Source organism: Peromyscus leucopus, chromosome 20 (assembly GCF_004664715.2).
Source record: "Peromyscus leucopus breed LL Stock chromosome 20, UCI_PerLeu_2.1, whole genome shotgun sequence".
In the NCBI taxonomy this organism is placed as follows: Eukaryota; Metazoa; Chordata; class Mammalia; order Rodentia; family Cricetidae; genus Peromyscus; species Peromyscus leucopus.
Genome location: NC_051080.1, coordinates 2,162,040 through 2,232,119, shown reverse-complemented (window position 1 = coordinate 2,232,119; position 70,080 = coordinate 2,162,040). Strand labels below are relative to the sequence as shown.

Sequence of the window (70,080 nt, the reverse complement as noted above, 5' to 3'; positions counted from 1 at the left end):
CTCAGGACAAATGGGTCACACTGACCAAAGACTTACAACTAGCATCCCTGCAAATCGTGTGTTAGGAGCAAGCTGGTTTAGGTGGTGATTCTGGGGGCTTGGACTGAGAAAGAAGTCAGGAGGGGTGTGTGTCCCACTGTGGTGGCAGAGATGGAGAAGAAAGACGTGGCTTTGAGCTCTAAATCAGTCCCTGGGGTACAAGATGAAGGAGGGGAGGAAACAAGCCTCCCGAATTGCTCAGTTTTCTTGGATAGCTTTCGTTATATTTGATGATGATGGTGATGCTGATGATGATGGTGATAATGGTGGTGATGCTGACGGTGATGGTGATGATGATGATGATGATGATGATGGTAAGTAACATTTACTGTTTGCTGTGGGCCTGGCTCTTTGTGTCTCCATCACAGCTACTCTAAGAAACAGCAATGACTGTTATTACCATTACCGTTGCCATCCTCACTACGGCAGAGGAGGAAAGTGAAACAGGAAAAGCAGTGGGCTTGGTGAGGGGGTGGCCCTGAAGCATCAGGGTCCAGAGCCCCAGCCCTCCCTCACACTGACTCTGTCCTCATGAACACCGTTGCTACCGGCATCACCAGCTTTTGCTCTTCTTCTGCGTGCTTCTCCTACCCTAACCTTTTTACAGCTTCCCACGCATGATACCTTTGTCAGTGCCGTCCTGTCCCCGGTGTGTAGGGGACAATGGGGTACGTATGCGACATGGCACAGCTAAGGCAGCGCACACGCTCGGTCACTTTACGTAAGTCTCGGACACTAAGGAAATCAAGTCCAGTGCTGTGCCACACAGATAACTCTGCTCCCTTTGCACACATCCAAGAAAGTGAAGTGGCTTTCTCTCTGAAGCAGTTATTACTTGTCCCCTTTAAGAAATGATTGCGTTTTGAGTCCCATTTTAGCAATATAAAAAGCTGCCTCAGCACCGTGTTTGAGCCCCTAGTCTATGACAGGCTCAGCATCTGTCTGCATTGGCCCGGAGCCCCCTGGGACCGGCTGTGAAGGTGCTCAGGGATGGCAGCGCTACCCAGGACAGTGAAGGATGTTCAAAGGGTGCCGGCCCCGCTGCACTCAGTCACTCAACTGAGAAGAGTCCCTTGGTTACCCTTGATCAGGGTTAAGGAGTTCCTGAGGTTGGGTTTGACTTATCTAGAGTGCAAAGGGGCCGGCTTGGCCTTTGCGGCTTCAGAGGGTGTGGTGTCCCAGCTAACCTTTTAGGAACCTGCCTCAGCCAGTGCGGGCTCCTCATCCTAACACTCCCGTGTGCTTAGGTAGAGGATGGAGAAGGACCCTTCCTAACCAACCCCCACGCTGCCCCATCCAGCGTCAGGGAAATCCCACGCATGATTCATCCATCTTTTAACTGTTCAGGGGATTTTCCACAGTGACCCAGAGGCCCTCCATGTTGATTTGGCTGGCTCCCAAGCCCCTCAAAGTCTTCAAGGAAAAAAGTCATGGCCCAGTAAGGGCGGCACATCTTCCCTCTCAGGGATGGAATCACACCTAGATCGTCTTTCTCACGGATGTCTATTTCGTGTTCCATGCGTCGGCGGGTCTACAGCAGCCTCTCTCACTGCCCATTGGTCCAGCCATGGCTGTGGTTTTATTCTGGTCAAGAGTGAAGAGGACAAGAAGAGCTGAGGCAGCTCTGGCCTTGAGGAAGTCATCTCTCCTTGAGCTGGGATCGGGAGAAGGTGATGCTGAGTGAGGGACCCCAGAGGACTGATTCACAGGACCTGAGACTTTAGGCCCAGTGAAGGCCAAGAGCTGAGGACTCTTGGGGAGAGGCAGGCTTCAGCTGGTATGGTGAATAAGCATAGATACCATATTAGTTATGTAGATAGGGAGCAGAAGTCACACACAAGGCAGAACCTCCCAAAACCAAGGGTGTGAGACATAAACATTCTGGGCCCCAAGAAGAGAGGAAATGTCCTTTCCATAGGGGTAGTCACGGAGGTGGCAGCTGGACATCGGTGGGAGGGACTGGCCTCTCTGCACTGAAGTCTTGAAGCCCGTTCATACGCCGGGCAAACTTCCTGCTTCCTGGCTCCTTCTTGATGTTCTTGATGCTTCTCCACTGAGAACTCACGGCAAACTCCCATCCCAGTCTGCTTTAACACCTGTTCCTCCAAGTCAACACACACACACACACACACACACACACACACACACACACACAGGCCACACTCCACAGGCCCACCTCTCTCTTTATTTATTTATCCATTATCTTTGCTTAGGATAACATTGCCTCTGCTGCCTGGCCACCCTTGACCAAGGCTTCAAGGGAGCACAAGACTTGAGATCAGATCTTGGCCTAACAACCTTACCATTGTGGTGGTGGAGGAGGCCACTGTGTGATCTAGAGTGACCTAGAGTGGCAATGTGCCCAGCCTATGGCAGCCTGCAGTAGGAAAACCCAGGGAAAGGGGGATCCAGCTCAGTGTGTGGCACCCAGACCATCAGAATTCCACTGATGGAAAATACCAGAAGTTTCAGTAGAGAATGGGCAGGAAGCCCGCGGGGCATCAGGAAGGACTGGGCAAGCATGGCAGCTGGGTGGGCCGAGGACTGGCTCCCATCCTGGGAGGCAGGGTGGTGTCTGGAAAGAGTGTGGGCTGTGGAGAGACAGAGCTCACTGTGTCTTGACTCTGTCACCCGAGATTTAGGACGTCTATGTTTCAGGACAAAGAACACCCACCTGGAGGGACAGCACAGGTGCTGCTGCCAGCCTATGGAGAGTGGCCCATGGGAGTCACAAACATCAGCTTCTACCCCATGCTGGCACTCTGGGGCTGGCCCACAGGGAGGGGCTGTGGGAAAGAGGCTTCACAGATGGAAGATAGGAGGTCACAGCGGCCCCAAGGCAGGCAGGTGCTATGGGGACCTGTCTCCTTCTCTTGACCCTTCAGAGATGGCCTGTGCGATCCAGTGTGATCCAGAGTGACAGGGGGACTGCCGGGCCTGGCTTGGCCAGCTGTGGGGTGCCCTCCAACTGGGTACCTCCAGGCTGGCTTCTAACAGTACTCACAGTGGCTGCACGAAGCCAGAGCCCTGTGGGGCGGGAACTCAGTCCACAGCTGCCCAGCGCATGCTGGGAGTACAAATGGAAGACAGAGGAGTCTCTGGTCACCAGTGCCAGAAAGGAGGGAGGACAGGACCATCGAGGCAGTCAAGACAAGCGTTCTCTGCAGCAAGGACGTGAACCAAGCGTCTCGGGCTGTCACTGCTTACACCCGAGGACAGGACTCTGCAGAGAACCAAGCAGCACTCCTTTCTTCTCTGCTTCTCCTGTAGTCATGGCAACCAGTCCTCTACCTCTTGGTCCTCTTAGCCCTGACCCATTGGCCCCCTTCTTTCTCCTTTGGTAGATAGAAGCCACCTCACCCCGTGGAGCTGTCCAGCTGCAGCTCTATCTCCAGGCCGGGACACCTCGGCATCTGTCACCCCTGGTGGTTGGTCTAGTGGCATTTCAGGTCCTTTGTGTGGTGTCAGGGGTTGAATGAGGGGTAATTGTTTTTGCCACTAAGGGAATCTGTTGTGCAGCAGGAAAAGCCTACACAGCCTCGTGTCTCAGATGCTGCCTCCTTCTCAGCCTTTCCATCCTCCCTCGTGCTCCTAGCCCATCCCAGTAGCAGTCTAGACCAGGCTCTTCTGAACGGCAGCAGCCTCCATCAGGCTCCCAGCCTCTGCTGTCAGTTCCTCCACCTCCTTCTGCCCTGAGGCCGGGGCCAGGTTAAGCCACTGCCTATCTGCCCATTTCATGGAGTCAATTCCGACTTCCTGTGGGCAAGTGGACTTCCCATCATCTTCCCAGGTTTCTCCCACTGAATTCACTCAGTGTCGCTGCAGCTCCTGCCATTTCCTCTGCCCTGTCCAGTTTCCAGAGCACAGTCCAGGTCCAGGGAAGCGCTCAACTGTCCAAACAGCTTGTGCCTCACATGGAAATTTTGTTTACGGTGAGGGAGCTTAAGGAAAGTCAGGGCCCTGAATCTGAAAAGCCCTCCGCTAGGTCCTTCATTTCCTCTACCCTGGCTCCTTAGAGGTTCAGAAGGGGTTCTGACGTTGGGGGCATTCAGTGCTCTTAGACTAGAAAGGACGTCCTCTGCTCTTCAGAATGAGGTCCCCAGGGCAGCAGCATCTGGGAGCATGTTATAAATACAGCCTTGGGGGCTGGAGGGATGGCCCAGCTGTTAAGAGTGCTCACTGTTCTTTCAGAACCTGAGTTCAGTTCCCAGCATCCAATCTGTCTCACAACCATCCTAATATCAGCTCCAGGGATCTAATACTCTCTTCTTGTCCCCCCTCCCCAGCCACCCACAGACAATCAAAGGACTAAGGAGGTCATGGGGGGGGGGTCTGTGTGCATGTGCATTTATGGAGACCTGAAGTAAACATCAAATGTCTTCCTCAATCTCTCCCCACTAATTTTTAAAGTCTCTAACTGAACCTGAAGCTGCTGGATAGACAGTGTCACTATTCCTTTGCCCCAAATTATCCACGAGTCTTGCCTGGGCTGTTATCCAGCCAAGCTCGCCCATGCTGGGACTTGCCATGGGGCTCACATGGAGCTCCCAGCTGCATCCTGCTCCGTCTCTGCGGCTCTAAAAAACAAACTAAGAACCCAGGTTAACTCTGTTCACATAGAAAGCTCCTGTGAGCCCTGGGGTATAAAGGAACAATGCAAGGAGTCATGACTCCCTCCTCCCCAGATCCAAGTGGTAAATCAACAACACCCAGAGAAGCTCCCCACCATAAACCTGAGACATGAGTTAGATGCTCTTGACTGGAAACATCTTTTACTATCTCATTTTATTTCTTGTAAAGGCAGAAGGTAACAAAAGCAGCAGGTATGTAAAGGACCTTTGCTAGGGAAATGGCAGTCTCTCTCTCTCTCTCTCTCTCTCTCTCTCTCTCTCTCTCTCTCTCTCTCTCTCTTTCTCTCTCATACACACACACACACACACACACCTTGCCAGCCAGCCAAGGAATCTGCCTGAAGGCTGCCTCCTGTATGTTGGAGTTTCAAAACTGGCTCTGTGGCCTTGCCCCGAGCCACGTCACTCTTCTGAACACTGTACCAGCTGCCCAACCCACTCAGCCCCTCCTCTAAGCCCCCTGCTCCCTCTGCCACCCCGCCTCTGCTCTGTTCCGGCTGCGCACCCTTGGCCTTCTGTGTGGCCAAAACCCCCTGCCTCGCCCCAAACAGCACCATTGGTATGGTTAGCTTGCAAACAAATCTTTGCCCACTGACTCCGTGGACTCTGGGTTTCCATGACCCACAGATACCTTGCCCCTCCTCTGCCTCCATCCTGTCTCTAGCCACACAGCTGGCCTAGGGAATCTGTTCACTCCATGAACTCCTCCTCCACACAAGGCGCCGACCACCCAGCTCACCACGACTTGCTCCACTCTACTCCAGCCTCAGCTTCTAGAAACTTGGCCCCCTGCCCTGTCTTGGCACAACAGCGGCCTGGGATGTGAGAGTCTCTCCCAGGAGGCTTAGTACAGTGAAGAGCAGGGCAGCTACACAACCCACCCGCCTTCCAGGAAAGACCCCGGAACGGGGCCAGAGTTCCTGCCAGGACACAGTTCAGATGTCTGTCGACAGCCACAGACTCACCGCACAGACACCATTCCTGCCCACCCTTCTGCCCCCAACGCCTCCTTCCAGCCTGTTCTCTGCATTCCCCCACCTGCAGCCCCAGGGAGAAGCCCCCCTTCTGCCAAGCATGCCAAGGCTTTGTTCATTTCTGCTCCACAGAGAAAGCCGTTACCCCCTCAACCCACACCGGGGACACACACACTGGTGCACTTGTGTGTGACTGTATGTGTGCCATGTGTATGCATGCTCGCCTGAGCACTTGACTTGTGCTCACTGAATACTCGGAGAACAAGACGTCAGATTGCACAGTTTATTGAGGATGCAACAGGGAGGGCTTTAAAGAATACAGGAGAGGCCAAGCATGTCCTCTTTTCTCTGGTTCTGGGTGCAGAAAGTGAACACTGAGTCCCTTTACTTCGAGTGGTCCCACTCAAAATGAGACTGTGCCGGGGTCGGGTCCGCTGGCCACTCTCAGTTCATTGTCTGTTAGTCGCCCTCTTGGATAGAGAGCTAGCTCCTATCACAGGCAGGAGCTGGGACAAAAGCTTAGCAGACGAGAAAACCCAGATTGGGACCCAAGAAGCCAGGCAGTATGGTGAGGACAGAGGCAAAGGTTGGTGGGAGGGACAGGCTGGACCTGAGCAGAGATGAGCTGAAGCTGGCGAAGCCCTGGTGTCTACGGGACACGCACCACACGTGGGGGCCCAGGGCTAGCCAGACTCAGAACAATGGAGGGGGGAGGAGGGTGGCTGAGGACAAATCCAGGGGCCCTGGGGTTCCGAGGTCGGGAAGCCCTCTCTACCGACCGCCTTTCTTGGATGGGGTGCTCAGGCTGGAGCCCTTCGTTAGGGTGTCCTTGTAGTCGCTGGCGCTGCCCCGGCTCCTGGTCTCTCCACCACGCACGCTGCACACTCCAGAGATGCAGCTGGTGCTATTGGCCACGTAGCCACCGCTGACCGTGCTGGGCCGGAAGCCATAGCCTCCACTGCCACTGGTGCTGCTGATAATGGCTGCAGAGAGGGAGAGCTGGGCTCAGGCCTGCTCGGGCAGAGCTAGGGAGGGGACTCTCCTCCCCACCCCACCCCGAGACAGACGACAGGGCTCTGTGAGGACCTGATCGTAGTCATTCCCTCATCCTGGGGAGAATAGTCCAAGTACACCTCCCCCGTGTCTTCGACTTACTCAGTTTATACCCACTGTGGCTGAGTCTTGCCCTGCTGATTCTCAAGCCCACCTCCTCCTGCCAGGTGCCCACGCGGTGCCCACGCGGTGCCCACGCGGTGCCCACGCACTCCCTCGTCTTGGGCACCCACCACTGTCCCCTCCATCAGTGGCTTTGCTAAATCTGCCTCCAGCCTCTTTCTCTTGCTGGCTCCCCACAGGTGGCAATCTAAGACCCATGATCCCAGATCCAATCCTGACAGCTTGAAGCACCCCTCCTGGAGTCCCTTTAGTCCCCCCAACCCATCTAAATCCCCAGCCCCAATCTGACTGCGACTTGCAAAGCCAGCCTCGAAAGCCTGACACAGACCCCCACACGCATCATTTTCTTAGAAGTCAGCCTGTGGCTGTCCCTTACTGTCATCCCCTGGGAAGCAGGTTGATAAAGATGAAAGAGTCCTAGGCCTGCCCTCTGGGCTTTGTGATCTCAGCCTTTTCCCTTCTGACTGTGACTTAGCTCCAAGCCCACAGAATACTTACAGATGCTGACAGGGGATGGGTACTCTCCTGACATCCTGTTGTTGGAGAGAAGTAAAATTAGGGGCATCCCACAGCCTCTTCCAGAACGCTGCCCCCACTAGCCCGAGGTGGGCTTCTGGACCCAATGGGCACCTGTGGAAACTCCAGGATGGCTTTAGTACAAGCAGAGCCTCAGGAGCTTCGAAGGCTACCCATGAACCTTTGGGGGTGAGCAGTCAACATACTGGACTGAATCATCGTTTTTAAGAGGAGCATGTGTGAGGACTGTATGTCCACTCCCAGTATCCTGCCACGGTGAGGCTTCTCACTCCCTCGCACACCGGGAAGCTGGAGTGGCTAGTCCAAAGAGGGAACAGGGAACCCTAGAGGAGTGGGATTCCGGAGAGAAAGGAAGTGGGATGCTCCCAGACACTCGGGGAGGTTGTAAGGGCTGCATGGGCTGATTGGTGTAGCACACCACAGCCCAGCAACCAGGATGAAGTGAGCATCAGCATTCATGGGTATGAGTGCTTCTCTCTCTCTCTCTCTCTCTCTCTCTCTCTCTCTCTCTCTCTCTCCTCTCTCTCCTCTATCTCTCTCTCTCCAGGGTTTTATGTAGCCGAGGCTGGCCCCAGACTCACCATGTAGTCAGGGGTGACCTTGAACAATCCTCCTGACTACCTCACAAAAGCTGGGATGTCAGGCATGCGCTACCACGTCCAGCTATATGCAATTCTGATGATCAAAGCCAGGCTTCGCGCGCATGCTAATCAAGCACTCTACCAACTGAGCTGCACCTCCAGCCCAGCTGGTGTTCCTCACTGCTGTTAGCGTTCCTGTTCTTACCAACCCTTTGCTCCCCAACAGCTCCTGCTGGATGTGGAGTTTTCTCCTTTGTTGAAGCCTCACGGGATTCTTTCCCAAGCACACCCAGCTCACCTGCACTCCTCGCTCTCCAGCAGCTTGCGGTAAGTGGCGATCTCCATGTCCAGGGCCAGCTTTAGGCTCATGAGCTCCTGGTATTCACGCAGCATCCGGGCCAGCTCCTCCTTAGCCTGGTGCAGGGCACCCTCCAGCTCATCCAGCTTGGCCCGGGCATCCTTAAGGGCACTGTCCCCTCGCTGCTCGGCATCAGCGATGGCTGTCTCCAGATTAGAAGCCTAAGCAAGGAAGTCAAGAAGTTAGAAAACTGAAGGAGGCATGGGTATTGTCTGCAGCCAGACTCCCCACATTCAGTAAGATCCAGTGGCACGATGGATGCACACCACGCTTCTGCTCTGGCTGGAAGGGGCTGGCAAGCCCTCCTGGATCTCAGCTATGGCCCTGTTCCCAGACATATGGTGAGAGAAAAGCACGCCCCCTGTCCTCTGGAGACCACAACCACTCCAGTGCCCAGACAATGATCACCAGGTGCACAGTGAGTAAGTGGCTTTCTGTCCTTGAATTGTTTAGGGTCTGAGAGGAGAGATATTACAAGACAATGTGCTAGATGCAATGGTGGTTCCTGCCCAGACACATGGCCCACAGGCTAGGGTCCCAGGAAGGAGATTCTCCAAGAATGATGATTATTGGCCCATCACTGTGTGCCCAGTACCTTGCTCAGAACTACCCATCACTGTGTGCCCAGCACCTTGCTCAGAACTACCCATTACTGTGTGTCCAGCACCTTGCTTAGCACCACCCATCACTGTGTGCCCAGCACCTTGCTCAGCACCACCCATCACTGTGTGCCCAGCACCTTGTCCAGCACTACCCATCACTGTGTACCCAGCACCTTGCCCAACACCACCTATTCCATGCCTCATCTCATCTGATCCTATGGCCACCCGTGAAGTAAGGCGGGATGACTTGGACACGTGACTGCAGAACGGTTGTGTTAAAGCCCATAGGAAGAACACGCATTGCATCTAGCAGCGGTATACTGCACAACCTCGCCGCACCTCTCATCTGGTGCAGAGATGGGAATGCTGCCCCTCAAGGTCTTTGTGGGAATTAAATTCAGTAGAGTTTCATTTCCTCTGCATCCTCTGCCCCCACCTGCTAACATGGGGCATTCCCACTTTACTGAGTCTGCTTCCCCTTCTCAGTCGCATCAATGGTGTTTATGAAGCTACTGCTATGTGTAGGCACAGCTCAAGATGCTGAGGGGTCATGGAGCAGCCAATGTCCTGACTCTTTTCATTCCAGAGAGCATGGGGAACAGGTGACTGCCAAGAGCTGTGAACAGATGAGGGAAAGGCAGACACCGAGGAGCCCAGCCTTGGGAGGAGCTCTGAGCCCAGCCTGTAGGCCAGGGAGGGCTTCCTGAGAGAGACAAGAATATCCAGGGAAAGGGGCTGGGAGTGAGCAGGAAAGAGGGTGCCCCAGAGACGTCCAATTGCTGGAGGCAATGACCTCACTCGTATCTTCTGTTGTTAGAGACATCTGGGAAGCCAAGGCCCTCAGCTCACACGCCCTCCACTGGACTCACTGCCCCTGGCCACAGGCCAGAGTCCCTCACCTGCTTCTTGGCATTCTCAATCTCTGAGCGGAGTCTCTGGATGAACCGGGTCAGCTCGGTGATTTCATTCTTGGTGTTTTTGAGGTCATCCCCGTGGCGGCCAGCTGCCAGCTGTAGCTCCTGGAACTGGAAAGCCCAAAGCACAGAGATGGAGAAGTGTGATAGCGTGGAGTCTGTGGAGGCCCCTGCATCCCTGACTGAAGGGTCGTGGCACCAAGGCACGGGGGACTCTGACCTGGGTACTGTCTCTTATCTGAACATAACTGGGCTGATAAGAAGGCTGATAAGCCTTCACATCATGGTGTCGCCCTGACCCCCACCGCGGCCCCAGCCAAGTCTCGGCCTCTCACCTTGGTCTGGTACAGCGCCTCGGCCTCGGCTTTGCTCTTCAGGGCAATCTCCTCATACTGGGCACGGACCTCATCAATGATGCTGTCCAGGTCCAGGTTCCTGTTGTTGTCCATGGACAGGATGACGGACATGTCGCTGATGTGGGACTGGATCTGAGCCATCTCCTACAGGGACCATAGGTGGGGGAAGAGATCAGCTTGACCAATGACAAATTCTAGTGATGCCGTATAGGGTCTAGAACATGAGATTGCTACCTTCGTGTGCAAAGAAAATACCTTGCTGGACCCTAGGCTGGTTCTGCTGCCGTGGAATGAGGCCTCAGGAATGGAAAGGGGACTCTCAGGAGTAACATGACTCAGGGGCCTCCTTGAGAGCTGGAGCCTCTGTGACCGCCCCCCCCCCCCCAGTCCCTAGAGTTTTAGCCTCTGACTATCCTGAAGAATGGGGTGCAAAGAGACTTACGGCTTCAAAGAGACACTTGAAGAATTTGATGTCCTGGTCCATGGAGTCCACCTTGGCCTGCAGCTCCACCTTGTTGGCATAAGCCGCATCCACATCCTGAAAGAAGACCCAGCGATCCACGGTCACCACAGGTGACGTTCGTCCCCAGCCCAGCTGCCTGGCTGGAGGAAGAAGACATTATCTTCTCCTGTGTGGCTCAGGAGGAAGGCCGTAGGGACAGCTGAAGGTGCAGCCCTCATCTCCCATCCTGAGGATCTGATCCATGAGCAGGAATGAGAACCTTCAGAAAGGGTGTCACAGCCAGGCTGCTGCAAAAGTCCCCTCTGCAACATCTGAGCTAGGTCCCATGGCTGCAGGGAGCCCCTCACGCTGGTTCCTCCCCTGTCATCCTCCCGGCCCCTTCCTTCCTTTCTTCTCCTGGATGTCATGGTCCTCCGGCCTTCCCACTGTTACTTCTGCATCAGCTCATTTGGGTACTGATGGCAATGCACATTGGTAGGCTCAGCCTCTCTGGCCAGCCCCTGGCCTTGGAACCGCCTTCCACTCACCTTCTTTAGCAGCACAAATTCGTTCTCTGCAGCTGTCCTGCGGTTGATCTCCTCCTCGTACCTGTGAGAAAGCCAGGGATCATAGCTTACACCCTTTGCCATTACACCTTGATGGACCCAGGGAAGACCCTGATGGCCCCAGGGAAGACCCTGAGTACGGAAAAGAGTGCCAGCCAGTGAGGCGCAGAAGACTGAAGGGTCAGCCAAGCAAGGAAGACTTCCTGGAGGAAGGGATATAGTGGCCAGCTTCGGAAGAAGATCCAGCTTGGAAAATGAGGAGGAAGTGTGTGGAGTGAATGGCCCTTGGGGAACCTAAGGGGATGTGGGAAGCAAGCTGCCTCATACCAAATGTGAATGGTGCCCAAGTGTCCCCATGCTCTTTCTCAGCACAGAATCTCTGAGAATGTGGAAGGTTTACCCAACTTTGAGCCCAGGCCAGAGCTCTGATCATGGTCCAGCTACTTGGACATCTGTCCCCAGTGCCAGTCCAGAGGCTAGGGGTCAGGGAGCACGTTCTGGGTTTTTGATGTGGTGACTCTACTTGGTATAGCCTAGAACACCACTCTCCACCTCCAAAACTTTGAAACCAAGATTTAAAGCCCTTCAGAGGGACAAGGCTCGCTGTCCGGTGACAGGCCGTGTCCTCACTCACTTCTTCTTGTAGTCCTCCACCACATCACGCACGTTCCTCAGCTCGGAGTCCAGCCTCACTCTGTCCCCAGACAGCGTCTCCAGCTGCTTCCGCATGTTGCTGATGTAGCCCTCGAGGATGGGCTCCAGGTTGTTCTTGCAGTTGTTCAGGTCCAGCTGCTGCAGCAGCTCCCACTTGGTCTCCAGCACCTGGTTCTGCTGCTCCAGGAAGCGCACCTGGAACCCAAGCCCAGCCACCATTGAGCCCCAAGAATTCATCACACTCGTCACACAAGGCCCTTATGCTCAGCGCTCCGGCTGCATCTTTTCCTTTGCCCCTTACAGCTGTAAGAGGCGGGCAGCTCTGATCAGAGGTGGGTTGGCCATGACCAGTGGAGAAGACACTGGGACATGAAGAAGTCATGCTTCTTCCCAAGGTCCAGAAGTTTAGTCAAGGGCAGAGCTCAGGACTAAACCCAGACAAGCGTTCGCTCACTGTGGACCTCCAATCAACCAGAGCCCACGGTGACCAAGCAGAGTAAAGTGTGAGCACACGCAACAGCAGTAGTGTAGAGCTAGACTGGGTGCATCTGTCTGGAAAGGCCACCCACTCTGTACATGAGGTCTGCTCCTTATCTTATGACATGTCACATCTGTCTGGAAAGGCCACCCACTCTGAAGATGAGGTCCGCTCCTTATCTTATGACATGTCAGAGTGCAGTGAGGCCGGGGTCAAGAGCTCCCGAGTGTTTCAGACCACCACACTGGGCCCCACCCCGTCTCTGCTCACAGATGCTGCCACACACACACACACATGCATACACACATGTGCAGCTCTAGAACTACCTTGTCTGGAGCAAGCATGAAATATGGAACCAGAGGGACAGACAGAGCCTGGCTCTCACCAGATCGGGGAACTTAACAGAGATCATTAGCATACACCCCCCAGCTCGTTATAGAGAGGACAATTTTTTAAAATTTGACGTCTTTTTTTTTTTAACATCAGTGAACACAGGCACACTTAAGCAGGGCTGTGTTCATAAGAAGTGGGGATACCACGTGGAACTCTGCACTGAGACGAGACTATGCACCGGACTTCCGGTCTCTAACAGATCATCGAGCACTTAGTTTGGTTTAACCGATCCAGAGTTCTTCCTGAGCTGAGCATTAACCACATCTGGGACATCACAGTACCCAACATGTCACTAGGTCACAGTTAGGTCACCAATAGGTCTTGACATCTCCTCTCTGCCTGTGGTTGAGAGGCCACAGTGCTCCTGAGACCAAAGCTCCTGAGAGTTAACCAGGCTTTGGGTCTCCTTCCTACTCCCAGAGAAGACCCCCCTCATCTTGCTTTTCTGTGTCTCTGAATTTGCCCCTCTGTAGGGTCTGGACAGCCCACCCAGGCGCAGAACACTCCCACCCCCTAGACCTAAATTTTCAGAGCACCTTGATTGTCTAGACGTGACTAGCCTTGAGGACAAGAAGCTGCCGCGCCAGCCTTGGCCCCTGAGACTGAGCAGAGGGCGAGGCCTCCACACGGGAAGACTAACACTGTGGGGCAGGAGCTGCTCTTGTGACCACAAGGCCGGGGCTGTGATGCTTGACTGTCACGGAGCCAACATATCCCTCCCAACTCTGACCCTAGACCTGCAGGTAGGAGACTGAGGGTGAACCCTCACCCAGCCTGTCCTCCAAATGGCCGTGGGTGTGGCATTGGCCTCTATGGCTTAGCTGACCCATAAGCTGGGGGAAACTGTCTCTCATATACAGAAGCCAGCATCCTGGCTGAGCTGGAGGATCCCTGAGGTCCTGTCCAAGTCTGAGGTTTCTCTGCTTCCCAGCATCCTTCCCCAGCAACAACAGCCATCACGGGGGTGGGGGAGGGTGGGGGAGGAGATTTAGTCTGAGACAGGCATTGTGCCAAGATCTTCGCTAGAGCCTTCTTTTCTAAACTAACGCAAGCCCCATGGGAAGGTCATGATTTCCACACTAGAGGTAAGAGCATAATGACCCAGATGGAGCAAGTAATTCCCCCCAAAGCCACCCACACAGTCGGTCATAGGCCAATTCTGACTCCAGAGAGCCTCTACCCCTACCTTGCAAGAGTACCCTTGACCGCTGATACAAACGCCCATCGTGGAGACTTCCTGTAGCCCAAAGGACCTGGGGTGACCACACACCCATTCATACTCCTGATCCACCAGTCAGGTGACCAGGGTACAAGGTCAGCATGCCTGGGAGGAAGACTGGGTTTCTGGCTGCCCTGAGGCTGATTCTCCTCCTCCTGGCCTTCCCTGTGTACGGCTTGTGTGACCACAAGGCTTAGCAATGGTACCAGGCCAGGTCTCCACAGCAAGGCCCAGATCTCTTCCCCAGGGTTCTCCTGTGAGTGTCCCTGAAAGCCTGTACCAGCAAAAACAACCCCTGCTGGTGTTTTCTCTCCGGACAACAGAGAATCTTTTACAGGATACTGAGGTGATAGAATGCACCCCTTGTGTACAGTAAGGGTACCCAACTTCAGTGCCTCCTGAAGATACCTACTCCAGGAGGAGGAGAGGAGAGCTGTTCCCCGGTCCCCCTGTTCTGGCAAACCCACCTTGTCGATGAAGGAGGCGAACTTGTTATTCAGAGCCTTGATCTGCTCCCGCTCCTGCGCGCGCACCTTCTGGATCTCCGGGTCCAGCTCCACGTTGAGTGGGGCCAGGAGGCTCTCGTTGACTGTGACCTGGTGGATGCCGCCGGGCGGGCACACAGCCGGGCACACAGGTCCCAGGGCCACACTGCCAAAGATGCTGCCAGCAAAGCCACTGGCCCGGTTCCGGCTAAATCCAAAACCTCCGTTCTTCCCGCTGCCGCCGGCCATGTTGAGAGTGATGCTCCTGGCGCCCCCCAGGCTGTAGAGGCTCCGGCTGCCGAAGCCCCCGCCGAGCCCTTTGCCCCCTGCCCGGTAAGAGGATGAGCTGCCCCCGGACAGCACAGCTGAGCAGCCGCTGAAGCCCCTGTTGCCGGAGCCAGACTTGCAGGTGAACTGGCGGCTCATGTTGCTGGTGGAGATGGAGTACAAGGACGGGAGGAAGGTGAATCCCAGGAAGGTTGTTCTGGCTGTGGTGAGGACCAGCGGGTGCCTTTATATACGCGTGGCGCTGGGCTTGCAGATGGGCAGTGGAGAGCTTAATTCGTGGGTTTGGCTTGCCTAGGAGCAAGAAGTCATTTTCTCCGTGCTGAGCCAGAGATCGGCCCTCCCCACCTCTGAAACAACATGAAACTGTCAAGTTGCTGGGCTTGCAAACTTTGCTCGGGTAATTTGGGTCTTATCTAATTAACCCACTGTTATAAGGTAATTTGCCCCAGGCCACAGCCTCCCCCGGGGAATGTCACTGGCACAGTACCATCTTTCTCAGATTTATCTCTGTGGTTGGCGTCCTTGCAGAGGGGTTCAGGGAGCAGAGATGACATGGTCATTTTGGACAGAGTTGCCCACAGAGTATAGTATTCAAGGACTCTATCATAGCTGTATCCTCTGTCCTAGAACAGAGAAACCCCACAGAGCAGCCATTCTCCCCAGGCCTCCTGCAGGCAGAAGCCTTGGAGAGAAGTGGCTCTTTGCTGGGGCACTAGAGTGACAGGGCCCTATCTTTAGCGTTGAGCAGCCCGGGTCACAATAGCTATGGGATCACGGCAACCTCGTGTTTATCACACTTCCTGGAGAGAGCTGGATTGTCCACATTGCACCTTGCAAACATCCACAGTCAGGTTGTTAAGGGGCTGAAGGAGGGGACAAGCCTTTGGGCCACTGGAGGAAATGAAGAGTCAAGAGCATGGAGTTTGGTGGGGACTCACTGGCAGCAGGTAGAGAGGACAGACAGAACAGACATGGTTTGGGGAGTTCAAAGGCGTACCATAGGAGCTCCATTTCGCCATGCCCCACACTCCTGCTGTGTGCATCAGCTAGGAAAGGCATGAATCGCCCTCAATCATGAACACTAACTCCAGCCACTGTGCCCAGGCCTGAGAATTCAGGCGTTGAGCCTGGCTGAGGCCATTCCTAGGAGTCCGGACACACAGCTAAGGTCAGAAAGCCCTCAATGGGAGTACAGCTGTGCACCACACCAAATAGTTTTCGGTGACTCCCCCCCACTCCGAGGCTCCCTCTGTGGTCCCCTCTATCCTGAGTCATTGGCTCCCATGATGGCCCCCAGTCTCCTTCACTGATCACTTTGGTCAGCCCATGGCTGCCTCACCTCTGGAGAATGGCCTCTCTCAAAGGTCCCCACCAGGGCCCCAGAGTGAGGTGGGGCTCTCAGTTGAATAGGGTTCTGAAGGGAGAAAAATCTGGGCACAGGCCAGGCTGGGGCTCCATCTGGGTTCACTGGGCGTGGATCCCAGTCTCGCCTGCTTTCCTTTCCTGCCATCTTGTCTTCATTGCTGATGTCCAAACAGCATCATAGCTTGCTTCCTCCTCCCTCTTCCTCCCTGTCTCCCCTCCATCCTCCATCCACCCTTTGTTCCCCCATCTCTCATTCTCATGCTCTATCCAGCCCTCCTCATGGATCTTCAGGACAGCTGGCGTCCTGGGAGCCCTGCTCCCCTCTCTCAGTCCTAGGCATGCTCTTGGATGTGAGGTAAGACGGTGACTATGGAAGCGACTTCCTCAACACTCCTCTCAAGACCACCACATCATGCAGCATCTCAGTTCCCTTTTGTAAAGAGAGCAGAGCTTCCCCAGATGTCCCCAGAACTTTCCCAGAGGCCGCCTAGCATGCTTCTCTCCCTTCCTCCCACCTCTGTCCGCTTCATCAGCCCACGGTACATCTGTGTGATGCTGAAGGATTTTTCAGTGCTCTCAGAGCACAGCCCTGGCACAGCATCCCTGTCAACGGCTTGGCCAGCTGTACATTCCATGACAAATATGGCAACACCCCAGCCCGGCCAACAACGTCCTTCATCCTCTGCTCCTACCCACTCTCTGTTCCTTGCTTCTCCTGGCCTGCCCATGGGCACCTCACCCCATTTTCAGGGCCCTCCAACATTTTGCCAAGCTGGCCCCACACATCCCTGACCTCTTCTCTTCTGACCCACATCCCTCTGCTCCTCTGAAATGTTGCTGAAACCCTGGTCTCCGGCTTGGCCTGTCTTTTCTGCACTCTGGTCCTCTGTCTGTGACAGCTGCATGTGGGAAATGGTGTTTTCTGAATATGTCGAGAGTCCTGTAAGCTAAGTGATGTGATGCCTTCCTCTGTGGACTCCTTGCAGTCCAGGATCAGCCCCCACCCAGTGGGCGTCCCCTTGCTGGAGACACAGCAAACAGTTCTATGGGATATTGGGCTTTTGTCCACCTGGAGTGGTACCAGATGGACACCCAGACCCCAGGGACCCAATTTCTTCCCCACCACATTTGTCCTTTCTGGTCTCAGCTTCTCCCAGGGAGAATGGGGCAATAGACATAAACGCAGGAGCAACAAGGATCTAAACCAAGCGCTCCCTAAGGCCTGAAACATTCTCAAAGTCCAATAACTGGGGTCAGTGACTAAAGAGCCGGAGGCTCAGCCATCTTCCCTCCTTCCTCTCCAGTACGGCCTCCACATCAGCACATTCCCATACAGTGGCATCAGATGCTGAGGACAGGGAAGGGGTGGTGACCCTACACACCCCAGGCTCTCCCAGACTGCTGCTGATCCCAGAAAATTGACCATTACAAATAATAGCCACAATCAAGTGGTTGCCAAGTCTAAAACTCAGTAGGAAGCACTGTATAGGTGTTATATGTCACATCTGTTGGTGTTGATTCATTTATCACATCTTTGTTGGACATATAACCAACTTTGGATGCGAACAGTCCAAAGTGCCCTGCCTCCAAAGAGCTTATTCTTGGTGTCTTTGCCCTACAAAGGCAAGTGTCCCTGAGAGAAACAGCTCACTGGGTTATTACCAAGTCATTTACACAGTAGCATGAATGAGTTAATCAGATACTGGCCATGAGGAACGGAACACCCTGTGTTGTTGATGAGGATGATAATAGAGGAGGAAGCAGGAGTTCTGGACCACCCACAGGAAGGGTGGGCCCAGATTAGGTACCTGGGATGCTCACACTTTGCTAGAGGGTAAAGGGAGGGTGTAAAGAAAACCAGAATGGAGCCCCAGTTCACCAAGGGTACAAAGGCTCTGTCCCTGCGTTAGCTGAGATATGTAGAGAAGTGTGGCAGGGAAAGACAGACCCCTGCTTTAGGAATCCCACGGCCTCATAGTAGAGACCTTACCCACTTGTCCCCACGCAGGTGACTCTCTGACAGAACCGACTATTGAGTGATGCTCAGCCAGCCATGTGTGTCTTAGGGCCACAGCATTGCTCACCTGTAAAATGGGAAGACTACAAGGTCATGGAATAAAACCCTGAAGATAACAGGGAGATCTGGCTTGGGCATTCAGGGGCAAGGCAGGCGGCTTAACCAATCAGCTTTATCTGTGTGTGTGTGTGTGTGTGTGTGTGTGTGTGTGTGTGTGTGTGTAGTTGTGTGTGTGGTGTGGTTGTGTATGTGGTGTGTGTATGTGTGGTGTGAGTATGTAGTTGTGTATATGGTGTGGTTGTGTATGTGGTGTGGTTATGTTGTATGTTTGGTGTATGTGTAGTTGTGTATGTGGTGTAGTTGTGTATGTAGTGTGGTTGTGTATGTAGTGGTGTGTGTGTGTGTGTGTGTGTGTGTGGTTATGTTGTATGTTTGGTGTGTGTATGTAGTTGTGTGTATGGTGTGGTTGTGTATGTGGTGTGGTTATGTTGTTGTTTGGTGTGGTGTGGTGTGTGTCTGTGTGTCTGTGTGTCTGTGTGTCTTATCAAATCAGCTTTATCTTTGTATTATATTGGTTTATACTCAGCTCTTCTATTTTGTTTATTCGAGTAAATTGTATTTTTCTCTCCATCTGTGCTTCTGTGTGTGTGGTGACAATCAGGTTAACACATTTGTGTCCCATGCATGGCTTTGATTGGCACATCTGCTGACCTTTTCCAGAGGTCTTGGGCCAGGAAGCCTCTTAAGAGAAAACCTCTGGGCGAGACTTGAGTCCCTGAGGCTGCAGCTTCAGGGTTGGAGAAGGGAGTGAACAAAGCGGAGAGGCTTGGGAGACTAACGCTCATGGGCTGCCTGCAAGAGAGACTTAGATTTCAATCTTTGAAGGGAAGAGGGCTTGAGCTGACCCTTAAGAAGTAGGTGAAGCATCCTGTGATGGTGAAGGGCAGGTCATCTGTGAGGGAAAGACCCACTAGGCTGAAGTGATTAGAGGCTGACCTTGGGTAGAGAAACTCCAGATCTCAGGCTGTGTGACATGTGTGTCAGGGAGTCACTGAAGGCTGTTGAGCCTGAGAGAGCTTGAATGGCACATGTCTGAGGAAGCAGAGTCCAGCCCTGTGTGGGTAGAATCGGGGATGGGAGAGGCCAGAGGCACCAAGAGAGAGGCAGGTGGTTCTCTGAGCAAAGTGATTATCTCCAAAATTAGAGAAAATGAGCTGGGCTATTCGGATGACATCAGCTCAGGTCCCTTCCAGCCCTCCTCACAGAGGGACCAGGTCATGAGCGTGTTGTCTGTGAAGCCCCAGGAGTGGTCTCCTTGCACTCTTGTGTGGCCTCAGGTAGGCAGTGCCCTCAGCCTGCTGAGCCAGCTGGAGTGACTTCGGACCTTGGAGAGGTGGCTGCAATCAGACCACTTGAGGGGCAGGAGGGATCTCAGCAGGTTTGGTACTCAAAAGGCCAGAGATGAAGCCACCCCAAGGAACTGGGATATAAAGGACAGAGGAATGTATCTTGATGGAGAGATGCCATTTCGGACAGCCCTGTCCCCTGTCACCTCCATTAGCTGTCTGGCCGGGACACTTCCTTTGAGCATGATTGACCATCTCTTTGCCCAATTACATACCTCTGGCATAGTGTGTGGACTTGTGACTCTGAGGACCCCAGGTCACAGCCTCACCTGGGCCACTCATTACCTGTGTAACAGTGGGTAGGGCTTCTACCTTTCTATGCCCCTGTTTCTACATCCCTAAGGAGGGGGACACCAAAGTCTGGTCCACCCACTCCCCGAGGTGGATGGAAGATACCCTGTAAATAATAATAATGAAGATGACCGTGACTGCACTGCAGCAGCTAACACTTAGTCATGGTTCATTCTACCAGCCACGGCTCTAAGCGCCTTGCATATATTAATTCATTTAATCCTCTTAACAGCCCTGAAGGCTGGCACTATTATTATCCCCACTTCGTAAATGAGATATTAATGCCCAAGGAAGTTAAGCAACTTCCTTGAGGTTGCACGGCGGATGAGTAGCTGCACCGTGGCTCAGCTGCCGGTAGAGTGGCTGCAGCCTGTGACCTGGGCCTCTCATAGCCTCGCTTTCTGCAGCACAGGTGCCTGGAGCAGACGCTTGCCCTCCGGGTGCCTCCCACAGCCTCCGGTTTCTGCTCTCTTCTGTAGGTCTGACTGCTGCTGAACCATAATGGTGAACACCGAGCTGTTCGGATCCTGTCCCTCCCATCCCTGAGTGCTCCTCCTGTCTCTAACTCCAGAAGTCTCACTTCAAGTATTTTCCATGTATTCTTGCTCAATAATAACCCTGGGAGGGGAGGCAGTGACTCCAGCTGGTGGCAGGGTGAGGTCATCATCCCCCATCCAACGTCCTGGAGTCGGTGACAGCAGAGGGCCCGAGAGGATGTCCCTTCCCAAATGACTCACTCAGCATTTATCAAACAGCCTCTCCATGTCAGGCATCCACCACACACGGGGATAAGGGAAGACACAGCCCGCCTTGGAGGACTTCTCAGTCCAGTAAACACTGGTCTGCTCTGCTGACTCCGACTCTGCTGACTCTGGCCGTGGTGGGATTTGGTGCTCACATTAGCTGGTTGACATGGGGGTTGAGAGCTTCAGCAAGACTGGACCTTAAACACCTGGTCTAAAGGGTTGGAAAGGTAGCCCAGTGGACAAAGTGTTTGCCACACAATTGTGAGCCCCTGAGTTCAGATCCGGAGCACCTACACAAGAAGCCAGCCCCGGTGGGGTGGGCCTGCTCTCCTAGCACCAGAAAACAGTCATAGGAGGATCCGAGGGGCTTGCTGGTGGCCAGTCAGCCTAGTTAAATCCAACTGAAGAATTCCGAGTTCAAGGAGAGGCCTTGCCTCAATAAATAAACAGACAAATAAGGTGGAGAGCAATAGACCAAAATACCTGAAGCTGAACTCTGGCCTCCGCACACACATGTGTGCCTACCTATACACACAAACTCACAGATACACATATGAATGCACATACAGGCCCACACACAAATCCGGGTCCAAGCTCCAGGGACACAGGTCTGGCTGATGAAAGAAATGCTGTAGTTAGTCGGTGTATCTTGCTTCAGCTCACCGTTCATCAAGGGCGAACATGGACACTGTTCGGATCCTGTCCCTCCCATCCCTGAGTGCTCCTGTCTATAACTCCAGAAGTCTCACTTCAAGTATTTTTCATGTAGTTTTGCTCAGTAATAGCCCTGGGAGGGGAAGCAGTGACTCCAGTTGTCCCTCATGGCCCAAGCCTGAGACACAGGGAGCCAGTTAAATAAACAGGAAATCCGGTGAAAGAACCTAAGGTTGCCTCACCTGGTGGCAGCCAGTGTCCCAGATAGTCATCTGTTGGCCATCAAAGACTAGCTTGCCCTTCCCTAGGCCAGTTGAATAGAGGCTATGTGTCCCTGCGTCCTACTGGTCCTGGATAGTCTCCCAGGCTGTGGCAGACTGCCACTGATGGATCGTGGGACCCTAAGTCTGGGAACACAGTTTCTCTGTCCTTGTTGCTAACACTCCCACATTCAATTTGTATTTTTATTGAAAGAAAATTGATAGACTGTAAAATGAATCATTTTGCTGAACAATTGGCATTTCTGTGTTTTCGATGGTATAGACAACCACCTCTTCCTAGTTTCAAAACATTTCATCTCTCCAAAGACAGCCCTACATCCGCGTCTGCAGCCTGGATTTCCTCATCTGAACACCTCTATGAATGGATCGTGCAATAGGGGAATCTTTTTTTGTCTTTTTCTTTTATTTAGCATGATTTTATTCCCCCCAGGAATCACTCACATTGTAACAGCATTTCTTTTCATGGATTAAAAAATTACTCATTGTAAGTACGTACTATACCTCAGTTTTAGCCATTCCTTCTTTGATGAAGTGTGGGCTCCTTTGTCTAGTACTCTGCTCTGAGCTTCTATGTTACGTGTGCTGTTGAAATACCCGATTTCAGCTCCTTTGCCTGTGGCTCTAGGAGTGGACTTGCTGGCACATGACAATCTTCATATTTATTTTATTATTTTGTGTGTCTGAGTGTTTTCCCTGTGTGTGTGTGTCAGTGTGCCACATGAAAGCCTGGTGCCTACCGAGGTCAGAAGAGGGAATGGGATCCCCTAGAATGTCAGTACAGATGGTTGTGAGCCACCACATGGGGGCTGGGAATAGAACCCGGGTCCTCTGCAAGAGTCACAAGTGCTCTTAATCACTGAGCCAACTCTCCAGCCCAATTCTTAAGGACCATACAGAGATTCTAACCTCTCTGCCAGGCTTAGTGGCACATACTCTTAGACCCAGCACTTGGGAGGCAGAGGCAAGTGGATCTCTAAGAGTTTGAGGCTAGCCTGGTCAACAGAGAGAGTTCCAGGCCAGCCAGGGCTACACAGTGAGATCCTGTCTCAAAACAACACAACAGCACAAAAGGTCCCAGCTTCCCTCACCAGTATCTGTTATTGCCTGTTTTTTTTATATATTATAATTGTCTTAGAAGGTGTAAATCATGGATTTTCTCCCCACTTTTTCTAATGTCTATTTTGAGTATATTTTCATATGTTCATTGGCCACATGTATACTTTCTGTAGATGAAAATTCACTAAAATCCTTTGCACATTTCTTTTTTTTATTTTTTTATTTTTTGGTTTTTCAAGACAGGGTTTCTCTGTGAAGCTTTGCGCTTTTCCTGGATCTCTCTCTGTAGACCAGGCTGACCTCGAACTCACAAAGATCCGACTGCCTCTGCCTCCCAAGTGCTGGGATTAAAGGCATGCACCACCACCGCCCGGCTTCTTCTTCTTCTTTTTTTTTTTAAAGCTATTATTAGTGTGTGTGTGTGTGTGTGTGTGTGTGTGTGTGTGTGTGTGTTTGTGTGTGCTCATGCGTGCATGTGAATACAGATGCCCGAAGAAGCCAGAGGTGTCGGATCCCCTGGGGCTAGAATTACAGGTGTTTGTGAACCATTTGATGTGGGTGCTGGAAATCAAGTTCTGCTGAGCCATGTCTCTGGCCCCTTTGCACTTTCTTATCTAGACTGTCCTTGTCTTGTTGGGTTGAAAAAGTTCTTTCATACTCTGAATACTAGAACCTACTAGAGAAATGATTTGTAAACGTTTTTCTCTCCTCCTGCAGGCTGCCTTTTCACTTAATTTCTCACCTCCCCCATCATGGTTTTATTTCTTGAGAGAGAGTCTTACTGTGTACCCCACGGTGGCCTTGAACTCAGCTTCTCAAATGCAGAGGTAGCAGCACACACCACCATGCCTGGCCCTTTCCACGTCCTTGATAGCGTGAGTTGTGTGCTGTGCACTGAGGTGCTCCCCTCAAAGGGAGGAGGGAGACTGATAAGAGGAGCTCTTGAAATTTTTCAGACTCAGGAAGCACAGAAAAGTCCCACAGTCATGAGGGGAGAAGACGGTCCTGTGGAACTGATTTCACTGTGAGCAGAAACACAATTGTCCAGAGACGCAGCTTTCTGGTTCGTCACCTCTGCTGGGATGGGCTTTTTGGTGACACCCTTTGAGTCAGCCAAGCTCTTGTGTGTAACCCTCTTTCATACTCCAGCAAACCCACCGGCTCACTAGGCCGGACTCGGATGGAATCACTCCTTCGTCTGCCGTCAGTGTCCTATCTGGGGTGAGATGCTGTTCATGTGTCCCCAGGAAAAGCCTTTAACTTGGCTTAAAGCCTCACAACAATGCTGGCCATAGCGGTTCATACCTGAAATCCCACGGCTTGAGGAAAGAAGGGTGCCATGAGTCCAAGGCTAGCCTGGGCTACAGAGTGACTTGCCTCAAACAAAACAAAACAAGACAATGCAACTTATTTTTAAAGATTTTTTAATTTTTTTTGAACATTCATGAAATTCAATAGTTTATCCATTTTGCCTAATCCACTCCCCATCCTAGAGTTGTACAATTTTACCCTTGTATTTTCTTCTAGGAGTCTTATAGTTTTAGCTGTTGCATACATTTGATTCATTTTTGTAGATGATGTGAGAGGCACACGTGCATGGCTTTGAGTGTTTCTGTCTCTCCCAGCAGCCTGAAGTGACCTCTTGAGCTGTCCCCTGGGTTGACCTCCAGCTACGTAGTAGGCTGTGCACATGAACAAGTGGGTTCACCCTGTCTTTAGACAGTGGAACATTTGGAGAGATTGACAGGCTGAGAGATGTGCACCTCTGACATTGCTCCAATGTGCAGTTTATTGCACATTCAGCAGAAATTTAGAGTCCTTAGACCATGCAAGGGAGGAACAAGGTGGCTCCAGCCTTCACACAGTAAGCCATGACTTCAGGCTGGGTAGGACCACCCAGAGGCAAGATTAAGTCCACCCACTGGACTCAGCTTACCGCAATGGCACTCTAGAGTCCAGTAAAGTCCTGGAGATCACAGGCCTAGAGAGAGGTCCAGGGACCAAAACTAGCCACCATCTTCACAAAAGCCAGCATAATCAACTGCCCTTATCGAGGACTGTAACCTCGACATGCTTTCTCTAAAGGGGGGGGGGGAGATGATTTGACAATACCAGCAAAGCATCATGAGCCCTGCAGCCTGCCAGGCTTGAGCTGGCTCGGAGGCGTGTGCTGTGGGCTAGTTCAGCCACTCTGAGAAACAGCGTCTCCCTATGTCCCAAAGATGAGGCTTGTGTGTTCTCTGCAGGGTTAGGTGAGAACTAGAGGCCACACATGCCAGCAGCTCCTGACAGCCTGGCACATAGTGGGGCTTTTGACAGGTGGAAGTGGCTATTGTTGCTAATAAAGGTGAAAAAATCTCTTCCACGTGGCTCTGTGAATAGGAGCTCGTGGAGCATCTGCAAACATGCACATCTTTTTCCTGAGCCATCCAGTCACTCTACAGTGGCCTGCCCAATGGGACAGAGAAAGACCGCCAAAAGTCCCACCCACTCTGAGAAGGGCAGAAAATCCAGATGATAGAGAAATGACCTCCATATCCCTCCTTTCTCTCCACCTCCTTCCTCTCCCCTCCCTCTGTCTGATCATAGCCTCCTTAGCTCAAGAAGACGATGGCTTGAGCTTCCAGAGCCTCCTGCAAACTGAAGGCAAGAAAAGTCAGAAGCTCCCATGGGACCAACTGACCCGGGGAGACTGACTGTGTCACTCAGAACGTGAAGTGGATAGTGGATAGGTCAAGGGTGATGGGCATCTCTGGGCAGCAGCGAAGTCATTCTTCCTCTAGACACTGGGGTAAGTGGGGTGGCGGCTTCATCAAGTAGTCTTCTTGGCCAGGGTACCAACAGCGGTGTTCTTGTCCTGGGAGTCCCTGGTGTCTCTTGCTCCTCTGGTCTTTTTGGCCTGGTTGTTTCGAGGGGTGCTGGGGCTGCCAGCTGCATTGCCAGCCCCAAAGTCAGAGCTCATGGAGCTTGGATGATAACCGTAGGAACCATAACTGCTGCTGATGACAGCTGAGGAAAAGAGTGTCTGTCAGCAAGTGACAACATCTGTGCTGACTGCCACCTCTGAAGACGTCCTGCCTGTCCCACTACAATCCTCAGAAGTCAGTGTGCACAGCCAGTGCAGCGAGTGAGACCTTGTCATGTGACAAATTGTGTGATGGAGGAACCACAGATTACAGATACGGTGCCTGCCTTCTGGGATATCCTGGGGAAGTGACCATTCCCAAGCCGTTCTCTGGACAGCAGTATCCCAGGAGATGGGCCACACAAAAAAACAAAACAAACAAACAAACAAAAAAAAAGCTGGGTGTGAACTTCAATCACTTTTTCCAGGGGGCAAAAGATGGGAAATGTTGCTCTGATGCCAGAGAACATTTGCAGGACATTAACAGAAACTTCCAGGTGAAGTAAGATGATGACTGGAGGTGCATCCCTGCATCCCATGGCCCCTGGCTTCCTCAGCCCAACCCATCTCTAGGATACTCACAGATGCTCACGGAGGATGGGTTCTCACCAGACATCCTGCAATGCAGAAAATTAAGATAAGACTTCTCAGGAGGCTGCAGCAGGAGGATTGCCATGATTTTGAGGTCAGCCTCGGCTACAGAGAAAGACCCTGTTTCAAACAAACAAGCCAAACCAAAAAAAAAAAAAAAAAAAGGAATAAAACCACCAGTGTGACAGCCGAGCCTTAGTGGACCCCTGCTCTTGTGTGTTTATGAGTTTAATTCATTCTTCTAGCAACACTGGAAGATCCACATCTCCACTCTATAGATGGGTAAATAGAGACGTGGCATCACCTACTGGGACCCTATTGCCAGCACAGGGCCATGGGGCAATCTGTCTGTACCCACAGCTCCATCTGTATCACCACACAGCCTCCTGTACATATGGCTGGCCTCTGACATCCCCCTGTAGGACACACAGCTGAGTTCACCTGGCAAACCACAGCTGCCCTCTCTCGCGGTGTTTCCAACACTGCTTTCCTTATCCTCCTCCCCTAAAATGTCCCCCCAGCCAGAGAAACCACAACTGTTTCTCCCTTGGCACCATGGCCTTGCCCTCCAGCACCCCACCTGCACTCCTCGCCCTCCAGCAGCTTGCGGTAGGTGGCGATCTCGATGTCCAGTGACAGCTTCATACTCATCAGCTCCTGGTACTCCCGCATCATCCGGGCCAGCTCCTCCTTGGCCTGCTGCAGGGCGCCCTCCAGCTCATCCAGTTTGGTCTGGGCATCCTTGAGAGCACTGTCCCCTCGATGCTCGGCATCAGCGATGGCTGTCTCCAGGTTGGAGCACTGGGGAATCAAGAACAGAGAGACAATCAGAACATAAAACACAATCAGATCACACTGGTTGTTAATATCATTGATTTGATGGAATCACCCAGGAGACAAGGCTCTGGTTGTGTCTATGAGGGATTGTCTTGATTAGGTTGGTTCAAGTGGGAAGACCCATTCTAAGTGTGGGCAATACCATTCCCTGGTCTTAGGTCCTGGATGACCTATGAAAGAAGAAAGCTAGTTGAGCTCAGGCATTTATCAACCTCCGCTTCTTAACTGCAGATGCAACTTGACAGCCTGACACCATGCTGGACCATGCTGTCCACAGTGCCACCATGCTGGACCATGCTGTCCACAGTGCCACCATGCTGGACCATACTGTCCACAGTGCCACCATGCTGGACCATACTGTCCACAGTGTCACCATGCTGGACCATACTGTCCACAGTGTCACCATGCTGGACCATACTGTCCACAGTGTCACCATGCTGGACCATGCTGTCCACAGTGCCACCATGCTGGACCATACTGTCCACAGTACCACCATGCTGGACCGTACTGTCCACAGTGCCACCATGCTGGACCGTGCTGTCCCACAGTGTCACCATGCTGGACCATGCTGTCCACAGTGCCACCATGCTGGACCATACTGTCCACAGTGCCACCATGCTGGACCATACTGTCCACAGTGCCACCATGCTGGACCATACTGTCCACAGTACCACCATGCTGGACCATACTGTCCACAGTGTCACCATGCTGGACCGTGCTGTCCACAGTGCCACCATGCTGGACCGTGCTGTCCACAGTGCCACCATGCTGGACCGTGTTGTCCACAGTGTCACCATGCTGGACCATGCTGTCCACAGTGTCACCATGCTGGACCATGCTGTCCACAGTGTCACCATGCTGGACCATGCTGTCCACAGTGTCACCATGCTGGACCATGCTTTCCCACAGTGCCACCATGCTGGACCATACTGTCCACAGTGCCACCATGCTGGACCATGCTGTCCACAGTGTCACCATGCTGGACCATGCTCTCCCACAGCTGCCAAAGTAAGGCTTTCTCCCTTAAGTTGCTTATGGCAGGGTATTTTTATCACAACAGGAAAAATAACTGCAACAGCGGTAAGGTAGCACAATAGCCTCGTTATATAGATGGGACCCGGGGTGCAGGAAGGAGCTACAGAGCCAGCACCAGAACCTGGGCCTACACTTTCCTTTGCCCAAGCATAAGGACCTGAGTTCAGATTCCCCAGAACACACATAAAAAGCTGGGTTTGGTCATGTGCCCACTTATAACCTAAGAACTGTGGCTATGGGTATTGAAGGGAGGATCACTGGGACTTGCTGGCAACCAGCTTAGCTACAAGTTCAGTGGGAGACTTCTTCTCAAGACAGAGTGGTAGATCAGGACGCAGGTGTTCTCCTCCGACCTCCGTACACATCCGGGTGTGGACACCTGTACACATTTGCACATACACCGCACATACATGCACACATATTTTTCAGAAGTTGGGAAAATGAGGCATTACCATGGGACCCTTGGGAGCTGATGGAGGCCAGGAGAGCAAGAAGAAATTTCGATGATGCTGAAGTTGTCTAAAGCCCGAAGTCAAGGCCATCGTGGCTACAGGACCAGCCCACCAGATGCAGAAGAATCATTCCTGAGGTGCTAGCCACACTGCCCCCAAAGATCAGACAGCATGCACCACCACACTCAGATTTCTGCTGCAGGGCACCCCTCCCCTTTGCCCCTGTTAGCACCAAGACAGAGTGTGGCTGAAGCCCTCCCCCCCCTCCGCCCCCGCACCCTGCAGGAGCTTTATCCAGGCTTCCTGAACGCTCCCATGTGTGACCTGGATAGGCAAGGCAACCTTTCCATAAAATGGCCCTAACTTACAGCCACGGGACGGGATGCTGGACTCTGAGGAAGCCCCCAGGCTTCTGTAATTTCAAGGGCTACCAAGAGGGCATTTATGACGGAGTCTGTAAGCCAGACAACCATAGTTTTAAAAGTGTCCCTGTGTCCTGCCCCTCCATGAGGTCCCAGGGATGTAAGGAAAAGAGTCAATAACAACCCATTACTATCAGTGTTGATGTGGCTCCTCAGAGGGTCCCTGAAAGGAACACACACAAACACTCACATACACACACACATTCAAATACACTCACACATTCACATACACACACACTCATACACACACTCACACACTACATACACACTCATACATACACACATATGCACACATTCAAATACACACAATTACATACACACACTCACACACACATATACTGGCACACACACATATATACACTAACACACACATGTACTCACATACACACACATACGCAACACATACACACATATATATACTGATACACACACACACACACACACACACACACACACACACTTACTCACTCACCCAGCATTTAGATATTGCTGTCTTGGGTGAGACCAGTGCAAAGGTCCTGTGGCACAGGTGGGATAACCCAGGGAACTTCATCTGCGGCTCACCCTTCCACCAGGGCCCTGCCCCCACCACGAGGACGGGAATGCAGGGCGGCCACAGAGGGCCCTGTCTTATCCTGTGCACCCAACCACTTGGGAGAAGGAGGCTCAAGTCCTGCTCTCGGGGGGTCACACACAAGAGACAAGGGACAGGTGTGTTGGGCACAGAAAAAACTTAAAGCAAGGCTACCTGAACACGTGAGCTCTAACCTTGCCCTGTAAATGAAGAGCTGGGGAGGGCGAGTCACTATTCCCTTCCTGCCCAGCTGTCTAATCTGCACAGTGGGTAAGCCAGAGGTGGACAGAGTCTTCCCCATCCCGATGCAGGGTGAGAAGGAGGCCTACGATTGTTCCTGGGACTCCCAAGCCCGGGAGGGAGACCCGCTTCTTCCTCAAGAGCAGCCCTGCGTCTCCATCACAGGGCTGTAACTTTACCAGGTCACTGCCCACCTGCTTCTTCACACTAGCGATATCACAGCGGATCCTCTGGATAAGCCGGTTCAGCTCTGACATCTCATTCCTGGTGTGTTTCAGGTTGTCCCCATGGCAGCCAGCCGCCAACTGCAGCTCCTGAATCTAGTGACCCAGAGGCAGGAGATGGTGATGAGACAGAGGAGGGGAAGAGCACACCTACCCCAGGGAGCTTGAGATGATCCTGGAGGTGGTGAAGCCAGCACCTAGGTGCCCTTCCAGCTCTGACCAGGAAACCCCCTCACCCTGTCCTTTAGGCAGAACCTGCACGTGGCCTCTTTCCCAGGGTGGACAGGGGAGGTGCAGTTCCCTCCGCCTTCTCCAGTGTGAGAGTTCTGACACCCGTTTTGTTCATCACCCTGTATTCCGAGGGGCGTCTCTGCCCCAGCATCGCACATGTAGCAGTGAGCAGGGTCTCCCCTGCTCTCTCTGAGGCTCACCCCCTCCTGCAGAACTTTCCCAGGCAAAGGTCAGAGGGGAAGGGAGGCCGGGGACGCGTGTGTCTTTAGAAGGAGTTACAGGTGGGATTGGGGTAGGGTGGGGGGCTAGTGGTCCAGCTCTCCAGGAAAGAGGACGTGGAATGCCTGTGGACGGGAACAAGGGACAGGAGAGGGTAGTGAGATTGAGCTGCACCTGCCATCTGTGCTTGGTGGTGCTACTGTTGAAATTAGGAAGGCTAATGTGTTAATATCTTCTCAGCTTGGCGCTATTAAGACCTAAGTCCTAGTTAGAAGTTTAGGTCACTGGGGACTCGTCCTTGAAGGGGTATTGGGAACTGAGACATCCAGCCACTTTCTCCTACTCTCTCTCTGCTTCCAGGATGACGTGAAGTGAGCTGCCTCCTCTTCCACGAGCTCCTGACATGATGTACTGTGCATCCCTGGGGCCAAGTATCCACAGACTGAAACCTCTGTGGCCATGAACCAAAACAAACCTCCACTGCTCATAAGTTGTTTTTTCTCACCACTTTGTTACAGAAATGGAACGTTGACACCTTAATGACTGTGAAAATGGGGGTTAGTAGAGGAGAGGGCCTTACTCCATCACCTGATCTATTGGTCAGCACGCTCTTAGAATTCCAGCTGGCTCTTGAGGGTCTTCCAACACCCTCATGCACGGCAGAAAGGAGCTTGGGGCCCCTCCTTCTCTCCCCACCTGACCCCAGCTCACCCACCGCTACTCGGTTCCTCCTTCCCTGTGTCTCTGTGCCCCCCGCCCCCATAACATCATCTGCTTTATGATGGGAGCCTCTCAGTCTATGCCACCTCGAGGACTAGCTGTCTGTCCCTGTTGGATTTGTCCGCCCACACTAGTTGGACAGCAGGGCTGAGGACTCCCTTTGGATAGAATGCCATCGGTCCCAACTCTCACGCAGCATTTCTATGGTGTTGGTGGAGGGACCCTTCCCAGGAAGGAGAGGGGCTCCCCCTCCCCGACCAGGACCCACCTCAGTCTGGTACAGCGTCTCGGCTTCAGCCTTGCTCTTCAGGGCAATGTCCTCATAGTGGGCACGGACCTCAGCAATGATGCTGTCAAGGTCCAGATCCCGGTTGTTGTCCATGGACAGGATGACAGAGGTGTCACTGGCGTGAGTCTGGAGCTGAGCAATCTCCTGAGTTGGGGATAGAAACAGAGTCAGGGCCCCCAGATCCTCACCGCTTCTCCATCAGGCTTCTGGGTCTGAGGTCTCTGACAGAGCTGGCCACGCTAGTCTCTGCAAGCATCTTTATCTGAGGTGGTCCTGAGTCCCTCCCACTGATGTCCCTCTGGGAAGGTCAGGGTCTCTCAGCTGGAGAGAGTTGGAAGTATGGAGGATGGGTGTGTCCTTACCGCATCGTACAGACACTTGAGAAACTTGATGTCTTTGTCCAGAGAGTCCACTTTGGCTTGAAGTTCCACCTTGGCTGTGTAGGCTGCATCTGCATCCTGTCGAGAGGCCCCGTAACATCATCAACACATCCCTCATCCCACCAACCACCTGCTTCTGCTGCTGCCCTGGCCTGTAGCCACCTGACTTTCAACACGTTGATGCCGTCACTCAACATCAGCTTTCCTCAGACTGACTGAACCTTCGGGAACGGAGGAAGGGAACAGGACCAGTCTCCCCTTGCTTCACCTACAGAACACACAGCCCAGAGAGGCACTTGCATTTCCTCAAGCCACACAGGAAGACCGAGCTGAGCCATGTTCTCCCAGTGTCCCCACAGGACTCTCTCCTCTCTCTTCCTATCCAGTGTCTGGCTATGTGTCCTTCTTCTCCAACTTGCTAGAAGCCATAACTCTGGTCCCACTGAAATTCAGCCCCTAAGCCCTCTCTAGGTGTCCTGGATGAAACCCTGAGCAGAGTTGCTTAAAGTACAGGCACAAGAGAGACTGAAGCCCAAGGCCTCTTCTGAGCTCACCTTCTTCCTTTTTAAAAATATATTATTTGTTTGTTCTTGTTTTTTGAGACAGGGTTTCTCTGTGTAGCCCTGGCTGTCCTGTAACTCATGTCATAGACCAGGCTGGCCTGGAACTCACAGACATCCGCCTGCCTCTGCCTCCCGAGTGCTGGGATTAAAGGCATGTGCCACCACCACCGGGCCTGGGCTCACCTTCTTAAGCAACACAAACTCATTCTCCGCTGCTGTGCGTCGGGCGATCTCCACCTCATACCTGTGGGAGAGGGGAGAAGATGGCAGAGGTCTGCCTGTCTGTCGAGTAACCTCTTTCCACTACAGGGCAAGTCCTGGTTTTGGTGGGATCTCTGGGCATTGTGATTTGAGTGTTATGTGTGCCCCACAGATGCACACATTTGAACACTTGGTCCCTAGCCTGTGGTACTGTTTTGAAGGCTGTGGAAGCTTCTAGTCATGGGCCCTAGATGGCAGCCATAAAGCTGGAGGGGCAGGGCTGAGGAGTTCAAGCTTGACCCTACTTCCGGCCTCAGCTCTCTGCCTCATGCGTGGTAGCATGAAACAGACACTGCCCATCACCACGGAGCTACCAGCTGCTGTCTTTCCACCCCCACACCACCACAAAGGATCGTATCCCCTCACACCATGAGCCAAAAGGATCGTATCCCCTCACACTGTGAGCCCAAACAAACCTCTCCTTCCTTAAGCTGCTTCCTGTCAGGCATTGGTTTCAGTGACAAGAAAAGCAGCTGATATGCCAGAAGTGAGTGCCAAGAGGCCAGTGGTGTCAGTCAGAACCTTGGATCTCCTCACTGCATCCCAGGAAAATACCCAAATGCCTATACAGAATCCTTTACCAGCAATGGAAGCATCCAGAGGGCCAGTGAACCCAGGGACTCCTCCCTATCCGCCTGAGAAGATATTACCACAGGGCGGGTACCTCTCCATCACCAGGGAAGACCACATGAGCCCCTGACCCTGGAGCTTTGGTGGCCTGCTCACCTTTTCTTGTAGTCCTCCACCACATCCCTCATGTTCCTCAGCTCCGAGTCCAACCTTAACCCGTCCCCAGACAGCGCATCCAGATGCTTGCGAAGGCTGCCAATGTGGGCCTCGTAGATGGGCTCCAGGCTGTTCTTGCAGTTGTTCAGGTCCAGCTGCTGCAGCAGCTCCCACTTGGTCTGCAGCACCTGGTTCTGCTGCTCCAGGAAGCGCACCTGGAACCCAAACCCACAGCCACCTGAAACCATACAGATATTATCATGCCCCATGGACATTCGCCGTTGACTTCCCAAGAGAAGGGGAGCTTTGTGGAATCCTGTGGGTCAAGCCCTAACTGTCCACCAGCAGTCCTTCATGGGAGACACCGTTAACAAGTGCATTCCCAGCCTTCTGGGTCCCAAGTCACTGAGCGCTTGCCCAAGAGACGGCATTCTAACTTCTTCTGTGGCTTGACCCTGGACCCAGGAGACATTCCCTTAGGTCTAAATGTGCCTTCCTGTACTGTGAACCCTGCCTTCTGGATTGTACTTAATTCTCTCAGCTGTTCACATTCTTTTTTTTTTTTTTTTTTTTTTTTTTTTGGTTTTTCAAGACAGGGTTTCTCTGTGTAGCTTTGCGCCTTTCCTGGAACTCACTTGGTAGCCCAGGCTGGCCTCGAACTCACAGAGATCCGCCTGCCTCTGCCTCCCGAGTGCTGGGATTAAAGGCGTGCGCCACCACCGCCCGGCAGCTGTTCACATTCTTAAAAAAAAAAAAAAAAAAAAAAAAAACCTGCGGACACCTCCCACAATTTGACCTTCAGGAACTCACCACTTTTCTCAAAATAAGGCTACCTCTATCCATTCCCCACCTTCTCTATAAGATTTCCAAAGGAGGTAACCTTCATTTATTTCCCCATTCTGGGCACCTTGTAAATCTATTCCCTTCCCCTTGAGATGAGGGACCACCCATACAGGCCCCCACCACATCCATCCATTGCCCAGGAAACAGGAGAATCACTACTATTATGTCTTCCGATAAGACTCACCTTGTCGATGAAGGAGGCGAACTTGTCATTCAGAGCCCTGATCTGCTCCCGCTCCTGCGTGCGCACCTTCTGGATCTCCGGGTCCAGCTCCACGTTGAGTGGGGCCAGCAGGCTCTTGTTAACAGTAACGCGGTGGATGCCGCCAGGCAGACCCGTAGATGGACAAGTGGGCCCCAGGGCCATGCTACCAAACATGCTGCTGGCAAAGCCGCTCGCCCGAGTCCCTGCATACCCAGAGCTATGCCCAAAGCTGTGCCCTGCGGCCTGAGCACTGCCGCCTGCCACAATGAAGGTTGCCTGCCGATTCCTTCCAAGGCTGTAGAGGCTCCTGCTGCTGAAGCCAGCCCCAGCCCTGTGGCCAGCTGCCTGGCAAGCAGCCACACTGCCCATGGGTTTCCTTGGCACCACGGCAGAAAGCACACTGAAGCTGCCCTTGTCACTGCCGGACCTGAAGTTCAGTTGGCGATTCATGGTGGAGCGTGATGGAGCTGGAGCTGTACAGTCAGGCACACGATCCTGGGCCACAAGAAGGCTGTCTCCTTTTATCCCCACGGAGCCCAGGACACCGGAAAGGGGCGTCTCTCCACTATCTCCTTCCCCTGCTGAAGGGCTGAGGTAATATGCAGAGTACAGATCTCCAAGCCTTTGAGCAACAAAGCACTTCTGATAGAAAGTGGAATATGCTGTCCTTGCAGGCCGCAGTGGTCTAATTTAAAGTTTATCTGGTCCCTAATTAGGGACCTGCAGAGTTATCCCCCTCCGCGATCTCTTAGCTTTACTTTTCCACTGATGCCACCTTCCTACTTATCTACCAACAAGGCACGGGATAAATGCCCGCCTTCATCCAAGGAGGGGTCCTCTGCACACTCCAGCTTCTCCTGTCTCCCAGGCATCTGATCTTCTTGAGGAAGGGGGTTCTGAGAAAGGAGAGGCTGTGTCCTCACAGATCTGGCTAAATCAAAAAAGAAGGTTCACGGAGTCACCAGTTGGGTCGTGCTAAGGACCACAGCTGTCCAGCAGTAGGCAGGCCCAGGACAGAGTAGAAGTGAGAGCCAGCATCCATCTGGCCCCTGCTTGCATGAGCGCCCTGTGGGCTTTCTGTGTTGGGCAGGGAGTGCCCGGCGTAAGGTGACTTCAAAGATGCACTTTCCTCAGTGAGATGCTTCTCAGGCAGCCACCATTTCCTCCACTGGAGTTTTCTCTCCTGGCTGAGGTTATCTGTCCCATCCTGAGAGCCCAGGCAGGAGCTGGACAGTAGCTGACCTCTAGCTGTAGAACACATCCTAGGTAAAGTTGGTCAGAGGTATGAATCCCTAGGTTTCACTCCTGGGCCCCCGGGGCACGGTTCTACCAATTCTCTGATTACTTCCAGGAGCTGCTGGATGTGAGAATGCAGGGTGGCCTGGTGGAGTGGGGGCTTTCTGAAGTAGCTTCGAGCGAGGCATCTGACAGCCCTCCCAGTGCCTGAGAGTGAGAGCACTGTGGAGGTTTGCCAAGCTCTAGTAAGGCAGAGGGTGGTAGAATAAGTTCCCCTGAGGAGAGGGCCACGGAGAGGGGTGGAGGGGGAGGGAAGGACAAACCTGGGGAGAGGACAGAGAAGCAGAGAGGCAGAAGCCATCTCAGAGGAGCACCCCCAGGAATGATTTCCACATCAGCCCTGAAGCGGGCATGAGTGCTCCCTCCCAGGGGCCCTGCATCCTAGAGTTCCTAGCAGAGCCTGGCCCAGAGGCTCAGGGAATGTAACAGAAGGGATGGCTTTGCCTGGGGTTTTCTAAGCTGGATTGCAAGGGTGGCAGAGTCTAACTTTGCCTCCTTTTCTGATGTGGAAATGTCAATAAACCATGTAAGGTCCTTGACCTGGAATGACCAGTATTTGTCCCCAGACTAGAAAGCAGCAGCATCTGCACCAAGAACTGAGGCCCAGGCTGAAGTCCTGGGGTAACTGGAGAGCTCTGTGAGTAGTAAACCAAGATGTACTGAGAGGGAGGGGTTGATTTTGACTGGGTTTGAGGGATATCCAGAAGGCTGAACTCCTAAGTGTAACAGTGCTTATTACGAGAAATCCACTGAGTCTGCTTAAAGGATAAAGGAATTTGTGAGGGAGGAAGACTCAGTACAGCACGGGAGATTTGTCATACGGTTCTGAAGTCTGAGTTACAGTCCCACATCGTTCTTCTGCCTGAGTCCATCCCAGCATCCAAGCTCACAAGGGAGAGAAGAAGGAGGCATTCGTGTGTCTCAGGTCTTAGGGGTAGCCCTGAGCCATGCCCCGGGGGCAGGTACTTCAAGGTCATAGGTAGGTAGGGCAGTTACCTGCCATATCTCTAGGGGCAGAGCTTCAAGGTCCTAGATAGATCAGGTATCCACTACAAGTGCTCACCAAGGAGCTAGACAAGCAGGGGTGAAAAGTTACATTGTAGCAGCAGATGGCAACTGTAAGATGGTGGCAACTGTAAGATGGTGGCAACTGTAAGAGCGGTTGCTGTCATGGCGGGGTATAGCAGGAAGAGTCAGTCACTGTGTGTGGCTCACTTCCTGTGTGTGAGGCATTGTGCCAACTGCTACATGGCATACTTATTTTAATTGTTTTAAAGACATGGTCTCTATCTACGTAGCTGAGACGTATCAGGAACTCTATTTTTTCCTATTTCACGCCCCCCCCCCCAGTGCTGGAATTGCTGCCACATCTGACAAGGGGGATCTAATCAGTCCATGCATTACTGCTTACAGTTAGGGAAATGGAGGTTTAAGAGACTTACTTGCCCAAGATGACTCAGCTATTAAGTCAGAGTGGTACTCAAGTTCAAGTGCATCTGACTTCAAAGCCGGTTTCCCTAACCACTGTGTTACGTGACTGAGATGATGTCAGAGGCAAAGGCACACAGATTCCTGGTGTATGTCACAGGTACTGCAGAGACCCTCATGAGACAAGTGTGGAATGAGGAGAAAGGGATCCTGGGCTCACATCGGGGGATATTCAAGATTAGACATCATTCTAGTGTTCAGAGAGAAGTTTGGCCAAAGTAGGGGTGAGCAGACAGAAGGAAGAGATCTACGTTAGAGGCCACTTGGAAGCTTTAGACTGCACAGTGCTTGCCTGTCATCTCTAGCTCCAACGGAGAAATAAACTGGCTCCAGCTGAGATTCCTACGGTGAGTCTTGCACGTTCGGTGCCTGGCAGAGCGTGAGCTCCATCCAGTCTGACAGGATAGCGAGACTTCTTACTGGGACACTGGCAAAGCAGCACCCGCTGGACAAGACTAGGGACGCACAGCAGCAGGTCTCCAGGGGTCAGTGAACATGCTGCGGAGGAGATGTGTGTCGACGGAGGCCTCAGCCACAAATCTACACCACACCCTCTCTCTGAGGCTTAGGGGCTGTCCTGGAGGAGGGGAGCAGGAAGATTCTGACAGTGAGAGTCAGAGAGGACCAGAGTAAAACAATGCCTTTCGGATGGGACGGGACAGCCACATTCAGGACCTCACAGAAGCTGGGGTTGCCTGCCTGAGATCAAGTCTTTCAACATTCTAGCTTGGGGTGGGAAGGGGATCCTGAGCCCAAACTCCTGACTAAGGGCTGTGGACAGTTGAGTTTCTGGGGCCTGTCTAGAGGTATTCAGTCTTCTTCCAGGTGTGGCTCCTGGTAGATCAACCATGCTCTAGTGAATGGCTCCACACCCACAAGTATATTGGTAGTCAATTGTTATTTAAAAAAAGGGAGCTGATTGTTATTTTTAAAAAAATATGATGTTAAATTGGGGGGTTAGGATGTGAGGTTAGATTAGGGATGAGTTAAGGGTGAATATTATCAAAATACATTATATAAAATTCTCAAAGAATTGATTTTCACAAAGAAAGAAAGCTGAAGAGTGAGTGGAGCCCACCCACATTCCTCAAAGCTGCTGCGGGAGGCTAAGAAGGGGACCTGGGGTCCTGGCACCCTTCATCTTCATTCCCAAAGAAGTCTTGAGTGCCCCCATACACAGGCCCGACCTTGGGTGGTCAACAAGGATGTAATGGTGATGGTGACGGTGACGGGAGAGACAGAAGAGACAACAGGGGTGTGATTGATCTCCCTTGGGGACGTCGGCTCCTTCCCTGTCAGGGATAAATAGATCTTGATGACTGTCACTGACATTATTATTGGTGTGTGTGTGTGTGTGTGTGTGTGTGTGTGTGTGTGTGTGTGTGTCTCCAGGACATAGTTTGTCTGAGTGGAGACAGACGTGCCCTCCTGACTCCTCGGTGATGCAGTTCTGGAACTGGCTTTGGCCTCCGGGTCTCCTCTAGCTCCACCCTGCACCAGGTGGGCTATCTGTCAGTTACTCACGGCCATCCCCACTCCTCTGTAAGTTCATGGGAGTAGTAAGTATCTAAATCTGGGAGAGGTTGACTCAATCAGTGGGTACGGAACTGAAAACCTACTGTGTGCACGCTATATATTAGACTCAAGAGAGGAGCTATCCAAGCTGGAGGCCGCTGAAGAGACGTAAGTGGAATGTGTTCTGTGATGGTTGCTGCAGTTTTATCTCCACTCCCTGTGTCAATGAGTGACTCAGACAAACTGGGTCTGTCGCAGAGACCACACACACACACACACACACACTCAACAATAACGGTGATGGTGGGAAGCAAGATCTATTTGTCCTAAGCAGGGAAGGAGCCAACAGCTCGAAGTGAGAGTTCATCAGGTCCAGCTTGGCAAATAAGTAGGTGTATTTGGGGTTACTATTGGGAATACAGGTAATTCACGGGCACCCGGACCACCGAAAATCCTTTGCTTCCTCTTATGTCGTAGCAGCTGGAAAGCCCGGGAGAAGAGGGACCAGATAATGATCTCATGAGGGTATCAGTGTATCTCAAGATCTTGTGTCATGGGTTTTGTGATCATTGCTCTCCCTCTGAGGAAATGTCAATAGTCCTGATCTTCTGAGAGAGCCTGTGGGTCATTACAGCTGCTCTGCATCAGGGCGGCAAAGGTCACATCCAGCTGGGAGGAAACAGTATGCTATGTAGCTATTGTTGAAGTTTGGATTCTTTAAATAATTACTTTGAAGAGCGCTTTGTGTGGGTTATATATCTTTACCAGCAGAATGGAGCTTGGACTTTCTGGTGTGGGCTGGGATCTAGAAGGCTGGGTAGCCTGGACAGGTGCAGGGAGCAGGCTGTCCAAGCAGTCCCTTCTCCCTGTAGGCAGTGCGGAATCACACAAGAATCTCCAAGGGGCAACCTCACGGAGCCCGTATTGTAAGTAGACTCTGCATTGCCGGGGAACTTTAGGAGGTTCCGGGACCCTGGAAAGTTCCAAAGAAAATGAGTGAGTCTGTTGTGTTCTAATCGGCCACCATGTCAACACAGAATATTCTGGGAAAGCAAAAATCCGACCCTGAAAGCACATCACACCAGGGAAAAACAGGAAGGGATACCAAGTGGGACAGCACAGCAGCCCCAAACGGATGAAGCTGAGGTCGTGTCTGTCTGCTTTGCAGGGGGTAACGAAGATCATGTTTCTCCAACCCTCTGATCTCCTGAGTGTCCCTGTACCCAAAACAGCCATCCCGGGCAGATTCTGTAGATCAAGGTCATTCGTGGAGAGAAGAAGAAACTTGAAGGCTTCTGAGCGAACTGGAGCAATGAGAGGATGAACCAGCAGGAGAAGGTCTGTTTCGGAGTCTCCTGTCTTCCCTTACCAGACGAGTGCAATGCTGAAACCCAGCCCCGCTGCCCATCCTCAGCCTGAAGAGCCCCATTTCTGCCCCCAATCAGGCAGCTTCCTCAAGACAAGGCTTCAACTCTCCCATTGTCTCCATGCTCCCTCGCCAAGCTCATCACCTCCCTGACATGAACCTCTTCAGCTGCTGTAGGATTCAGTCCCATTGGCAAAGGAGCATGCACCAGAGAGGCACATGATCTGGGGCTCTGGAGCCAGGTGGTAAGTCAGAGAGGGCGTGGATGAGGGGGCAGAGAGTGGGAACCCTGGGTACAGATCAGACAAGGGGACCGGGACTGCCTCAATACTGTTCTGTAGAGGAAAAACTACTTAGTTGAGCTAAGCATGAGGCATTGTTCCAGACGTCGGACTTCCAGGGCTATCTCCTGGGAAGTCCTCAGCGTTGATCATCTGAGCATCCCCAGTCTGTTGAAAGCCCCTGACTCCTGAAGGAAGTGTGTAGAAAGGTGTCTTTCCCACGCTTCCCCCAAGGGTACTGTTCTGAGAGACCTCAGTGAGAAAGGAGTGGCCACTAGGTTTCAGGTCACAGCTATGCTTCCTTGGTGTACTTTTTTGTAAGTAGGGGCATATTGTACAATATGTTTTGCACTCACAAGGCCGTGACAAATAGGAATCTTGACCATGGTGACCCCCTGACTTGGATGTCACTCAGCACTGTGACTGTAACAGAATTGGAACCCAAGTTCGTTAGAGCTCTGGCTCAGGAACCACACACACACACACACACACACACACAAGCTTCTATGGACTTGTTTTTATTTTCCCCAGTCTGAATATCCTTTAGCTCCAGCAAATCCTGCCCTGGGTCTCACTAAGGTCCTCCTACTTCAATCCTCCCTTCCCACTTAGGCTCCTACACCCAAAGCCTTAACCACTTGGCAGACCCTTGGTCTCTATCATAGACCAGGCCCTTTCAGTGCTCTCCCCACCCCTTCTCCCCTCTTCTTTAAAAGAAAAGCTCTCTGAGGCCTGTGCAACCCCACCCACCACCTGCCCAGTCATCACAGGCCTTTTCCTCCAAGCTCACATGCTCTCAGGTATGTCCAGGCAAGTGTAGTCTTGCTCTGAGAAAGGTGAATTTCTTCCCCTCACTTGTTCCAAAATACCACGGGGTGGGGGGGAGGGCATTCAGTGAGTGGTTCATCTATCTCTTTGTTCCACAATCCCTCCACCCTCGGCCACTCTGGGAGATGCATGTGAGATCCTTTCTGACTCTGGCCTTCACAGAGAAGCTATGGTGGCGTGATTCTTTTTCAAAGATGAACAGAAGGGCTGGGGCGAGCGGGGCGGGGGGGGGGGGGGGGAGAACGCCTTGATCTTTTGATCATGCCTGGGAAGTCTGATGCCTGATCCACCTCTTCCTCTGCCCATTTGCAGAGTAAACAAGCCCAGTTCTGCTGCGGGCTGTAATTAAGCCAAGTCATCACTAATGACATGCTCTCTATCTCCCACCATCCCTGTCCAAACAGGAAGGAGAAGTTCTGCCCCATCTCATCCCTAGGGAGACGGAGGAGTAGTGGGCCAGGCCTGCGGTGGCACACGCCTCAGGTGGAGAGGGAACGGCCAGCCCCCTCCCTGGGCCAGCATAATAATGGAGCCTGCCAGACCTGGAGATAGAATCGGGAAGGGGATGGGAGCCGGGGAGACACCCCTGGGTAGGGCCAAGGTATGGGGCACCAGGCAATACAAGGCAAGGTGAGAACTGCGGGGCAAAGAACCCACAAAAGCAGGACACCAAGGAAAAACTAAGAGTGTTGAGGGAGAGCGAGTCTGAAAAAGCCTGTTCAGTGAGAGGCTGAGAGAGGAGAAAGGGGCCTCCCACCGTGGCCGGCGACAGAAGGTGAGCCAAGCCCTCGGAGTTCATAAACACACACATCTGTCCGGTCAGAGACTGCAGGGACAGTTCACCTGCTGACTTCAGGAGACCCCCATGTATCTGTACCGTGAGGGACCCGAGCCCCATCCCCCACAGAAGGAAACCGGTCACAGAAATAGGGACAGGAGCGGGTAGTGCTTAGGGGGCACGCGATGCCGGCAACGGGAGCCAGAAGCCACGACATCAGCTCCTCCCACTGTAGCCTGGAAGATGCTACCCACCCTTCCAGCAGACATGGTGGGGGGGCAGACACCAGGGGACCGAGTCTTCACTTCCCAGGTGATCAGGGGTCCCAAGGAGGAGAGTGGAGTTTTATGTCTGGCTACGAGTTGCGGCACCCACTGCCGGGTCAGAAGGAGGCTTGTAAAATGAGTCAGAGGTAGCATAGCTGAGATGGGAGAATGGCACCCACCAGGGACTAAGGAGACTGGAAGTAAGAACCAGTGAACTCCAGGACTGGGGCACACTAGTTTTCCAAATAATGAAGAAGAGCAGAGGGGCAGCGTGGAATAAGCCCAGGACAGTGCTCGGAGGAGTCAGGAGCCATGGGAAAGAAGCTCCTGGGGGCTGAGGAGAATGCCGTGGGACTGGAGTAGAGCAGGGCAGGAATGGAACTAGCCCGGCGGGCACACCTTGGTGAGACACAGAACTACCCCTTGCCTGGGGCTTGCCAGGCACTAGTTACTGGGTTCAGTACTTTGAACATTTTAACTCATTTCAACCTCTCACCAACCCTCTCTCTTTTTCCCACTGTAAAAATGAAGAAACAAACAAGGCAGGCTGAGCTGCCTGTGTCCGTCATAAGTAGCACAGGAAACAAGTGCCAGGAGTCAAATCCACCACTGACTGGCTGTAGTGTGTCCTTCCACCTGAATGACACTCTCGTCCCTTCCGGACCGGGACACTGCAGTCCAGGTCCAGAGCTGGCTTTCATCCAGCACTTGCTGCTTCATCTGTGGTTCCAGCAGGAAGGGCCTGGAACCCCAGAGATCCAGCTCTAAAATCTCACACCTTCTGGGGATGGATGGTGGGAAGCAGAAGAAAGAGTTCGGGCCATGGGTCTCCTAAGGGAGGTCCACAGCAGAGGACATGGGAGGACCCTCAGGTGGTGCTGGAAGTAGCTGCCAAATAGGACAGACAGACAGACAGACAGTGCAGAGTAATTGTCCTTCCCTCAGTCATCACCCTGCAGGTAGCCGAAGGGATAGATTCCTGGGGACCTGCAGAGTCTTTACAGAGCTCCCCCTCTCATTGCCCTCACACCCCCTCCAGGAAGCCGCCTAAGTTTGTCTACGTGCCTCGTCAGTTCTCCTACACCCGATGTATCTGCTTTGAGAGACAGTTACTCAAAGGCTGCCCTTGTAGCCAGGACTGGGGCTAGTGCCAGCGGGGTCTGGAGGAGGGAACGTTGCTGAGTGACAGACCTCCCACACTCCCAGGACCTCTGACAGGGCACCAAGGTTCTCAGGCACCTGTTGATGAAAAGCTGTGTGGAACGACAGCTAGCTGCTAAAAGTGAGGAGGTCCGGGAAGAGGGGGCTGCCTCCTTCCTCCTTCTGTGATCCGAGAGGGAGGGAGGAGGCGAGGAGACAGGAGACAGGGCCCCGGCAACTCAGAGTTTGGGACCAGTCTAGGCATGCCAGGGAGCCAAGCAGCACCTCCTCCAGAGAGGCCCTGCGCTGATCCAGGATTCTCCCCCAGCTTCCCTGGAGTCTTTTCTCAGGTCCACAGTAGGTGCAGTACCAGAAGCTGCTGGCAGAGGGCAGTATGTGCACAGATTAGAGGTACAGGATGGATTTGCACCTTCTTGCTGGATTGGGAATGAATGTACTTCAGGAGACAGACTCAATGTTTCACAGTCCAGCTCCATCAGGTCCTGCTGTTGCCGGACTCCTGGGGCTTAAACCAACCAATACACATCTCACAGAGAGCCCCACAAACTCAAGTAAGTATAGTCCCGTGGACAGGATATGGTGCCTTATACCTGGAATCCTAGCGTTCTGGGGGCAGAGAACGGAGGACCATAGCAAATCAAAGGCCAGCTACATAGGGTGTTCCATACTAGACTCAGCAAGACTCTTTACAAACGAAGTTACCAACCAACCAGATCCTGCAATGACACATTGCACGTTCAGGTCAGCAAACAGCAATCTATACGACCAGGTCCCATAGACTGAAAAATTCCTGTCACTTGATGATGCTCCAGCTATCGAAGCACAGGGTAGGAGCCGAGTGTTCATAGTGAGGCTGTAGTACACACATCTGAAGCACATCCAGGTATAAAAAAAACTGCAGCTCACACACTTATGAGCAGTTGTGATACTTGACAAGACAACAGATGTTACTGGTTTCTGCATTGCTACACTGTGTTGAATCTCTGTCTTAGAGTTTATGCCTTCTGCTTATTCACTGTGGTACCCCAGGAGCAGCTGCAGACAACTTACATCTAGCACATCTCTGTGGTGTCAACTGGCCACATAGTAAGGGTTGAGCTGGGCTGTCCAGGTGGGTGTAAGCATGCTCCGACATTTGCACAGTGATGTCATCACCTAGCAACACTTTTCTCTAAGTGTGTCCTCATTACAGTGTGCAGCTGCAATCATAACCACAGTGAGGCGTCCTCCATGGCGAGTTCCCTGACAAGTAAGGCTGTGTCGGAACTAGGAGCACAGACTCCAGAACCTCCCTGGGCTTTGATGCCCACCTATGCCTAGGAGCACAGACTCCAGACCCTCATTGAGCTTCGGTGCCCACCTATGCCCCTCCCTGCTGGGTGGTTCCTGGTGAGCTATTTAACCTCCCTCCCCTGGATCCCAATAACCCCCAGAGCAAAACAGACAGTATGACAACAGTGTGTTCATCATTAGCAACGACACATGGGTTTTCAGGAGAATTAACCATGCTGACAGGTAGAAAATGCTCCGGCAGGGCTGAGATGAGTTACTGGCATAGAGAAAGCAACAGGCTAGCTAAGGTTCAGCCCATTTCACAAGGGCACAAGTTTGCACTGGACCACAACTGGTGATCAAAAGGACCAGAATTCAAAGCCAGAATGCCAGGTCTAAAAGGACCATTAGCCCGAAAGTCTTTGCTTTGCCTCTTCTGTAAGGAACAGTTTAGCATTTGATGATATCAAAAAGCCCTAGTTTAAATAATAATAATAATAATAATAATAATAATAATAATAATAATAAATTATGTAAGCTGTGGGTATGTGGATATGTAAGAAACATAAACTTATTAACCTGGGTGTTTCATCACTTGTGTGCCAAGGCTTTGAGACTTCTGCATTACGTTGAGTTCTTTCTCCCCAGTGAAAAGGACTCCGCTCAGTAGGGCATTCCTGCAGAAAATGTACCCTGAGTTGAGCCACACGTAGGGGCCCGTGGAGCAAGGGGGTGTTGAAAGGTTGAGGAGGGACAAGCATGAACTGCAGATAGGTTCAAGGGGGTGCCACAGCTGTACAGACGCCTGTCTAAACCCTGCTGCTCCCCAGTGCTATGAGCAGATCGCTCGTTCCTCTGCGCTCCAGCTTGCTCACCTGTAGAGTGGGGGCTGGGGACTTCCGGGACAGCAGCTACAATGTAGCTTCTCTTTTCATGCGAGGCAGCTTGAAGGGTTCTACTGGAGAAACCGAGTATCACAGGCCCATGGGAGGGGGTGGAATTTCAGCATGGCTACAAAGGATGAGCGGACTTCCGATAAATGGGAAATAGACAATGTCCCCTGGGTGTGAAGAGCCTGGCTCGCTAAGTGATCGGCTAATGGTCAAGGAAGGGTGAGACGTACAGGAGGAGACAGGTCGTAGGCACCCTGAATGCTACCCCTCACAAGGCTCATTCTTGAAGGACAGGCCTGCCAGTGTCTTGAAGGACAGGCCTGCCTGTGTTCAAATCAGTTGGCTGGCCACCCGAGAAACAAGCGTTCTTGCAGAAGCACACAGGCCTCTACGGAGATCACTGAAATTACTCATCTTCCTACGCCATGAGGACATGTTCCACGCTGCCTTGTTAGTTTTCCTGGGATTTCCTGTGAGCCCCACAGGTCTCTGCTTATGCTATTTGTTTTGGTATTCCCAGTGCCTAGACAATGGCTCACTCAGTGCTGGTTATGTAAGCCACCACAGTTTTGTACACACAATGGGAGCAGATGCAGCCAGAAGCTCCCATGTGCACAGGCTTCCTGCCTGTGCTAGAAGAACAGGAAAGTGGGGCCACTGGGGGGTGGGGGTGGGGGAAGGGCCACTGTGACAACTCTAGGCAGAGCAAAGGAGACTTCGGGGCGTCAGAGATGCTGAGTGACAAATCTCCCTGCAGCTCCAACCTCTGACGTCCTATATCTCCACAGGAGGGGGCATCACACATCTCATATGTGACAGCATGGGAAACATTGAGCCCGCCCTGCAGCCACATCGGTGACAAATCTCAACTGTTTAACAGCTTCAGCTGTGCACAGCATGATCTTAGGGGGTGGCATTTCCAGTTCAAACCATAGTACCCAATCTCAAGTATTCCGTTGTAGCAACATAAAACAGACTAGGGTGATATCGTCAGTAATCATTTATTGCAGGAGAAGCAGAGAACTAGGCAGAACCTCAGCAGAGGATAAAGAGGGAAGGTCCCTCGACAGTGAAGTCTGCAGACACAGAACAGAGGGGCTTTGCTGTTGGCTGCAGGGAAACATCTTGGGTCTGTGCTTCCTCTCTGTGTGGAGCAGGCTCCCAGTAAAAAGTGAGTAGGAGAGAGGTCACTGAGAGAGCCCTTGACTGACCTTCCTGCACCAAACAGTTCTCTGCACTGAGGAAAACGGGACTGGGAAAACAGGTTGGGATTTCAGCGGTAGAGAACACACTTCCCGACTTGGAAAGGGACGCAAGGAAAAAAGAGCAGGAGGAGAGTGCGGCCCACAGACTTCTGCTCACAGCACTGCCGCCTGCCCGTCATCTGCATGCCTTTTTGGTTGCACAGCTGCTGCCTGAAGTCTTGGCTGGGGGATCCTTGAGCTCACTGCTGCCACAGCTGCCTTTGGTCTTGACCTCCAGGGCCAGAGGTCTGTAGCTGTAACTGCTCAAGGAACCTAAGTCCACACTGAAGCCAGCACCTCCTGGTCCTGCACTGGTACTGCTAACGACAGCTGGAAAGGATGAGAGAAGACCCCAGCCCCAGTTAGTCTCCATCCTGGTCAGAGCCCTTCAAGGGCACCATAGCCAACTCCCTTAGCTTGTTTTCTCTCTCTCTCTCTCTCTCTCTCTCTCTCTCTCTCTCTCTCTCTCTCTCGTTTACTAAGACATGTTTGTGGCACCCATCATATTCATGGCTTTGTTTTACCTATTCAACCTTTTTTGCAAGTGGTCTGGATCTATAGACCAGTGTAAGACTTTAAACTCTTAAAAGAGAAGCATGCTAAGAGGGTGGTCACGCTGTTCTGGCCTCAATAGGAAAAGTGCTACCATCAAGCAGCATGTGCATCATTACTGCTGGAATGTGCACTGTGGGGAATCACTGGGCGTTTCTCTTTCATATTTCAACATGTTATCTATCATTCTCCAGCCATTGCTTCTCTTGTCGTTGAAGCTAGACCCCTCTTTCTGTCCATAACCCCATCCCCACTCCCACTCTCCCTGTGATTCCAATTTCTCCTTTGTGCCATGGAGTCAGACCTACCTAGACTCCTGATAAGGTAACCAAGGACAGACCAAGACATGCAGGTACTTACAAATGTTCACTAAATTTGGGTATTCACCACCCATCCTGTAGAGAGAAAACAAACAGGTCAATCCACCATAAACAATCATGCCATCTACTCACGGAGTCACCTCCAAGATTCTCTCCCATCAGCAAGCCCCAACCCCAGCCCAGACTCGTGTCTTCCCATTCCCGAGCCACCTCCAGGGAGAACTCTGCGGTATGGAAGGAGCAGCTCTCCACTGTTACTCTCTAGTGTGACAATAGGAAGAAAGATCCCACAAACTGGAAAGGAAGAAGTCAAACTTTCACTGTTTGCAGATGATATGATAGTATACATAAGTGACCCCAAAAATTCTACCAGGGAACTCCTACAGCTGATAAACTCCTTTAGTAAATTGGCAGGATACAAGATCAACTCAAAAAAATCAGCAGCCCTCCTCCTATACACAAATGATAAAAGGGTTGAGAAAGAAGTCAGAGAAACATCACTCTTTACAATAGCCACAAATAATATAAAATACCTTGGGATAACACTAAACAAGTGAAGGACCTTTTTGATAAGAAATTTAAATCTCTAAAGAAAGAAATTGAAGATATCAGAAAATGGAAGGATCTACCATGCTCATGGATAGGTAGGATTAACATAGTAAAAATGGCAATCTTACCAAAAGCAATCTACAGATTCAATGCAATCCCCATCAAAATACCAACACAATTCTTCACAGACTTGGAAAGAACAATACTCAACTTCATATGGAAAAACAAAAGACCCAGGATAGCTAAAAGAATCCTGTACAATAAAGCCACCTCTGGAGGCATCACCATCCCTGACCTCAAGCTCTACTATAGAGCTACAGTAATAAAAACAGCTTGGTACTGGCATAAAATCCGACATACAGACCAATGGAATTGAATTGAAGACTCTGACATTAATCCATGCGCATATGAACACCTGATTTTTGACAAAGAAGCCAAAAGTGTACAATAGAAAAAAGAAAGCATCTTCAACAAATGGTGCTGGCATAACTGGATATCAATGTGTAGAAGGCTGCAAATAGATCCATATCTGTCACCGTGCACAAAACTTAAGTCCAAGTGGATCAAGGACCTCAACATAAATCCAGCTACTACTCTGAACCTGCTAGAAGAGAAAGTAGGAAGTAGTTTTGAATGCATTGGCATAGGAGATCATTTCCTAAATATAACACCAGCAGCACAGACACTGAGAACAACAATAAATGGGATCTCTTGAAACTGAGAAACTTTTGTAGGGCAAAAGACATGGTCAACAAGACAAAAAGACAGCCTATAGAATGGGAAAAGACCTTCACCAACCCCACATCTGACAGAGGACTGATCTCCAAAGTATATAAAGAACTCAAGAAACTAGACATCAAAATACTGAACAATCCAATTAAAAAATGGGCTAAGGAGCTAAACAGAGAATTCTCAAAAGAAGAATCTCAAATGGCTGAAAGACATTTAAGGAAATGCTCAACATCCTTAGTCATCAGAGAAATGCAAATCAAAACAACTCTGAGATACCATCTTACACCTGTCAGAATGGCTATGATCAAAAACACTAATGACAGTCTATGTTGGAGAGGATACCAGAACAAAGGGAACACTCCTCCACTGTTGGTGGGAATACAAACTTGTACCAAGCACTGTGGAAGTCAGTATGGCGGTTTCTCAGAAAATTGGGAATCGATCTACCTCAAGACCCAGCCATACCACTCTTGGGCATATACCCAAGGAATGCTCAATCATACCACAAAGATACATGCTCAACTATGTTCATATCAGCATTATTCATAATAGCCAGAACCTGGAAACAACCTAGATACCCGTCAACTGAAGAATGGATTAAGAAAATGTGGTACATCTACACAATGGAGTACTACTCAGCAGAGAAAAACAATGACAGCATTAAATTTGCAGGCAAATGGATGGAACTAGAAAATATCATCCTGAGTGAGGTAACCCAAACCCAGAAGGACAAACATGGTATGTACCCACTCATAAGTGGATACTAGATATAAAGCAAAGAACAATCAGACTGCAACCCACAGAACCAGGGAAGCTACATAGCAGGGGGGACCCTAGAATGACTGTGGCTTATAATAAGTTTTGGTTTTACTCAATCACTGGGCGAGCTTCAGTGAAACATTTCACTATTAGGATAAGAATTTGTACTGTATCAAACTGATAATAGAAATAAAATAATAAAAAAGGGAAAAGAAGCGTGAAACCACATCCTCACTGAGCCTCAAGCTTTGCCACAGTGACTCTGAACTTGGGTATCTCTGGGAGTTCTTGCCTTTCTGCCATCCAAGAACCTTGAAGAGTCAGGGGACACTCCCTAAGAGTGGTGACATTGATACTCGCCCTCCCACGGCCTTTCAGGAATTTTACAAGTCGATCCTCCTTACTGTCTCATTTGTGTCTTCCCTACCACGAGGCAAGCACATTAGTTGTGTGGTCTCGCTTCTGTAGGACCCGCACAGAGCCTAACTGTCTTTGGTCTTCCTGTTAAAGCGGAGAGGACACTTCCCCAGAGGACGGGTGCTGCCCCCACCTGCTCTCCTCGCTCTCCAGCAGCTTGCGGTAGGTGGCGATCTCCATGTCCAGGGCCAACTTGACATTCATGAGCTCCTGGTGTTCCCGCATCATCCGGGCCAGCTCCTCCTTGGCCTGCTGCAGGGCACCCTCCAGCTGGTCCAGCTTGGCTCGGGCATCTTTGAGGGCACAGTCACCTCTCTGTTCAGCATCAGCAATGGCCGTCTCCAGGTTGGAGCACTGAGGGACAGACAGATTCAGCACTTTGGGTCTGAAGTCCTGCCCAGCCCTCCTCTCCTGAGGCCGACGGGTAACAAATGCTTTGGAAGGGGTCAATCCCACTGGAGGGTCACTGGCGGTGAGTTTATCTTTTCCCTGACTCCAGGAACCATCACCACCACCACCACCACCACCCACACCACCACCACCACCACCCACACCACCACCACCACCACCACCACCACCACCACCACCACCACTACCACCACCACCACCATCACTACCATCACCATCACCACCACGCCTCAACCTCTAAAGGTAGACGTCTTTCCCTGAGAGGAAACAGAAGGGCATAGAGAAGATGGGCTACCTGAGTATGTGCCACTGGCCCTGCCCACTTGATTTAAAAGCATCAGCTGTCAGTTCTAAAGACAGCCTGGATGAAAGTCCCCCTATGGCTAAAGTTCAGCAGTTCTGCATAACACAGGCTGTCTTAGGAGTACTCATAAATTCTGAGGGGGGAAAATGGCAGCTAGTAAGTTACTCTTAGTAAAATATCTGTCTGATAAGTCCTCTGCGATTTCAGTCTGTCCCACCCATCCTGCAGAGAGTCATAGGAAGGAGCAAGAACAAGCTTCAGAGGTGCGTTTGCATGCCAGCAGGCTTTGCAGGTGGCAAACACCTCCAGTTAGGAATCTTGCAGTCTGTCAAGGGTTGGAGTTGTGTGTTTATACCCGTAAGGACTCTAGGAATGTCTTGGGTCTTTTAGTTTGAGGGCGTTTTGGTGGGATCTAAGTTTGAGCCTTCTCTTTTTGGGGTGTCCCCTTCTTATAGAAGTTTGCTTCATAGTGAAGGAACAATAGCTGGTCTTAACTCGAAATGGATTTCTAGGTATTTTCCTCAGCTGTCACCTCCTCTGATCAGCAGCCCCCCAGATCTGCCAACACCCCCAGAATTTTGGATGAGTGGCTCATATCCTGGAGGAGACTCCCAGGACCAACCTGCCTGACCATGGGAAATCGTGGCTCATCCTCAGGACCAGGGAGGACTAGTCATGCAGGAGGGCAACACAAATTTGGTCAATCTGTCCTCTGATCTTTCACTGACCAAGTGTCACAGGGTAAACTTGGGAATGCCAAAGGCTTGGGTATTAAGATTGGTCTGTGTTGGAAGGACGTGAGATCTGAACGTTCTTTCAAACACCACAAACACCAAGAGACTCAGATGTGATGCAGTGAGCTTCTTCCTTGGTGGAAGGGGAGAGAAGCGGAGATATGCCCCTTGGCTAGGAGTCTCAGAGGACACAACATGAAATGAATTTCACAAGGGATCCCCCACATGTTCCCCACAGAGACATCTTCCCTGACAGCCAAAACATAGTGGCATTCTGATCTAAAAGTGTGACAATAAGAAGAAAGATCCCACATCCTCACTGAGCCTGAAGCTTTGTCACAGTGACTTGGAACTTGGATGGCTCTGGGATCTTTGCCCAACTGTGCGCATACAACATTGTATCAATTGGACACAGTCTATTACTGAAAATACCTTGAATATTGCATTTTTTTTCATGCACGTCTATCAATCTTAAATAAACAAAAAAAAATCCATAAGTTCTTATTTAATCCTGGGATCATAAACCCAATGAACACAGGAGGTCTGTGTGTGTGTGTGTGTGTGTGTGTGTGTGTGTGTGTGTGTGTGTACACTCATACTCATGTGCAGAGTGAAGAGGTGGAGGATAAAGAGGACAAGAAACGGGGGGACATTTGATCTGCCTGAGTGGCTGAGTCTCTCAAATGCTCGTCCTGGCTTCCATACACCACAAACCGGTGGCTTCAGAATCACAGGCATGGCACTGGTGAGTTTTCCATCAAATGCTCCCAAAGAGGAGGATGCTGGGATCAGTTCCCACCTCACAACACCATGAGGAAGGCCACAGCCAACCAGGGCTCTGGGCTAAGGCTAGGGCAGACAGCTGCTGCCTCCCCAATCTATCTAAAGCTGACCACAAGTTCCACTTCCTCCAACAACGTTAAAACCCAAGAGTGAGTGGCATCCTTGACCTTCCGCAGCCACTTCCTGGCTTAGAAGGTGACCACCTTCTCCTACCTGATGGTGCTCTCTGCTCCTTGCCTGTCGCTCCAGTTAGACAGGCCCCTCCCTGTACTTGAGGTAACACCTTCTCGTGGACGTCCCCTCTCCCTCTGCCCTCATCCTGCGGGGATCTCATCTCCTCATAAAACGTCCCTTGGGTCCTCACTCAAGTCTAGTGCCACTGGACCCCGCAGCACTTACAGCATGTGCTCTGCGTGCAGAATGCTCTGCCCCTCCACACAACCCAGTCCATCCCACCTGATGACCAATCTCTCCAAGGCTGGTGCTGAGTAAACCCATGCACTGCCTCACTGCATAGAACCCACCTGTTTCTTCACATTCCCTATCTCTGAGTGGATCCTCTGGATCAGCCTGTTGATATCTGTGATCTCGGCCTTGGTGAGTTTGAGGTCATCCCCATGCTGGCCTACTGTGGCCTGCAGCTCCTGGATCTGAGGTTGGAACAGAAGGGAAGAGCGCAAGGTGGTTAAGGACTTACCAGCTTAGGAGCACTCAGCATGAGGTGGGGTGCTCCTCCGCATGGGGTGGGTGCTCAGCATAGAGTGGGGTGCTCAGCACAAGGGGAGGGCTCCTGAGCATGGGGCGGGTGCTCAGCATGGAGGGGAGGGCTCCTCATCACAGAGAGGGGTACTCAGTGTCTGTGGTCTCCTTGCTGGGGCAGCGTAAGCACCAGCCAAGGAGGGAGGGAAAGCGTCGGGAACTGGAAAAGCAGCAACTCCTTCCACTGCGGAGCGAGGTCCTGCTCTAGTTCAGCAGGGCCCGTGGGTTCTCAAACATGATCACTTGCTCCAGTTTGTTTTCTGTCCTTGTTTCACCAAAGTGGGGGACAAGAAGAAAAACTGAGGTGTGTGGATCACTCACAGACTTATGAGGGTTGTAGCTGGCCCGGCCTCTTCTGTCACCCAGGGCCACAGTGCGGGAAGGGCTAACCCTGTTTTTGTCCCTAAGATATGGTAAGACTGACTGACCTCCTGGACCACACAGAGGCATGGGTCTATGAGGCCCAATCCCAAAACAAAAGGGATCTCAACTGAGTCCATATATATACACCCAGGCCCACACATGCACACGCACACTCACTAGCACATACACACGTGCACCCTGAGAGCACAATGGCTGTGCTCACGGCTCTCTGCACGCCGTGCACCAGGCTCACCTTACACTGGTACATGTTCTCCGTCTCCGTCTTGCTCTTCACGGCGATCTCCTCATATTGGGCTCGAACCTCAGTGAGGATGCTGTCCAGGTCCAGCTGCCGATTATTGTCCATGGACAGGATGACGGACGTATCGCTGATGTGAGACTGCATCTGAGCAATCTCCTGGTGGCCAAGGAGGGGATGTTAGGGAGCTCTCCATGAGGACAGCGCTTCTCCTGACCCACCCTGGCCAAAGCTTTACCCCTCCTCGGCTGGGAGTGAGACTGGCTACCTTGAACTTCGGTCCCATGTGATTAGCACCGTGTCTGCTCTCCACGTGTTCTCAGGCCAGCAATGCTAACCATGTCAAAACTCCAGATGGCACTCAAGTGCCTCAAGGCAGTCACCTGCCACTTTTCCCTTTCCAGACCTCCTCTCTCCAGAGACATTCCCTGAAGGCCCAGGCACAGTTCAAATGCCTTCCTCTGCTCCCCCAAAGTTCCTTCACATGCCTTCCTCTGCTCCCCCAAAGTTCCTTCACATGCCTTCCTCTGCTCCCCCAAAGTTCCTTCACATGCTGTTTCTCCTGCTAAGCCTGGAGGACAGAGACCATGATGGTCGCCATCATGGTCTCCTCAAAGCTAAATCTGGCTCTGTGCCAGCCCTCAGTATGGTCTCGGTGAATGTCAGCTGCACCGGGACAAAAAGGCTTTTCCCTTCCAACCCTGGCAACAGCTCCCTGAGAGAGGCTGGGGAAGTCCTCACCCCTTCATAGAGGACCTTGAAGAACTTGAGGTCGTTTGTCAAGGAGTCCACCTTGGCCTGGAGCTCCACCTTGTTCATGTAAGCAGCGTCCACATCCTGGGGACACACATGACGGTCAGGCTGCCCTCCCTGACCTGCCCACCCTGCCCTCCTGCCCCCTCGACATTTGGAATGGAGGCTCTTTAGCTCTTCATCCCCTCCACCTCGTGCTTCAAGAACAGCCTAGTCCCTAAGCAGAAACTCACTCGTGTGAGTACAATGGCCACGGCAGAAATGCAGCAGGCTACCCGGGATATAAGCTGGGTGCTAAGTTTGCAGGTTCCAGAAGCTGCAAGCCCCCAGGGCCTCCCCTTAGCCGAAGGAGCTGAGAAGTTAAGAGTCCCTAGGAAATGAGCTGCCCCAAGTGTCCCTGCCCTTGCCCTGTGCACATCGCTGCGACAGGTGATTGGAAAGGCTCTAACTTCCTTCCTACCCCAGCCGCGCCCCACCCGTACCTTCTTCAGCACCACGAACTCATTCTCAGCAGCAGTCCGTCTGTTAATCTCCACCTCGTACCTGTTGGGGAACACAGCATCGCCATCAGGACAGTTCAGCTCTGCAAACTTCCACCGTGTGGTAAGCAGTCACCTCTGCATGGCTGCAGTGTTTATTTACCGCAGGCCAACAGCCTTCCCCGAGAAGGAACACTGCTTCAAAGAGGGTCTCGTCCCCCCAGCTCTTTAGTCCACAGTCTGCCCTGACATGATTTGCCTGAGACAGCCCTGGGTTGGGGTTGGGGACATGCGCATCCACTGTAATTCCCCTTCACAAGTGGCTTCCTCCATGTTGCAGGAGAAAGGTTCACACACACACCCCACTGTGATGTGATGCCCAGTCCACCAAGCAGAAGCAGGACTCTCACTTTGAAACTATGTTATACCAGTTTCAGACTCCCATTTCAGCTAAAGCAAGGTCTTAGGAACAGTATTTGAATGAGCCCAGGATGTTTTTCATGTGGATATATTGTATATTGAGAAAATAGTATTGTTGACATTTTTATTTAAAAAGCCCCAAATGGTAAAATTTTGTTATACGTATTTTACTGCATCAAAAGGAGCAGATCTAATGCTAGAAAATAGCTCCTTCTACACGCTTAAATATAAGTAACACTTTGCAGTTCTTTATGCATCCCTAAGGTACATCAAGGGCAGCTCCTCCACCCAGAAAGTATGAGTGAAGCAAAATCAATGTGAGTTCGAAAGGTGAGTTATCAAGATGTAACTGGGGGCTGGGGCTGTAGCCCAGGGGCAGAGCACTTGCCTAATATGTAGGGGGCACTTGGTTCAATCCCTAATACAATTAAACAAACAAACAAAATAAATACGCCTGAGATGTTTCCTGAGGTTGCTCTGTTTTCCTAATGACGTTGGATAAACACAGAGAAAACAGTTCACGCTGTTTATCGCAGATTTTGTGTGTCACTGAAAGCCTTGAGATGGCATTATATAACAAATATTCGTCCTCACTCTGGTCTCTATATCATCTTGTAAATATTTAATGACATCTGCTACCTGGAGATAAAAATTAAAGCATGGGTTAGCTGCCAGACTGATTAGATTTTAGTATTTTGTATCTTTCTATTTCATAAGATACATAGGAAACATTTGATCAGGATGACTGTTAGAAGCAATGGCAATAGTTACAAATGGTTTCGCATTATTTACTTCTAGAGACCACACATTCACCTGTTCACAGGTGATGATTTTAAACAACTATAATAAATGTGGATAATATTTGTTTTTCTCATTGCTGCCTGCCAAAGGACATGCTAGATGTGTCATCATCTCATCTGTTTCCCATAACAGCTCTTTTTTATTTTCCTTTCTTTTTTGTTTATTTGTTTTTGTTGTTTTTGATTTTGTTTTTTGAGACAGGGTCTCTCTATGTATTCCTGACTGTCCTTGAACTCACTGTGTAGAGCAGTCTGGGCTCAAACTCACAGAGATCCTCCTAACTCTGCTTCCCCAGTGCTGAGATTAAAGGCATGCACCACCACACCAAGCTCCACAACCATTCTAAAAAAATCCATTCTGTTATTTTATGGGGTCTATTCTGATTTTATATGTGAGGGGGAAAATATCAGTGTGCTTGGCCAAGGTCACAAAGGTAGCTAACAGTGAAGTTGAAACTAACATTCAGGACTCTGGGCATCCGGCAGGCAACACATGCCCTGTACTGAACTTGGAGCTTTAAGAGCTGTTGGTACACTGCTGTTGGCCATTCTCTCAAAAGTTCTTTCAGATGTTGAGATAGTCATCAGTGTTTGATGTTACAGGTACTGCAATAACGCTGTAGTTCACAGAGGGCTGAGAGGCCTACCTAAAGCCACCCAGTGAGAAGCAGTTCAGGAACTCCAGATCTTTACCCCACAGAAGGCCCAGAGTCAGCACCGCCTCTGCCCTGGACTATGTCCTCTGCCCCTCAACCTCTGGACTGTGTCCTCTGCCCCTCTTCTGTAGACCCTGCTCAGCTCTCTACCTGAGACCCAGCCCCATCCGAGTTCCATTGATCTCAGTTATCCTGTACTCACTGAGACCATTTGAAAATTTTTCCTTAAGCCTGTGCCCATAGTCTCTCTGCCGTCAGGGCAATCACCAACTCTGTTAGGGTTTCTGTGCAGAGCTCAGGCCAGGCTTCTGCCTGGAGGGGTGGCAGAATAGGGTGGTCAGGCCTTTTAGGTGTGGAACAAAAGAAATATATCAGCACTGACATCTCCACCCCCTTGGAATTGTGACAGCTGGCTCCTGTCCCTACAGGCCTGGCAGCTAGAAGCCAACTTTCCAAATACCAGGTTCATGTCCCTCTAATCTCTCCATATTTTCTTTAAAGATCAGATTGCACCAGATATATACACTCAAGATGAACTAAGGTTTAAATTTCATTTTGCTTAGTTTTAAATTTTGTTCCAGGGTTGGTGGGGTGTCTATGTTTTGGGGGAACTATCACAGAAAACCTTACTTAATGGAAGCCATTCAAGCTAAACAAATGAGTTTCAGCCAGTGCTCTTTGCCCTCGACTTCCATTTCCAGAGCTAGAAGTGGAAGAGATTTCCTGGGAAACGCAGAGGTGCATTCTGGGTAGACCTACCATCTTCCCAACCCCCTTCTATCCAGGTGTCTCTTCCTGTAGGATATGAAAGAAAGAAACACCCATGGTCTCCACAAAGGAGCCAAAGCTAACGCTAGCCTGACAGGGAGCCCTGTGCAGCCGCTTCCCAGGGACGCCTCCTCCGCCTCCCACTCACCTCTTCTTGCAGTCCTCCACAACTTCCCGCATGTTCCTCAGCTCCGAGTCCAGCCTCACCCTGTCCCCAGACAGAATCTCCAGCTGCTTCTGCAGATTGCTGATGTAGCTCTCATGAACGGGCTCCAGGCTCCTCTTGGAGTTGTTCAGGTCCAGCTGCTGCAGCAGCTCCCACTTGGTCTGCAGCACCTGGTTCTGCTGCTCCAGGAAGCGTACCTGGAACCCAAAGGCGATCATGGCCCACAGTTCCCCGACGCTATTGCCTTTTGAGAGTGGGACAGAGGAAATGAAGGTTTATCTGAGGGCACCTTCCGCCAGGGGTGCGTGGGATCTGAAAGTTCAAGGGAAGACACCGTCTATGAGAACGCAAGAGCCAAGCTGGAACAACAGTGTCATCTGCCTGGCGAGTTGCCACGTGACTGGGTCAGTTTCTCTTGCTAGAGATGCTGAGAATTGGGGGGTAAGGGAGTAGGGGAGAAACTGGGCATTCGAGAGGGATGATGCTCCCTTTTCCCTTAGGGTTTGGATGCAATTTGTTGGTTTTTCAGTTTGTTCAAAGCCAGTTCTCCCATAGTTCAGGATTCCTCCCATTTCCTCTGCTGTTCACCACCCTTTCCTTCCTACCTGTCTCTGGGCTTAGGGACAGAAGGAAACATGCTAGAGTAAAGATCTGGGAGGAGAAAAACACATTGACTGTTCCACCAGCACGGCTTATTCATCCTCCTTCCAGGCCTTGACTCCTTCGCATAAAAGCCAGAACAGAAGCAGAGGTCTCGAGCTGACAGGAGTTGATGGGGCAACCCAGGAATACAGTAATGTCTCCACCAATGCCAGCTGTTGGTATGTCCCCAACACCCTCACTGCCAAGATCTCTTACAAGGGTCCACGTGAGAGAAACCCACTTCTTGTCCCTTTCCCATTCCCTGGGGTTCCTGCCTCTGACCCCCAACAGAGACGCTTTCCATGTTATCCCATTGCTGAACATTTTGGTATGCCTTCCCTGCAAATGTCCCTAAACCTGATTTGAATTTTCTCTCCCCTCTTCTGGAAATCCACCCTCCTTCCCTTTATTTCTGTGCCTTATGACATTCCCTGGCCTTCATCCCTCTCTTGACCCTGCTCTGGATGGGGGTCCTCATCCTCCTCTCTAACATCGGAAGCCCTCATAGGACTCACACTAGAGGTGTCTTGTCCCACATGAAGGATGAGTGGGTGAGTGTGCCAGGTACTATCCTAAGCACACTGAATCCTTGGTCCCAGCGACTCTTCGCTGGGATAAAACACATTGGACCCCTTTGACAGATGACAGAAAGGAAGAGGTTCGCCCCAGTTCTCACTCATCAGCAGCAGATGGAGAATGCACTGCACCTTGTGGCGCCCGCCAGCGCAATGCAGGGACCCACCTTGTCGATGAAGGAGGCGAACTTGTTATTCAGAGCCTTGATCTGCTCCCGCTCCTGCGCGCGCACCTTCTGGATCTCCGGGTCCAGCTCCACATTGAGTGGGGCCAGGAGGCTCTTGTTGACGATGACCTGGGGGATGCCGCCGGGCGGGCACACGGATGGGCACGTGGGCCCCAGTCCTGCGCTGCCAAAGATGGTGCCCACGAAGCCCCCAGGACGCCCACCACTCGCCCCTCCGTGGCCCAGCGCAAAGCCACCGCTCCGCCCCGCGGAGCTCAATGACAGCCGCCGGCCGCCCCCCATGCAGAACAAGCTCCTGCTGCCAAAAGCGGTACCCTTGATCCCGGCCCGGACTGAGGCATGGCTGCTGCTGAACCGGCCCGAGATAACAGCAGAGCAGCCACTGAAGCCCAGGCGCTCGGCACTGGGATAGAGGGTCAACTGGCGGCTCATGGCTGGCTGTGGGCAAGGACCGGCAGAGCAGCAGCGGCAGGCAGGCCTTGCTTGGGGCAGGGACGCAGCTGCACTTTTGGCCCAGCTCGCCCCTTAAATAGTCCTGCTTGGGCTGGCAGGATGGAGTCAGCTAATTTGTATGTTGGAAACCCATTTTGGGTCATTGGAGGGGGACTTCTTGGGTCCTTCATTTAGGAAATTACCATTCACTTGCAAAGATTTCTGTCTCTTTCTCTTCACCTGTCCATGAATCTCCCTATAAAACGGCCTACAATCCTGAATTTCCTGTGCTTATCTCCTGCATTATAATAATTTCACCACCTTATCACCATAGGCTTCCCTCCAATTATGTAGGTCATCACTACCAAGATCTTCAGTAGAAAATTGAGTGGGTCTGGCTAGGGGAAAGAGGGCGCCAAGTGGAGCAGATGTCCAGGGTGCTTCTGCTTCAGAAACTTCCCATATGATTGACTGCCCAACCTGGATTAACTCTTTCCTCCCCCGCTCCAGGGACTCAGAGCGGGCCTTGGTACCAGGACCACTGGGGATGACTTTAGAAGAAACAGGCGCCTCAGACTGGGCTCTTCGTTATGCCTCAGGGCCTACCTTCCCCTTGGGGCATCCTAGGGTGGTCAGGCAGTCCCTGGGGGCAGCTGACACGGGCTCCAGTTAGTCCGTCAGAGGGCATAATAACAGCCAAGCTATTTGCCCACGTGGTACCGTGTGATGTGGGTTTTGGGAGTGGAGAAGATGGCGGCGCCAGGCAAAGATGGAGAGATAGAGAAACCCGAGGCGTCCCCATGGGGAAGAAATGGGCTCTCTTGTGTTGCCAGAGGAGGGGCTGGGGTCCTCCAGGCTGTGCTTTTCAACGTCTTGTTATTTCAATTCCACCCCCATTAAATTTTTGCCTGTCTCCTTCCCCAACAACCAGAAGAGTTTATCAGTTCTAGGCATTAAAAACAGAAAAATAGGCAAGGTATTTAAAGGGGATAATCCTTACGAAATATTGACTTACAAGAGTAACAACCACTGTGGTCACCCTTTTTCTGAAAACTAAGACTCAGGGACATCTGTCCTCTCCAGCCAGGTCTCCTCTTGGCAGATAGGGTACAGATAAAATGACCTTTTCTTGCCTCCCCTGGGGGCTTCTTTGCTGGATGAATCAGGAGCGCCCAGCCCCTGAACTCCCTTTATTACAGATGGTGAGAGACACAAGTGACACATGGCTTCGGAGACATCTGATGTGTGGAGACGTGGGCGGATCAAAGGCGGCTGGGGGCGGGCAGGGTGGGGGGGTGTTCTGGCACCTGCTCCTGATAGCAGGTGGCTGTGTCTCCTCGCCCTGGAGGCCGCCTGTAGACCATTCATTGTTTGGTTGAGTTGCCCCCTAGGGGTTGGTATGGAGGAAAGAATGTCTCCCTTCAAAACCAGAAGTCTACAACAAACTGCGAATGAGAATTGCAAATGTGCTGTTTAAACTGGCTCTCCTTTGCCCCAGAACACCCATTCTTGAGAAATTAGTAAGTGTGTGAGGAAAGTGTTAGGGTGGAGGTTTTTAGGTTTAGAAAAACATTAGGCAGATGTCTTGTGCAAGACTTGCTAGTCTACTAGCACACTTAATGACAGAGGATTTCCAAGACAGTGAGATGATTCCAGAGGGTGCTGTAAAGGTGGGTGCATGTTGCTACTCATATACCCAAACCTGCAACATGTCCTACACCAGAGCTCGACCCAGAGCTGGAGGGAACACCCAGTGGGTAGAGATATGCTATGCATACATGAGGACCACAGTTTTGATCTCTAGCAACCACACAAGTGCCAGATGGATATGGAGAACTGAAGCACGAATCTCAAACATTCTTATTAATAAGCCAGGTATTGGGGTGGATGCTGGAAGATCAGAGAAGCAGAACAAGCCACAGCCACCTCACCTTGCCAGTTCCTCAGCTGATCCTCTTTCCTCAGACTGGAAGCCTCTATGTCCTCATCCAGAATGGATCTCAGCTGAACTGCTGCTAAAAGCCTAAAAGCTTAACCAGGCTCTGGTTCCTCGTCCTCATGCCTTAAATACCTTTCTGCTTCCTGCCATCACTTCCTGGGACTAAAGGCTCTTGTTACCATGCCTAGCTGTTTCCAGTGTGGTTTTGAACTCACAGAGATCCAGACAGATCTCTGCCTCTGGAATGCTAGGATTAAAGACGTGTGTGCCACCATTTTCTGGCTTCTATATCTAGTAGCTGTTCTGTTCTCTGACCCCAGATAAGTTTATTAGGGTGCACAATATTTTGGGGACAAAATATCACCACATTTCCCCTTTTTTCTAAAATTTAAAAAAGCTTGTAACCAAAACAAGAAAAACTATATCCAATAAGTATATACAATATATACAGTCAAGAAACATTAACAATGTCTAGTCTATTAACATTTGGTAAACTCAGACAAAAAATTTTCATTACTTATCCTATGTAAAGCAAGTAGTTCCTTTTAAAAAGTAGATGCAATAATTGACCTTTTTATCTTATCATATCCATATTCTCTTTTTTCTTTTCCTAACAGATTCAATAATCTACCTTTTGTCATTTTTATATCTTCCCCTTTTTCTTTTTAGAGTGGATTCAATGATCTACCCATTTATCCTATTATTTCTTTATCTTTTTTCTCAATAGATTCAATGATCTACCTCATATCTATATTCTTTTTTTTTTCTTTTTTTAAACAAAAACTCTGAATTTAATCTTATTCAGCTTTTTTTCCTGACCATTAACAATTGACAACTTGTAACCAACCATCATAAACAATAATAATTATCCATAAGCCATTGAATGACCAGAAAATACCCACCCCACCTCTTGGGAATGTGGGCATCTATTTTCTTAAAATTACTTCCTGCTTTCTGGGAGCAAAGACATCTTTAGGGGATCCTGAAAAGAAATTTTTTTGGGTTAATTGTCAAGTCCTGAGTGTTAGTTATTTAGCTGCGTTGTGTTCTTACCCTGCAAGGAAATGTCACGAAACACGACAGAATCCGCTTATAAGAGTTTATTAGAGTTAAAGGGACAGAGTGCGCAGGCCTGTGGGAGAGACACGTGCGTGGAGAAGAGAGGAGAGAAGAAAACCGGGAATATGGCGCTCCGCTTTAAAACCGGCTGGGGGCGTGGCCAGGTCACGTCACTACTCTATGCGTGTGCGTAGACCACATGGTCACGTTGCGCGCCTACGTAGCCATGTAGCGTCACGGATTCTGGTCACGCGAGATGCCTTGGCCGGAACTTGCTAGGCGGAGGTGTCTGGCCTGACCGGAATTGGCTAGGCGGAAGTGTCCGCCTAGTAAATGTGACCGTGTTGTGAACCCTTCACTGAGAGATTTAGCTATATCATTTTTCCAGTCTCTGCATAATGAGAAAGTGCAAGGCTTGTCTCAAGTCCTTGCTTGAGTAGTCTGTGGTTCTGGATCATCTCAGCTAACCAGTTTGTAGTCCAAAGCCGATCTTTCTGTGGTGTTAATCAGCTTAATGGCTTTACCATAGTCCATGTGGGATCATCTTTGTGGGGTCCCATCATCCTTTTGAAGATTTCAACGTTGCTGTTAGGAGTGGTCATGGTTCCCTGTAGATTTGTGTGTGTGTGTGTGTGTGTGTGTGTGTGTGTGTGTGTGTGTGTGTGTGCCTCCTCTGTGGTTTGGAGCAATCAGTCTGATAAAAGTCTGTCTCTCAGAACCAAAATGTTTTTCCCTAGAAGAGAAAATCTTCACAGCAATTTCTCCCCACCATTTGTCTTGCCAAACTTTTCCAAATGACCTTTGTTGATGCTTTCTTGTAACACGATGGTCCTGGCAATTCTTCTCTGGACAAGCAGCAGTAAACCCTTTGTCCCTGGTAGCAGCATCATTGAAGTCACCAACATGATGAGAAGGAACCAAGAACTCGGAGCAACAGCCTCTGCCTCCATAGTCCCACCACTGTTTGTGGCTCGGCCCCTGCTGAAGCTTCTCCTTAGCAAGCCTTCTAGGCCGGCCTCAAAGTCAGGATCCTCCTGCCTCTGCCTCTTTCAGTAAATCCTATGGGTGTGTGCCATCACAATCGGCCAAGTGTAGCTTGGGCCTGAGCTGGGATCCGCAAGGCCACAGGCAAGTAACTTTTTTGAGAATTTGTACCACAAACGCTGGGCACCAGATCTAGCACAAATCTTAAAAGTTCTCATTAATAAAAAGAAACCTGGAGCCAGGTATTGGGGTGAATGCTGGAAGATCAGAGAAGCAGAACAAGCCACAGTCTCACCTTGCCAGTTCCTCAGCTGATCCTGTTTCCTCAGACTGGAAGCCTCTGAGTCCTCATCCAAATGGATCTCAGCTGAACTGCTGCTAAATGCCTAAAAGCTTAACCCTGCTCTGCTTTCTTGTCCTCATGCCTTAAATACCTTTTTGCTTCCTGCCACCACTTCCTGGGATTAAAGGCTTTTGTTACCATGCTTGGCTGTTTCCAGTGTGGCTTTGAACTCAGAAATCCAGATGGATCTCTGCCTCTGGAATGCTAGGATTAAAGATGTGTGCTACCACCATTTTCTGGCTTCTATATCTAGTAGCTGTTCTGTTCTCTGACCCTAGATAAGTTTATTAGGGTGCACAATATTTGGGGGAGCACAATGTCACCACAGTGTTCTACTTGTAATCCCAGTGTGCGGTAGGTAGAGACAAGAGATTCCTAGAGCAGACTGGCTAGTTAACTAGATTCCTAGTTAGACTAGCCTAATCAGTGGGCTCTGGAGCAAACTAAGAAACCCTGTCTCAATATTACAATCGAGAGTGATCAAGGAAAACATGTGACATCAGCCCTGGGACTCCACACACACATACCTGCCAAACACAAGCAAACAAACAAAACCAAGGTGTCCAACGCTAAGGTGAACTATGGACTCCAGGAGCAATGCTATGCATTTATCAACCGTATCAAATGCACCACTCAGGTGTGATGCTGATGATGGGGAGGCTGTGCCTGTGTGAGGGCAGAGGACACGGGGAAAGCACTGTACCTGCCACTCCAGGAACCTTAAAGTTTTCTAAATTAAACCCCAGCCAGGCATGGTAGTGCATGCCTTTAATCCCAGCACTTGAGAAGCAGAGGCAGGTGGATCACTGTGAGTTCAAGGACAGCCTGGTTTACATAGTGAGTTCCAGGATAGTTAAGGCTACATAGAGAGAACCTGTTTCCAAAAAAAAAAATCAAACCCAAAATAAGTAAATAAATGGATGGGTGTTGTCAATGGTATTGGCAACAGCAGAGGTATTTGTGCTTTCCGCTAGCCAAAGGGCACTATGAGCCTCAAGCTTTCCACATGCAGTGCCGAGGTAGGGTTAATGAATGGTTGTCTTTTCCAACCTTTTACTATTTCTGGATTTTAAAATATGAGCAGAAAATATTTTTATAAATGAGGTACATTTCAAAAACCAGAGAATAAAAAGAGAGAACGTTGATCTTTCTATCAGACATAATTCACAAAAGAAACTCTCAGGGTATCCAGAGCCTTTTTAGCCAAAGTGCTCACTTTAGCTACACATCTTATGGGCCAGAGCTCCAAGATGTCACTACTTTATCATTAAATGGGTTTAAATTGCCCAAATCTGGAAAGGTCGGCATTACCTCCTTATAATGTATATCGTATTGGTGAATTGTCATGCACTCCTCGAGCTCACTGGGAAGCTGGGTCTCAGAGGAGTCCCTTCTCCTCACTTCAGACCCAAGCATGTTTGTTCAAACTGTCCTCCTGTCCAGGGATGGGCTGGCCTTCCTCACTCTGTGATGAACTGGACAGCCGAGTCCATCACTGTATCCTTGAGAATAACTAGGTCAGCCATTTCCAGCAGAGGTTACTATGGTTTGTCCCATGAGATAAAAATCCCTGGAGAGGGAATGGGAAGCCGGGAGTTCCGCCATGCAATACCCACCCATGATGGAAAAGTTCAATTGGGAACTCCAGCTGGCTGCCTCAGTTTCCCCAATCATTTCTGCTGGATGGTTGTAAGTGCCCAGTTTGATATTATCTATCTGCCCTTTGCTACATAAGTGTACTTAAAAGCCCTTCCTGATTGCTATTCCACCTGGAGCTCCCCACTGGGAACCCCAGATGGTTGTCTGTTGTGGTGATATTTTATTTGTGGTGAAATGTGATATTTTATTTGTATGTTAATAAAGTTGCCTGGAGATCAGAGGTCAAATAGGCATTAAGCAGAAGTCTGGCAGTGGTAGCACATGCCCTTAATCTGATCACATAGCAGGCAGAGTCTCTGTGTGGTCAAGGACACAGCCAAGTGTGGTGACACACACCTTTAATCCCAGTACCAACCATAGAGACCTGGAGCTCTGTATAGACAGGCAGTGACGAGGAAGTCATGCGGCTGGGCTTAGAGCCAATGAGAAGGCATAACAGAAAGGCAATAAGAACACAAGTCACACAGGAAGAAACTCCTTCTCTGGGGAAGCTACTGCTTGTGGGAAGCTAAAGCTAGTCGTGGCTGTTGCTCTGATCTCTTTGTCTATTTCCTCTGTATTTGGCTCTGCGTTTCTTATTTACTAAGACTGCTTAAAAAATTGTCTACAGTCTGTTTCCCAGTTGACCTCTGTTGCATGTGTTTAAGCCCGGGTTTGATGATGTCATATTCTGTTTGCTCTCTCAGTTTTGGGCTATTCCAGTCGATTCTGATGGATGCTATAAGTGCCTGATTGGATAATGTTTGCTATCTACCTGCTGTTTTCTCTATCAGCTACCTGCTATTTATTTTCTTGCTTGATTTACATAATGAATTTACACATTCAAGTGAAAAAACGTGGCTACCATATAGATAATCCTCCAAGCTGTAGAAGACTCCTCTTAACGGTCATTAAAAAGACCTAAATATAACACGCAGCCCAGGGTTGTTGTCGAAACCAGAGGGGAAGGATGTCTGCATGGACTCTGGAGAGTGTGCCCAGCGTCTTCCAGCTCTGGCCAAAGGCAAAGGAACTCTCAGACGGGTGAACAACTGAGGCAGCTTGTTCCAGACATGATCAGATGATTCCAGATAATCTCCCTCTCCTCTTTATCTCCCATCATCCTTTGGGATTCCACTGATGTTTGGAGCCATGGACTAGTATTGGCCAGTGAGAAGCAAGTGCCATCGAAGAGAGCCATATCTGGGGTGATAAAGCCATTAGGAGCCTTGGTGTTCTTTTCTTCTATCTCAGTGACCTAGAAAGCTATGTATCCCACCTGCCCTAGCTAAGAAAAACCTAAGTTCTAGACACCCACTGGAACAGCCCTGGGAGACAGCTGTCCTAGTCTGCTGCAGAGAGTGGGTGAGAAGTTAGACCTTTTTGTATTAAGTTGAGATGTTCAGATTCCAGGGTTTGTCCATGAGGTAGTTGGCATTGAGTCTCTGGATCTAAGCACAGAAGATAGATGGCAGAAAATTTTCCCCTTTTTTGGTGGGGTGGGGTTCCAGACAGGATTTCTCTGCAGAGCCCTGGCTGTCCTGGAACTTTCTCTGTAGACTAGAGTGTGGCTTCTGCCTCCCGAGTGCTGGGGTTAAAGGTGTGTGCCTGTAGCAGAAATCTTAGAGAGTCTTATTAATAAAACAAACCCAGAGCCAAGTATTGGGGTGAAGCTGAGAGAGACAGAATAAGCCACAGCTAACCTCACCTGGCCAACTTCTCAGCTGGTCCTGTTTCCTCAGACTGGAAGCCTCTGTGTCTTCATCCAGAATGGGTCTCAGCTGAACTGTGCTGCTAGAAGCCTGAAAGCTTAACCAGCCAAATGCTTCTAGTTTCTGGTCCTAATACCTTATATACCTTTCTGCTTTCTACCACCACTCCCTGGGATTAAAGGCGTGAGTCACCATGCCTAGCCGTTTCCAATGTGGCCTTGAACTCACAGAGATCCAGAGGGATTCTACCTCTGGGGTGCTAGTATTAAAGGTGTGAGTGCCACCATTTTCTAGACTTTGTATCTAGTGGCTGTTCTGTCTCTGACCCCAGATAAGTTTATTAGGGTGCACAATATTTTGAGGAACACAATACCACCACATGTGCCACCACTGCCCAGCAAAAATATCTTTTAATGTTCTTTATCCTAAGTTCATGCTCATCATATAATCTGATTTATATTTGATCTTCTCTGTCTCCCTCTTCACTTCAGCCTCTTGGAATAACATTCAGCACCTCATAATTCCCAGAACAGCCATTTATGGAGCTTTCTAAGCACCAGGCAGTGAGATAAATGACTTTCAAACACTACTCCCTTTAAATTTAATTCTCATGGCATCTTCAGATGGTAACAACTGTTACTAACCATTTATCAGATGAGGAATATGAGACCCATGAAGCAAAAGTACCCTGAGCCGCCGCAGTCAGTGACCAGGTCAGTTCTCCCTCACACCCTGCAGGAGAGAATCATAACTCTCAGCAGAAAAGCAGGGATCTGCCTGACCCCTGCTGCTGCCTCCCCAGCTCCAGGCGTGGCCACGCCCCTCACCTGAGCCCCTCCTGCCTCACCAGCCGCACTCCAGCAACAGGAAACAAGTTTGCACACTCAAGTGCCTCTGCTCCAGTCTTCCTGTCCTCCTGTCCATGCAGGAAGCTGCCTGACTGAAGCATCCGGTTATTCGGCCTCCTGTGACAGCCTGCCCCCCTCCCTCCACGCCCCCCCCCCCCGTGGCTCCTCGCTGCCAGGACGGCCACTGGGTACTCCTTAGTCATGTTGCCTCACCGGGGTGCAGTTACCTTTTCTCGTGGTCATACCTCCCTATAGCACATACACGGGGGTTCTTCATCCCTATATTCCATGTGTTAACACAAGGAATAAGCAAATGTCTTGTCACAGGACTTCCTAGCTCGCTTACTGCTGGAGGAGCTACAGAGTAGTGAAATAACTCTGTTTTTTGTCATGATGGTAGATACATGTCATTGCGTTTGTCCAAATCCATAAAATGCCCAAAATGAAGAATGAACCATTGAACGGCCCCTTTTTTGCTGGCCCCAAGAATTTATTCCTGAGATTAGCTATTGGAAAATACAGCTGTATTGTCCTGGTGATGTTTAATCTTCATTGTCAGTCTGAAAAGATTTCGAATCACCATGGAAACGTATCACCGTGTGTCTCTGAGAATGTTTCCAGAAAGGTTTGACTGAAGCTAGAAAAGAACACCAAACGTGGGCGGTGTCATCCCTGGCTGAGGTTCCGGGCTGTACACAGGGAGGAAAGAGCTAAATGCCAGCATCCCCGATCCTCGCTTCTCTCTGCTTCCTGACTGCAGATGCAATGTGACCTCCCATCTTCTATCATCACACCTTCCTTGTCCTGCGTCCCTTCTTCCTTCCTGCTTCCCTTTTCCCTTTTTCTTTCTTCCATTCTTTCCTTCTTCTTACTTTCTTCCTTCCTTCTTCCCTTCAGTTGCTTCTTGTCAGGAATGCAGTCACAGCAATCAGAAAAGTATCTAATACAATCCCAAATGATATGGTCTCTCCCAAGTACGGATTTTGTGAATTGTTTTCCTAGTTCCTACACACCGTTCAAACGTCAAGCTTTTGAACCAAAGAGATGGCAGGCTTCTGTTGCCATTCGCGTCAACTTAAGATGTCTGGACTCAACATGCCAGGATTGTGCTTGACCTCCTCTGACTGTCTCGTTCCAGCTAACGCCAGAGGTATCATTCTGCCTCATGGTAGACCAAGAAACGAAGCTCACGTGAGCTAAGACCTTTGCTCAGGATCACCAATTAGTTACCGAATTAGAATTCAAACTTCCTGGCGCGATCCTTGAAGTCTGTTTTCTCCGTGTGGTGGTTTGAAAGAAAATGGCCCCCAAAGGGATTGACACTATTAGGAGGTGTGGCCTGGTTGGGGTAAGTGTGCCACTGTGGGGGTGGGCTTTGAGCTTCCCTCAGTGTGGCTCCAGCACCACATCTGCCTGCACACCACCGTGCTCCCTGTCATGATGATAATGCACTGAACCTCCGAAAGTGTAAGCCAGCCACCCCAGTTAAATGTTTCCTTTATAAAAGTTGCTGTGGCCACAGTGTCTCTTCGCAGCTAACCCTAACAAGACACCCTGAGCCTACAGCGATCCTGTTCAGATGCCACACACGAGCCTCCACCTGAATGGACACTGCTCTCTTACATGCCTTTGCATTCGGTCACATCTGACAATAATTCCTGCAGCCTAGGGACCTAGAGACATCTCCAAACACACAGTGTTCTGTAAACAAAGTGATGTGGGTAATTGGGATGAGCATCTACTTAAACACACACACACACACACACACACACACACATACCTATGCATGTGTTCACACACACACAAATTCACACATGCATATCATTGACTCAGTGCAAACTTTATTAAGGACCACAAGGACTTTGGGGTTTTTAATCAGAAAAATATATCAAGTCTTAAGATCTTCAGTATTGGCTTTCTGGTGCCTCTTGATTAGCTTTAAATTTTACCGCCAGACACTTGACTCCTCTCCTGATAGTCTGTATGTTGCTAAACATTGTACACCCCCTGACTGTTGCCTGAGGAAAGTAGGGATCAGAAGACACACCTGTGGGGTGTGGACAAGTGAATGCTGGGTATCAATGCAGGTGGTGCTGGGGTCTGTGCAGGTGTGGACAGACCTAGG

The 70,080-nt window shown here is 50.9% G+C and overlaps 3 protein-coding genes across 3 annotated transcripts; all 3 read right to left on the bottom strand.

Moving 5' to 3' along the window:
- Positions 1-5,913: 5,913 nt before the first annotated feature.
- Krt71 (keratin 71) lies at positions 5,914-14,970 on the bottom strand. Its single transcript, XM_028874374.2, has 9 exons — positions 14,388-14,970; positions 11,811-12,025; positions 11,159-11,219; positions 10,611-10,706; positions 10,148-10,312; positions 9,798-9,923; positions 8,237-8,457; positions 7,319-7,353; positions 5,914-6,627 (listed from the first exon to the last, which is right to left on the bottom strand). The coding sequence occupies exons 1-9, from the start codon at positions 14,829-14,831 to the stop codon at positions 6,416-6,418; spliced, it is 1,575 nt and encodes a 524-aa protein (XP_028730207.1). The 5' UTR covers positions 14,832-14,970; the 3' UTR covers positions 5,914-6,415.
- Positions 14,971-23,916: 8,946 nt separating this feature from the next.
- Positions 23,917-34,758, bottom strand: Krt74 (keratin 74). The gene is made up of 9 exons (XM_037197344.1): positions 34,206-34,758; positions 33,179-33,393; positions 32,375-32,435; positions 31,611-31,706; positions 31,228-31,392; positions 29,760-29,885; positions 26,586-26,806; positions 25,997-26,031; positions 23,917-25,518 (listed from the first exon to the last, which is right to left on the bottom strand). The coding sequence occupies exons 1-9, from the start codon at positions 34,674-34,676 to the stop codon at positions 25,322-25,324; spliced, it is 1,587 nt and encodes a 528-aa protein (XP_037053239.1). The 5' UTR covers positions 34,677-34,758; the 3' UTR covers positions 23,917-25,321.
- An 11,594-nt stretch (positions 34,759-46,352) lies between these two features.
- On the bottom strand, positions 46,353-59,513 carry Krt72 (keratin 72). The gene is made up of 9 exons (XM_028874371.2): positions 58,980-59,513; positions 57,578-57,792; positions 54,789-54,849; positions 54,295-54,390; positions 53,548-53,712; positions 52,697-52,822; positions 50,077-50,297; positions 47,527-47,561; positions 46,353-46,944 (listed from the first exon to the last, which is right to left on the bottom strand). Exons 1-9 carry the CDS (start codon positions 59,430-59,432, stop codon positions 46,751-46,753), a joined length of 1,566 nt encoding a protein of 521 aa, XP_028730204.1. The 5' UTR covers positions 59,433-59,513; the 3' UTR covers positions 46,353-46,750.
- Between the last annotated feature and the right edge of the window lie 10,567 nt (positions 59,514-70,080).

Coding starts and splice junctions, on each gene's coding strand:
- Krt71 (XM_028874374.2), bottom strand. CDS start 14,831: ATGAGCCGCCAGTTCACCTGCAAGTCTGGCTCCGGCAACAGGGGCTTC. Junction 11,220..11,810: donor GTGGAGGACTACAAGAAGAA/GTGAGTGAGGAC, acceptor GCTTTCTCACAG/GTACGAGGAGGAGATCAACC. Junction 10,313..10,610: donor TCAAGTGTCTCTTTGAAGCC/GTAAGTCTCTTT, acceptor TGGTCCCTGTAG/GAGATGGCTCAGATCCAGTC.
- Krt74 (XM_037197344.1), bottom strand. CDS start 34,676: ATGAATCGCCAACTGAACTTCAGGTCCGGCAGTGACAAGGGCAGCTTC. Junction 32,436..33,178: donor GTGGAGGACTACAAGAAAAG/GTGAGCAGGCCA, acceptor CCTCTCCCACAG/GTATGAGGTGGAGATCGCCC. Junction 31,393..31,610: donor TCAAGTGTCTGTACGATGCG/GTAAGGACACAC, acceptor TCCCCAACTCAG/GAGATTGCTCAGCTCCAGAC.
- Krt72 (XM_028874371.2), bottom strand. CDS start 59,432: ATGAGCCGCCAGTTGACCCTCTATCCCAGTGCCGAGCGCCTGGGCTTC. Junction 54,391..54,788: donor AGTTCGTGGTGCTGAAGAAG/GTACGGGTGGGG, acceptor GTGTGTCCCCAG/GATGTGGACGCTGCTTACAT. Junction 53,713..54,294: donor TCAAGGTCCTCTATGAAGGG/GTGAGGACTTCC, acceptor CTTGGCCACCAG/GAGATTGCTCAGATGCAGTC.